The following is a 72,089-nucleotide window of genomic DNA, read 5'->3' on the forward strand; positions in this document are numbered from 1 at the left end:
TGGACAGGCATCTATTGGTATCAAATTCACCAAAGTGCTGTTTATGTCCTTGGTGGCAACTTGCTATTTGACCTGAGGAAACTTTATCCTTTATTGAAAGCTGTTACTACCCATGTATAAATGGCAACAGAATAGAGTATACAAAGGATTTTGATTTCCAAAAGTCTCAAATTCTCATTTTAAGTCAGTTACTTATGTGCTGAATATTTAAATTAAAGATTTAAAAAAATTTTTAAGTGAACAAATTGACATTATTTTGTAATGATATGTTTTATGCTGTAGGATGGAAATGATTTGTAAATGTATGCCAGGACTTTACACATTGTCTTGAAACATAGTGATTTTGTAGCTCACATCAATTGGACCCTGACTTCAGATGAATGGCCTGGAGGATATCAGATTTTTCAATAGGAAATCAGCATGAATAAGTTGGGTAATTACAGGTATATTTGGTCAATAGTGAATGCCCTTTAACTAAATTGAAGAAAGCAATTTGTATCTTGACGTTAAATCATGGGGAGTAGGGTGGGATAAAGTGCCAAAAAATGACTCCTTGAAGGATTTTGAGTAGTGGAGAAATATACTGAATTAATTTATAGGAATTATCAATATTGAAGTGAAGAATGCAGTAGAGGTAAAAAGCCCAGGAGCTGGATGAACTTTATGAACAATGAGGCAATAGTGTTTTGGGACTGATTAGATATAGAATATGAGGGAAAATATGAAATCAAAATTAGGTTCAATCTTTCAACCTTATGAACATATTATGATACTGTTACTAGAGAGTGGTCATTAAGTTAAACTAAGTGCATGACGTTATTAGTTGTTTCTAGGTGACAAGTTCAAATTTAAATGTAAAATGTGAGGTGAACAGTATAGAACTGAAATGTCTAGGAGGCTGTTGAGATGCCAGATTGTGTGTGGCTCAGCAGAGAAGGAAAAGTATAGATCTGGAATTAGTGAATTAACTCCAGAGAAATGTTAAAGCCTTGAGAGTGACTACTGCATGAATTTTCTGGTAGAAGCTTTCTGATAATTTTCTTTTCCTCTTCTATAGAAATAACATGTCTTTTTTTTCTTTTAAGTAAGAATTACTTGTATTGTGTGCAAAGTCTAATGATAAATGAATAGATTTAAGGAGGTTTAAATACTTTTGGTAAGAAATATTTTTATTGAACAATAAAATTAGGAAGCAAGTAAGCAGAATTTCCTTTAGCTTGCCATTAAAAGCTTCCCTTTTCTAGGAAGTTTCTTCTTACCATGATCTGTATTAACACAAAATTAATTTATTCAACCATCTTAATTGATATCATGGATCATTAATGAGCATTAAAGAAAGTTAAATCAGACAAAAATCAGGCTGGCACATGACAGAACTGACTCTTCTTCAAATATGGTTTGGCTCAAGAACCACCGACGTATTTGTTGATGCAAAAGGAGAAGTATATCTAAGGAGGGAAGCACATGATATAATTCTACTGTTATCAGGTCTTTCCAAATGCACAAGTGAATACTCTTTATCAGAAGAAGGTGCTTGTCATCATTTTTAATGTGAAAACCCAAAAGTGCTTGTTTTTTAAGGGCTGTATTTCTTAGTCTGAGCATGGGCTATAAAGGAGATCATCATCATGTATAATATATACAAATATGAGCAAAACAAATAAGTGACTGTATATTATGAAATAGGTGATGACTAAATAGAAAAATGGACTGATTTGATGTGGCCAGCAGTCTGATAATTTGTAGTTAAATGATAAATAGAAAGGGATCAAGAGAATAAATAAATTCATAGTAGTCAGTTAATAAATTATAGCCCTAGAGTAAACAATTTGACTAGATTAGAAAAGGAATGCTGATGAAAATGTATCAATAACAGGTAATATATGCATAGGAAATTCATGAAAATATTAGTTAAAAAGTTTTTTAAAAAAGAAAAATAGAAGTCATAGTGAAAAGCTTCATCTAAAATTTTAGATGTTGTAATGATATCCTATTTCCACTTCTTTCTTTTGCTTCTTTCTTTTCCTTTTAACTTTAAATAATCCTCCTCTTGATATTCTTTTGACAAAAGCTACAAAAGAAAAAGAAACAAGTTTATGCATGATAAAATTATTTATTGTGTTATGTTATCTAAAATGTCCTCATTATCTTTTAATATTTGAAATTAAAAAATGAGACTAGTTTCAATGCTTTTATTTTGTCTATATCTTTTTATGGTTCTAAGATATAGATAATCTCTTTTGTCTATACTGTAGAGCCTATTTCTTTCTAAGGAAGTCACTTTGCATATATTTTAGCTAAAATGAATAAACATGTTAATTTTTATTATTTTCAGTTAGATGTTCATGATAATTTTATTAAAAACATGAACATGTGGCATGATTGGTGGAATATAGATGATTTTATTTATGTAATTAACACCATTTTTGTATTCAGAAGAAAATATTTAATTTTGTGCATTATAGAAAGCTTAAATATATTAGTATAATCCTTTAAAGTGAAAGTTTAGTATGCAAATAATAAAAGATTAAAAAGGTTTTTTAATTAATAATTTTTCTATGAAGAGACATTAAGAGAGATTGCAGGTAATATCCAGCAATATTATCTTAATGTAGTTGAAAAGGGAACATTTATTAGGTAAATTATAACACTTTGTTTCTTATAATAAATAGAACCAATTTCATGATAGTTTTCATAGATTAAAATTCATTTATAATTTACAGACAATTGTTTTCTTAAGCACTAGTGAATTAATGGGGGAATATCTTCTCTACCTTTCCTGCAAGCCCTGAGACATGATCTTTTAGAAGTAAAATTGTTTTCATTCCCTCCACATCCACTGTAATTAAATGGGAGACATGTCCCAGTAACTGCATTGTAGTAGAATCTTCTCTCATTGGCTTTACACAATCCTCTCTCTGCTGGGGTCAGACACCAGTAGGGGCTGTGATAGCCTAAAAACATGAAGAAAACATGGTAAGGCATTATATGATAGTTAATCTGAGACTTTCATATTATTCTTTATAGGTGAATGGTGTGGCATTTTTATGTAAAACAGTAATCTAGATGAATAAAAACACTTAGTAAAATTTACATATTTCAATTCTACAAAAATGCTTAAGCAATCTCTAAGTGTCTGCTGTACTGAGACCTCCAATAAGTGAAAAAGCAGACACATTTGCTAAAGGAAAGAACTGTGATTACTGTTTATTTATAAAAAACTAGCACATAACAAAAGCAGCTACTATTAAACAATTTAACTCTTGACAGTTTGTTAACAATATACATTAAAAAACTATTAATATTTACATATCATTTGTTCATGAATCAACTTTTAGAGAGTCATAATGAGCAAAATTCTTATTTGTTGTCTGAGATACTGAAGCTGAGGAAGAGTTTCTTCCCTGGACTAACAAACTTTTGAATGATGTCACATAATCACAATTTGAAGTGCAGGAATTCACGTGTAAAAAAATGCCAACTTTAAACTTCAGAGAAGAAGCCCAGAAGAGATGAGTTGACTTAATAATAAAGTTTTCTCATAAATTGAAACATGAGTTCTAGAAGCATTACATGCTTTTGCAAAAGAAAGTATATTGCTGAAGCCAGTGAGATAAAACGCCTGCATGTTTAAACCAGACAGACAAGCTGGTCTGGCAGTGGGATTAAACACTTTCAAAAACAGAAGATAAAAATGCAACTAGAGTAATACAAGGAGCATGCATTTCCTTAAGGGAAAGCAGAGAAATGGATTCATCCGAATGGTAGTATTTAACTTGTTTCAGAATTCCTGTTGGTGAGAAGATACTGCTACTCTTTCATAGCAGAGCCAACCTGCTTGATATTAGTAAACCAATATTGCAGTTACGTTGTTGGACAGTGAGAAATCAGTATAAGAAAACTTCAGTGGCTTTGCCACGGGGTGCAATGTGGGACAGTGTGTGCAGACAAATATTCAATGTTGGCAGAAGGTAGAACGTTGAGGAATCCCATAGCCAATAAAGGCAAACAGGGTGTAGAGACAGAAGTAAGCTATCTGATGGCAAGCAAACCCCAGATGAATAGTCTATAAAAGAAAATAAATAAAGTGAAACAATTTGAGATAAAAAATTAAATTTTAAATTGGTACATTTATGTTTACTGCCTCTTGCCTTGTATATATTTAAATAAAGATTACAATGTCTTGATATAATGGTGCATAGAATGAGAGAAATTCTGGAAAATATAAGAGGAGTTGGAATATGGTGGGAGGAATGTAGGAGGAGACATTTTAGAAGGGTGATTGATATACTTTGTCAAAATATAAGAACTGTAATCACATAAAGAATATTTAGAAACCCCTAGAACCTGTAAAACTAAGACATTATCCAAAATCATGTAGTCTAATTTATGTTTAGCTCATCCTGTTGGGAGTCATAGTGCATGATCACTGCCATCATAAATCAAAGCTAAAATGTATTTGATGAGAATGTGTACTTAACTTTCTAGAAAATGTTGAAATCTCCTGTCACTAACAAATAGCTTATGCAAGAAGAATTTTCTAACAATCTAGGAGAAATATGTTTCAATTAAGCCCTACTAACTGTGCAGCCTTTTCCAATGTGTGTGCTATGGATTCTCATCAACCTGCGGCCTGGAGTGTGATGGCCATTATTTGTTACCACTTCCATCTCTATGGGCTTCCAAAGTCATCACCTATGTTTAGAAAAAATACCCTATAAATAAGTTGCCTGATTTGAAAAAGAGAGAAAACAGAGGAAATTTCCATTCTTTGGTTTTGTTTTTTTTTTCATTCTTAGCAAGTACCCACTGGTGCATTACAGCAGATACGTATGATGAAATATGACTCATACATCTATTTCATTTTAGTATTTTGTGCACAAGACATAATAACCCACAGTAAGTTGCAGATATTATATACAGATTTACTTGCAAGTTGTACACTTCTTTATAAATGTTAGTTATTATGTCTTAATAACAATGCTACCCAGTATTCCAACAATGTTTGCCACAGAACCAAGGGAAAGGTTCCCTATAATGTGGAAAAGGGCAAAAAGAGGCAGAGAGAGGGTTGATGTGAGAGCAAAGATAGAGCTGACCAGTGCAGATGCCTTCAGAGTTTAACTACGAACTAAATTGTCTTAGGCATCACATTGCCTCTTACTGAAACTCTTTTAGTGTCTCTGAATCACAGGGTGCTTGGCATGTTCTCTCTGACAGCCTGGTATCTGGTGTGCGCACTTGAATTGTCCCTCTTACCAGATACCTTCTCCTACTCAGAGTGTCTGTTCATGACTGTTCTGATGACAGTTGTTTATCTCACTGTGTTTGCCCCGATTTTAATTATTACCTACACAGATGTTCAAACACCAGTCACCTTTGACCCAGATTAAAATCGAGGTTCCTAACATTAGAAGTAAGAATATTTTGATAGTGGGCTAAATTTGAAACTAATCACTAGAGATGTAGTATTATAAATAGTTAACATTTAAAAGTTTTAATGCAATAAATTATCATCAGTTGGGGAGTTTTTATGAGGTTGTTATACTTCAGAACATGAATTATATCTGATATGTAAATTAATCCATTCCTCCTTAAATCATTTTAACTCCAAGCAGGATAAATATTATTGGATTATACTAGCATAAACAACAGCATAATTAGCATAATGAAGCAGACGGTTTCTCAAGGACATTTTAATTCTAAAATTCTTTGAGTCTTTGATTATCTTCTGGTTCAATCTCCTAAAGTGAGGAAATGAAAATTTTTGGCACTCCGTGAAGAGATAAGCTTGTCTGCTTTCAAATAACATATTTATTCTAGATTAACATAAGACTTAACTGTTCAGAATCAGATTTGGATATATACAATGAAAGAAAATGTACAGGTTTTGAAATAATTGCACAATGTGATTTTTTGAGTCAAGATTATAATTATTCACATTAATTTAAGATCAAATAAAAGACACAAACCTGGCTTCTATTCATTTTCCAAAGGGACTTTATTACCAAATGCATTCTGTTCCTATCAGTTGGATAGTTAGAGAGTCTATGATGGGTTTCAGAATTCAGTAGTTTCTTCCAGGAATTACCATCACCTAGCATGATGCTAAATTGTAAGGTGGTGCTTCAAAGTCAGTTTTATATATGAGGCAGTTTATGTAAACTTTCTTTTAAACTTACAAAGTAAACTTTGAATCTTATACTCACTTTGAATCTTTACTGTGGTGTCTTTCTTATTGTTCTCATTTTACGTGGCTATGTAGCTTTTAATTTTACAAACCAAATTAGGTTTTATGAACCACATTGTGATTTGTAAATTATTTTTGTATTCTGAGACTGTTTCATGGTACTGAATAACTAATCTTTCTTTGAATACAAAGTTCTTTCTTTTTTCCCCATAATTTTGTGGTGAAGAAAAACACCTATTTTTACTTTCTAATTATAAATTATCATTTTAAATTGTTCAAATAATATAAAAGTATAACAAATAAAAATGTAAGTTCTTCATAATTTGACCCCTGTCCTTTAACAACTATGAGTGGTTTGGTATCTATCTTCTCCCAATTTTTTTGCATATGCAAACCTATATTACTACACCATTATGTGTTATTATTATACTTGATATTATTTTTTGGATATGATTTTATATTTGTTCATATGTATACCTTATTTTTTAAATGTATGCACAGTATTTTATTTTTTGAATCAGCTACAATATGTTTAATATAGTATACTCAATTATTCATGTACTTACTGATGTATAAATTATTTCTATTTTTTTCAATTCCAAACAATGGTTCATACACATATTTGTATGTAGGTTAAGATATTTCTAGAAGAGATATTTCTAAAATTAGAATTGTGCAGAATCTATATTCAATTTATTTTTTGGTAGATGCAGCTGAATTTTCCACTAAAAGTTTATGTATATTTATACATTTAGAAGTGCCTAAACAGTATTTAACAAAATGTGGGCCTTATTGCAATGTATTTATTTACTATTTGTTGCTTTTTTTGTCTTCTCATAGCCACAAAAATAGAAGAGTACTATGTAGAACTAGTAATTGCTCATAACTCCTCACATGTTCTACAAAATATAATTTGTGTAGAATTTAAGATGCCATTGATTTTTAAATGCACCATTATTTTATGTACTGTTTGTAAAGAAAAAAGAAAAGCACACAATTACTCTATTGCATGCTATCATTTGCTAGTTTTATCATAAATTAAGCATGTGAAAATATAGAGAAATTTGCATCTTAGAACCAATAAAATATGCTAATTCATCTTTTTGTGTCAACACACCAAACTTAAACATTTACAAGCACATGCAAATGGAAATGGAAATAATATATGCTATCCGTTAGCCCAAAGCTGAAAGGGAGTTCAATCAGCGAGAAGATGATTACTGTAGAGATGTTTTTAGCAGGTAGCAGGCTGAACATTTTACTAGGCTGCCACTCTACCAAACAGACTATTTTATGCTGAGTTTATTCTATGCTGTGGGGGATCCTCCAGAAGCTACTGTCAGCCTTGCATTTTACTTACTTTGTGATGAGTTGGAAAAATAGCAAAGAAATGCTAAAAGAATGTGCTAGCATGTTGACAGCAATGGTTTCTGTGTACTGGAAATGTGGCTGATTTTCTTCTATTTTTCTATTTTTTCAAGTTATACACAATTATAATGCTCAAATTATATAATAAAACATATTACATAATAAATATTAAATAATATATAATAAAGATACTTTAGTGTGATTCCAGTGTCCTGTTATCACCAAGTGTCCTGTGGTCATAAAAAAAAGGCTGGAGCCCCGGCTGGTGTGGCTCAGTGGATTGAGCGCCAACCTGTGCACCAAAGAGTCTCCGGTTTGATTCCCAGTGAGGGTACATGTCTTGGCTGCAGGTCAGGCCCCAAGTAGGGCTTGCATGAGAGGCAACCACACATTGATGTTTCTCTCTCTCCCTATCTCCCGCCCTTCCTCTTTCTCTAAAGATAAATAAGACCGGCAACACTGAAAGGAAAAGAAACCAACAAGACAAGAGGGAAGGAGGAGGAGGGGCGGGGGAAAAGGAAGGGAAGGGGAAAGTCAAGGAACATATAGCAAGGACTCATGGAGAAAACCAAAGGGGAAGAGCTGAGGGAGGGAAGGAGGGAGGAAAGGAGGGAGGGGGCAAGGGAAAGTGGTGGGGGGTTGGCAGAGACAAATGTATTTGGAAAAATAAATAAATAAAATTTTTAAAAAAAGCTTTCTCATAAAAGTCAATTAAAAGACAAAAAAAAAAGAGCTTGTCTATTTTCTTCATGGTTAATTCTCCATTCCTTGTATACTGTAGACACCTAGCCAATATTTGTGGAATAAATGAATGGTAACAGGAAAAAAAAAGATAAATAAAATCTTTAAAAAAAAGAAAGAAAAGGCTGGAGATTGGAATGTGTTTCTGATTAAGAATGGAGAGTAACTTACAACCTGTTAATTTATTATTTACATGAAGTAAATCTGTACAGCAGGAAAGCATACATCTTTATTCATTAACAAGAAAGAAATAGCATTAAATGGGCAGAAACTGACATTCCATGTAGAAGAGAAGAGAGGGCAGGCAGTGGGAAAATGTGCAATGTGGAATTTTTTTTTCCAGTGTGTACTGACCACTTTACTGAGTGTGATATGTAGAAGGTAGGCTAACAGAATATTTAAAACTAAAATTTCATAAGGGAAATAGACTATAAGGAACCTTGTCTGGACAGGGAAGCCTCCACATATTGAAAAAATGGGTAGATATTTAATAGGTTGGATGTCTTTGTCTAGATCAATGATTTTCAACAAGTATGCCACAAGACTTTTTTTAAACATGTAATATCTCACTATTTATCAGGGGCACAAACCTCTTTTCCCTTAGACTGTCAAAAAAAATGACAATAGTCAATACAACAATAGCCATCCAGTGTGAATGTCTTGAAACATAAATATATAGGTCATATAGTAGACCTATAGACCAGTAGACTGGTTATGCCACATAATAAGATTGCATTTGATTGGTTAATTCTTTGTACCAGAAATCCTTATATACAAGTATAAGCACATGATATATTAAAAAGTCACTTTGGAGCAAAAAAGTAGGTAAAAACTATTCTTATTTTTCGTAAATCAGTCAAAATTATGCCTTTTTTTGGTCAGATTGGCAAATATTTTTGGTGCGATGCAGAATTTTAATAATTAGTTTATGTGAGCCATGAGATGAAAAAGATTCAAAATTGCTGGTCTAGATACTGCCTAATCCATGAGGAGGGTCCACAGGTATCTTCATCTAGGGATTTTTCTAAAGAAAGCCATAATGATGCAGATGGGCAATAGACACATGAAATGATGCTCAAAGTCACTAACCATCAGAGAAATGCAAATTAAAACCACAATGACATAGAACCTCACACTCGTCAGAGTGGCTGTTATCAATAAACCAACAAACAACAATTGTTGGTGAGAATATGGAGGAAAGGGAACACCCGTGCACTGTTTGTGGGAATGCAGATTAGTGCAGCCTCTGTGGAAAGCAGTATGGTGTTATCTCAAAAATTTAAAAATGAAACTGCCTCATGACTTAGCAATTCTACTTCTGGGAATATATCTGAAGAAACCCTAAACACTAATTCAAAAGAATATATGCACAGCTATATTCATAGCAGTGTTATTTGCAATAGCCAAGATTTGGAACCAGACCAAGTGCCCATCAGTAGATGAGTGAATAAGAAAGCCGTAGTACATTTACACAACGGAATACTACTCATCTGTAAAAAAAAAAAAAAAAAAAAAAAAAATTCTACCCTTTGTAACAGCATCAATGGACCTGGAGAACACTATACTAAGTGAAATAAACCAGTCCGAGAAAGACAAGTACCATATGATTTCATGTATATGTGGAATCTAAGGAATAAAATAAACTAACAAACAAAATAGAAACAGACTCATAGATAGAAAACAGGTGGGCAGCTGCTAGAGGGGAGGGTGTTGTGGGGCTGGTTTAAAAAGGTGAAGGGATTCAGCAAACCCCCCGCCCCCCGTAAATTTCTCATAGACACAGACAATAGTATGGTGATGACCAGAGCGAAAGAGGGGTAGGGGTGGTAGAAGACGGTGACGGGGGGGTAAATGGTGATAGGAGGCTTGAGATGGTAAACATATAATACAATATGTGTTTACCATAGAGAATTGTCCACCTGAAGCCCATATACTTTTATTAACCAATGTCATCCCAATAAATTCAATAAAAGAGAAATAAAAAAGAGATTTACATGTTGAAAGAAAGGAGGGAGGGAGGAAAGAAAGAAAGAAAACCATGGTAAAATTAAAAATTGTGAAACTTATAATTTATTATTAGATAATTATGTCTTATAATACATTAGAAAAACTTTTCTTCATGTAATATTTGCAGAACTGGAACCCTTTTTTTTAGTAGAAGGTGAAAAATAACATTTATTTATGTCTTGATCAGATTTTAAGAATGAGATTTTAATAAGCAAAGGAGATATAAGGGAATATGTCTAAAGGAAAGTACAAAGATTAGAATATTCCTGGTTTGTTTGGGTACTAAGCAAATGCCAGGCTATCTGAAGAACAGAGTGAATGGAAAAGTACAGTGGGATGCAAAGCTGAAAATTAAGAAGCTCCTTGAATAGCAGTATTTGGATTTTATGATGTAGACCTTAATGAACCACTGAGAGTGTTGAAGGATGACAGATACTTGAAGCAATTCTTGATACATAAAGCAAACTCAACCAGGCATGTGTAGGTTGAATGCAGTAGCAAACTTGCAATAGAGAAGAATATAAGAGGACCCTAACTCAAACAGTCACAGTGACAATAGTTAAATTAAGCATCAGACTGAATGTGGAATGAATAGTTAAATTAAGCATCAGACTGAATGTGGAAAAGGGGAAGAGCTAGGGAGAAGATAATTCTACTTTTCTAGACTGGTTGATGTAGAAGGAGGAATATTTTTTTAATGTATTATGAAACATAGTTATAGTAAAATATAATCATAACAATTTAGTCATTTGTAATTTTATCATGGCTTTCTTCTAGTACGGCTTTACTTAAAAATTCCCCAAGTGAAGATGGAATTGTAAACTATGCCCATGGATTAGCCAGCATGTAGGCAAGCAGGTCTAAAACGTTAGACAGAATGATAAATTAAAGTTTGTGTGTTGAGGAGACAGAAACATTTCTCTTTGACTTCATTAGGAGTACGATATTGTGACTCTGTTTTCCCAAAGTGCTTGTGCTGGTGTCTGACTCAGCCTATAAGATTGGCACTGAAGTCACCTATGTACCTATCTCCTTCCCCATTTCACAGGCATGCCTATAAACACAAAACCATCTTACTCATTTTTCTCAGACTCCTAGTCCTCATGACAATTCCAGTCGTGCAAGAGGCATACAATATTTGTTGAACTAAAGTTAAGAAGCATAACATTTCTGCCTCAGGTTGGAAACATAGGCTTGCAAGTCCTCTGATTTGAAATACGATTCAAAGACCCAAAAGGTTTATTGATATTTTGTAATTATGTTTTAATTGTATCAATGTTTTATGTTATTTCAAACACTCATAATATTAATTAAATGAAGATGCTTCAAATCAAGGCTTTGACTGTATTAAAATTATCACTAATAAAATATGTATGAATAATACTTCTGATTATTTTATTTTTTCCTGTTATCAACCTCCATTGACACTAATCATCATCATCACCAAATATTAATACTTTTGAGCTCTTATTGTGTGTTAAATAGTGCATTAAACATTTTATATTTTTCATCTCATCTCAATCTTCACAAAACTTTATGAGGTATTACTCTCCACATACAATAAATAGGGAACCTGAGGCTGAGAGTTGTATGATTTTTTTCAAGGCCACATAGAGAGTTGGCAAAAGCAGAACTAGGATTTACACCCATATCTTTATGCCCATAAAGCCAACACTCTTAACCACTATGATATGCCATCTGACAACTAAGTACAAAATAAAAACTAAGCAAAGATATTTTAGTAGTTATCAAACAAAGTTGTCACAACTTCCTCTTTATATTTGATTTCACAAATTTCTTTAAAGCTTAGGTTCAGAATGTCTTAGATGCTTCATTTCCTCAATTACATGTACGAAGTTGGAATTTACCAAGTTTGAACAGAAGGATATCTAATCAAAATAGATTATCAGACAAGAAGGCTGGAAACAGGTCTTGAGGGGAACAGTGCTGAGCCAGACAATATTCAGACACCTCACACATTTAAAGGCAAGAAATATTGTGTTGTCATGTTCACCGTGGACTGATTTTAGAAATAACAGACCAACCTTCCTGGCTTTTATGCACTCTGTGATCATATTTGCACGGCCAGCCAGGTCCATTTAATGTCATTAAGATGTGACAGAAAACTAAAAACCTCATGCTGTTATGTCCTTAGGGAAGATAGAGCTGGTATGTTCCTAATCAACACATTTTATATCAATGCTTCTCAAATTCATTCCTGCAAACATCATCCAGTATTCAAGAAGGAAAAAAGCAGTCATTAAATTACATACAATGTAGAGAAGCAGAGCCTTTTCTAACCTGTTCATACTTCATTCTTAACTTGCTCTATAATAGTCAATACTGAGTCCATGTTATAATAGGGATTTTTTTTTAAAAGCAGGAAACATGTGCTATCGAATTAGTGTTATTATTAGTTTTTAGTTTTTATTTTATTAATTTGTGGATAAGTTTTGGTTTATAGTTGTGTAACAGTCACAGGCATAAGAGGTTATTTTCTACTCTTTTGCTTATTCATATAAACTTAATGTCATTCAAAATAACTTGGTTTCCAAATTGGAAGTCTGTAATTGTTTTCTGCTAAAGGTATCTGCATATTATTTAAGTTTTAGAAACACTTCTCTGGAGAAATCTTATGACCAGGACAAAAATTCATCCTTGTTGAAAACCAGGCATGGTCCAGGAAGAAAGGGATTAGCTAAAGTAGTCAGTGGTCACCTAGGGTGACTGGGTTTTGATGGCAGCAATCTTGGCAGAGCAGAAGTGCTATATTTTTGTTTCTCACCAGCTCCTCTGACAGGAAGTAGAAGGTCTGATGGATCCTCTCCACAGGTTCTTATTTATTTTTGGAAAGCCAGCTTGTCAGAAAATCAGCATGTGAAGCACCGGCTTCATCATGTTGGTGTATTGAGATTATGAGGGAAGTTTTTATGCTTCTTGGTCTGAGAATGTATTAGGGAAAACAGAATACTTCTTTGAGAATACTTCTTTGTGGAAGTGGGTTGTTGATGAAATGGAGCTTTCTAGAAGCATGGACAGTGCTAGTGGTCAAGTGTGGTATGCAGCTAACTATCAATACAGGGGTGGGACAAAAACAGGTTTACAGTTGTGAGTATTCTTGTATTATTATTTATTATTATAGTATTTATTTTAATCTACTTTTGCCCACCCTTGCATATTATATTTATTATATACTATATGTAGTATTTCTGATTATTTATTTGATCTCCGTGATTATTTATTTATCCACCCATCCCTAGCTACCTATATGATATCTATGCTACCTGGTTTTCCTGAGTCAATATTAGATCATGCTTTTCTTCCTTTTTTGGGGGGGGGGGTATATCCTGTCTGAGCATATATATGATTTTAAAAAAATGGAAGAATTAAAAAATTTACATATCTTTTATTACAAAGTTTTACAAAGTCAATTTTCTGTCAATATATACATATTTAAAACAAACAACATTTTTTGGCATCCCTCTTTCATTTTCGTTAGTATTGCAGTTTGGATTCCATATAATTGCTGAGGTAATCTGCACACAAAGAATTGATGGTCTGAATAAAACATGTAAGACTGAAAATGGGGGAAACAGGGATAGGCATTTCATTGGAAAAATCACTGGAATATAATGATTGACTAAAAAAGGAGAAGTTATTAAAGTTTACCGTGTCCTCTTCTGGAATAATTGGGAAAATGGTGTCAGAACTCTGAGAGTTTGGAAAGGGATAAAAAAATTGTACAGTTAAATTTTTTTGGCTTTGAGGCCCTGTTTTTCTTTTGCATGAAGTATTCTCATCCCAAACAATGTGTTCTCACTTGTACACAGGTACTTGCTTACAAAATATTTTGTAAAAATCTCTTCAAGACAGAATAAGGCTCAATCTTTGAGATCACCTAAATAGACAATTTTGAAATATGGAAATAAAAGGTGAAAATGAAACCTCAGTTGTGCTTAATATTCATTTAACTATCTTGACTGGAGGGGGCTCACTGGAAAACTTATTTTCTCAAACTCATTTGTAATATTATGGAAATTAAGAATAAATAGCAACTACGAAGCATTACCAAATCATTTCTAGTAACATTAAACGTAACTTCTAAAGTGCTTTTCCAGTATCATTATGAATGAGAAACATTAAAATTATATTTATGTATATCTCAATAATAGTAATACAGTCTAGCTATATTTTTGAAATATTTATGTATCCTACCTAAGGTTTATTACTTAATGTAAAGAACTTTAAATAGATGATATTCTATTTGTATTGTGGGTCCCATTACTATTCCTATAAACAACCAAAACCTTAAATAATTTTACATCGTTTCAAAAAACCTAATATTCACAGAAAACCTTCCACACCTATTAAAACTTGGAACAATAGCAAAAGTGTTGTTATAGGCCTCAGCAAAGCCCTTCAATGGAGTGCAGAAAGAATGATCCGGCTGTAGAAAGGGCAGGGCAAGACTGCCTTCCTCCACCCTGACACTTGGACGGGACAGAGAAGGGATCCTGCAGGTCTTGGATAGCAAAGAAGGACAGCTGCTTTCCCACTTTCTGCACCTTGGGAGGGGCAGAGAAGGGATTATGCAGGTTTTAAGAAGAATAGAGACAGAGCCCTATGTCACCCTTTACCTGGTAAGACACCCTCCAAACCAAACTTATTGAAGAATTGCAACATTTTCATGTTTTAAATAAGAAAGTTTACCAAGCAAAAGAAGAAGAATATATTGTGCTTACAGAAAAAGAGGGAAAGGGATTAAATTGGTTGGAGAAATTTAGATTTTGAGGCAAATAAATACAATAAAATAGATCTAAATAAAGAGAGGAAGCAATGCACCCTAATTTTAAATGAAATTATTATGAAAGTATCACCCCATATTTATTATTTTAAATAAAAAGCCGCTTAACATAGCTTTCTTTTAAATTTAAGTTGTGAATTTTTACAGCTTCCTTCATTAGTTATTTAGTCTTATAAAAATTTATTTGTTAGAGTATTAGTGCTCATCTAATAAAAACAGGGAGAGGACATTTATCAGACAGCATTTAAAAGTCATTTACTGCCCTGGCTGGTGTGGCTCAGTGGATTGAGCACTGGCCTGCGAATCAAAGGGTCGACAGTCTGATTCCCAGTCAGGGCACATGCCTGGGTTGTGGGCCAGGTCCCCAGCAGCGGGGGGGGGGGGGGGGGACGGGGCGGTGAGTGAGAGGTAATCACACATTAATGTTTCTCTCCTTTCCTTCCCTTCTTTCTAAAAGTAAATTAATAAAATATTTTTAAAAAGTCATTTACTGCTGAAAATAGTTAAGTCATACCATATGACCCCCAAAACTCCTGCCATGGGTATTTATCCAAACAAAATAAAAACACTAATTTGAAAAGATACAAGTACTGCTATGTTCACTGCAACATTATATACAATAGCTAAGATGGAGGAGCAACCTAAGTGTCTTTGATAGATAAATGGATGAAGGTGTGATATATATACACAATGGAATATTATGCAACAATAAAAAATAATAAAATCTTGCCATTTGTAACAACATAATAGATCTAGAGGGTATTATGCTACGTGAAATATCCGACAGAGAAAGACAAATACTGTATGGTTTTACGTACATGTGGAATCTTAAAAAATCAACAAACATACAAAACAAAACAAATACCGACTCATGGAAACAGAGTGAAAAAAAGGAAGGGGAATATAGTCAATAATATTGTGATAAATTTACAGAACAAATGATTACTAGAATTAATGGGATGATCACACTGTATGGTAAAAAATTTCAAATCACCATGCTGTGTACCTGAAAGAAATACAGGCAGTATAAGATTGTATACTAAATACACTCAAATAAAAAAAATAAATTAAAAAAATTCATTTACTTTCTCAAACTTATTTTCTTTATTTCCTCCTTTTTATTTTGGTAGTATATCTGCCAAAAATCATAATTTTCATGCAGCTTCTTTATAGAACTTCAGGGCAAAACGATGCCCTAACCTACTCTACTAATTTTTTAAATGATAAATGCCAAAGTTCTCTATTTTAATTAGTAAAGTAACCCAAACAAAAAATATTGAAACATATTGAAAACTGATTTGATACATTTCTTTTATTTGTAGTTATATTTCATCACATGTACATTTAAACCCGTTTATAAGTTTGTCATTCTAAACTTTTACATCTTTCACAGAAATAAGATTTAGCATGCTTTTCAGCACATGATATTTACCTGGATAAAACAAAATGTCATTGAAAGACATAGGGCTGGAAGGATACAAAGAAAGAATTCAATGAAATTATTTAGTTTTAAAGATAAAAAACCAGAACTACAAAGTTATGTATCATTATCATTACTACAAATAAAGTAGCATTTAAAAATTTAGACTCAAATTCATCTGGCATTGAATTCCCTGCTCTCATTATAGAATCTAAGGACCTTAAGGCCTTTTGAATATGCCATGTTGTTCTATTCCCAGTGAAACTTTGCTTGCCCTTTATGACATCTCTAGTGCTTTTAGACCATGGCTGAAATGACTATAATTTTAGAGGATTTAATCATGAGGCACTCATTATTTTTGAAGACCTCACATTAAAAATAAACACTGTACAGAAGGAAATGTAAACTTTAGATTTCATACATTAATCTTGATCCTTAGGCTGTGTAGTAGGAGATAAGGAAAGTTGGAGAGGCGGGGTGGGGGTGGGTTGCAATGGGAGGCAGGAGCGGAACTTAATTCTCCTTTAACTTGACAGCGTTTCAAGTACAGAGAGCATCCATGATGTTTCCTCCTGGATGTCTTGTCTCCTTACACTTTCCAATCCTTCTATAAACATGTTTCCAGTTCTCAGGGCTCTGTGACTTGTACGTTCTGGCATTTAAGGCTGAAGCAAGCCCTACAGACATGACTGGGTCAGTGTGGAACTGAGCTGGACGTTTAGATCCCTCATTCTAGGTAAGTCATAGTCAACCATTTCCAGGGCTTTACGTCCATCTGGGCAGAATTTTTGTTTACCTTCTGTTTGCTTACTTTTTATTATTTTGTTGTAAAGACAGATGCTCAGAGACATCTGGATCCTGAACCCCATCTGATTCCACCATAGCCAGGGTGGAGGGCTCCTGGCCCAGAAACTAAGTATCTTTTTAACCTCAGGTTGCAATTTTAATAGCAACAGAACACTTTCAACTCACGCCAGGTTTACACTTAACACTTTCATATGGACTACATCTAAGCAAAATCTCCAATTTCTGAATGAGCACGTGATCTTTTAAAACTTGGGTAGAAGTAGGACCTTACATTTATCCCATTAATTATCAGCTTTTTAGGTTGTTTTAAACTGCTCAGATATTTGTGGTTTTTGCTTATTATTTTCTAGTGTTTTCACTATTTTCAGAGTTCTGCAATTTTGTGGTCATAGTTCTTGCATGATTGTTTAAATCTGAATAATAAGTTGACAGGGTAGAGCCCAGAAAATAGTTCTGCAGAAGTCCAAAAGAAAATTTCCTTCAAAGTGGCATAACCTTCGGGGATAGCTATTAGACAAATTCCTAATCTGTCCTGGGACTAACGCCAGAGACTTTGTCTGATGTCACACTCAATTTAAAGGCACTTCAGTCTGCCTTTGCCTTGCTGCTGCCATTATGATTTACCATTAAGCATTGAGACTGATTATTTATAGAATTGTATACATTAAATTTGGCATAGAGTTAAATATGTGATATGTACTCTGAAGCTTATTTCAATGCATACTTAAAAATAGATTAGGAAAATTATTACTTTTATGAGATTAAAGATCTTAAAAATTTTGAATCTCACGGTTTCAACACACCTATTATTAAATAATGAAACAGGTATAATTTTTAAAAAAAAATCACAGTTCTAATATGCATCCCATTTTTATTGTCTACATGATAATATTTTTTCTGGCAGCAATTAAAAAAAAAATAAATTCTTACCAAAAGTTCCCATAGTCTTTGTAGATTGTGGGGTCGAGGAGCCATTATGAACAAGAACAAACTGGGTGCTATCATTATTCACTGGAAAATATACAGTCAGTTAACATATGAGACACTCTCCCAAGCTCAGAAACAAAAGCAAATCACAGCAATTGTGGTAAAAAAGCAAGCTTCTAGAAATCTTATTCACATAGTTGTTGAATTAGTGTATAGCGCACCTTTTAAAAAGTTATATAAACATATAAAAATAAGATAGTATTTACATGAGTAACTTTGTGGTTCTAGTAAAAAGAAAAAAGTATAACATTTAATGTTTAAATCAATCCTTTAATAAATTTTATGGTCACATAAAACTGATTGATTTTAGTGACAGTTTCCAAAGATCGATTTGTCCTCAAATTTTATAAACTTAAGTATTTCAGCAGTCCTATTCTTGTGACTTAATGATAATACAGTATTCTCAGGAAAAAAATTAAATAATGTAACCTAAAAAAATACAATGTTGGATTTGTATAAACAATTTTCCCTATAGTTAGGTTCCTTAAATACCTGTGTTTAATTTTTTTAAAATAATGACTAATTTCTATCAGCTTTGCATGGCTAAAACAAAAGCTAAGCAAACTTTTTAAAATGCTTATAAATGAAGTAAAATGAATTGAGAAGTAAACTTACATGCATTTTTTTAATGGCTATAAATGAAGTAAAATGAAATGAGAAGTAAACTTACATGCATCCTCACAGGTATTCTTGCATTCTTCCAAAGATTCAAAGTTGTTTGGGTTGCCAAGGCACCCACCATATATGAAGCTTTCACACTGGTTTGACTGATTGTTATAAAAATACCTAGTGAGAAAGGCCCGACAGATTCCAACATCTTCTTCCAAAAAACAGAAATCTGGCTTTCCTGGAAATTATAAAATATTAGAAAACAATACTTTTTAATAAATAATTTAATTATGTTAATTAAATTTATAAAAACTGGTTGTGTTGAAGTTTCTTACGGAATAAATATGAAAAATTTAAAATAAGGTAAAATATAACTTTACAACTGCACAATATTAAAATTATTATGTTACTGTGACTTTAGAATAAGGAAGATGCAACTACTATCATACATTGTTGCTATTTAAATTTGAAATCCTATTATTTTCATAGTAAATTAGTAGGGCATTAATTATCAACTGTTTCATGATTTGTGAGAATAAAAAATATTGGGTCAATTTTAGCCTTGCATTGGAAGTATAAAATCTCATGGCAAAATTTTATTTAATTATTTTTATTAAGTTTATGCATATCAACATTTAGGAAAGATCTATAAATATTTCATATTTTTTTAGGTGTGAGGTCTCATTCGGGAAAACATAATGTGTTGCTTCAATATGAAATTTGAGTTAAAAAATTGGAGAAGCCTTGAGGGTAAGGGAGCTTTTCATGGCTATTCTTAGAAGTTCCTGAATTCTTATGCCAGAATTAGGATCTGTATTAGGTATGACATCCTCCACCTCTGTTTCCTACTTTTCCCCTTCCAGTCGTTGGAATGGCTCCAACAGGGCAAAGGCAGAAAGGAACTGGATGGTTCAAGGATTGCAGAGGCTTTTGAAAAAGGCTGATACCCACTCTTTGTTAGTGCTCCAGGCCAGGCTAAACACAGCTGTCACAGGAGGCGTGCCACTGTGATTCACTTTACAAGCTCTGTCTACAAGCGCACTCTGTAAATAAGGGAACTGAACTTATTCTTTAAATGATTATGATCTCAAGAAATATTGAACTTGGAATTTCCAGTGCAAAGCTTCAGTTTCTCTATTTGCCCCTGCAACTATAGTACTGTAATGGCAAAAATGAACTGTAGTATCCTTTTAAATATCCTCTTTATTTTTTATTATATCATTTTCCATTCACATTATCCCACCTATACCCTCTTGCACCTCCTCCCATCCTCCACTCCCCTACGATCATCACATTGTTGTCCTACTGGCTGGTCTATCTAAGGAAGCAATACCGACAAGTGTTTTACTATTAAAAGAGTGCATATTTAATAATACTAATGATTTTTGCAACAGTTTCAAATCTGCAAAAAAAAGTCTCCTATGAAAAATTGTGTTATTAAATAAGATATCTTATTTTCATATTAATAGATATTTAATTAAATATCTACTTTATATAATTTCTTAAAGTTCAGATTAGAAAGATATTTTATTATTTGTTGACTCTTGTTTCTCAAGATGAATATTACTCTTATTTCCATAATAACAATCTGTAATAGTTAAGTTTAATATGTGGGACAAGAAAAACCCCAATTCTTTAATTTGTATAATAAGTTTTTTGTAAGACAAAATTACATTTAATTAGTATTATTTTGATTGGTTTTGGTCTTAGTATGTATTTCTCATGAAATTTTAAGTTACCTTAGAGGATATAAGAATTCGGTGTTCAAGAAAAAGGTATAGAAAAAATATTACATGTAAACAACAGAAAACAGTGACAAATTATGCTCAAAAGTGTAATTAATAAGTTCTACTTCTGGAACTTGCTATTATTTATATGAGGCCCTCTTCTAGGACATAAATATATTTCAGGACAATTCAGAACTGCACACATAAATTATTTTTCTTAGGCCTACAGTTTAAAATACTGTTGGTTGCAAATCAATAAATTTATGCCCCATCTTTCTCAGATAAATAGAGTGACATTTTTACTGACTCTGCACATACAATCCTTGCTCTAAACTGAGGCTCAGTTAACATGTACTAACATAGAATGTACACTTTAAGTTCTATACCAACTTCTACAAGCCATGTGATTTTCATTATTGAATTTTGTTTGAGACTATATTTAACAATTGTCTTAATTAAACTTCCTTTAAAAAACATCATGCTTTACAATTCTCAGACATATAAAGTATTTTTCATATTGAACCTGTATACAAATAATAAATAATATTGACAAAAGCAGTTATTTATTGTTAAACATCTTACATACTTTTGCTTAGGATTGTTGACAACTCAAAGATTCATCCATTCACGGTAGTAATACTGGATGAAATTTGCTAACATCACACAATGCTGAGCTTGTCAAAAGATTAGACATCTCAGAAGTAAAGTACAACTAGCAATATCTAAGTCACTACTGGGGAGATACTAAGATAGCACATGTGTGGCTAGTCCTGAATTGTGACTGATCTAATATTAAATATCATGCTGCATTAGAATAAGAGTAAATATAGTGTTTAAGCCTTCCCTACCCCAAACTGTTCATGTTATTTATAATTTTTCATTATATCTACTAAAATAAAACACCATTTCAAAAATCACATTGATTTATAATGAACCTCATATCAGAGAAACCTAAGAATCAGTTTGGTAGGTGCCTTAAATAGACTATACCAATGAGCATACAAGTGAACGTTCACCTTCCTGCAGTGCTGTCTTTGCCTTCACAGGCCTCTTCGGATAATCTGCAAGCAAAACAACACACGTGTATCAGTTATCGCAATTTATAAAATAATGTTATGAATTTCAATTTAACAAAGATGATGTATTCATTATCATTATAATTATTCTTACACAAAATGTTAGTAAATTTATTTTTATTTTGTCTAAATATTATTTTAATTATTGTAACCATGAGGACATCTCATTTTACCATAGTAATGTCTCAAAATCTATGCTAAAAGGTCTAATACATTTACAAAAAATAAGAATTCATGCCAGACTATTCCAAATGTCTGTAATTACATTAGTTATTTATAAAAAAATGTGAAATATTGTTAACTCAAACTGCTTACTTTGCATATAACAACAGACAACATCTGTAGAGAATTAGGAGTAGAGATAGAAAAAAAACAGAATCACCTTTTTTTTTGGATTCATTCCCTACGTCATTTTCTCAACCCAATTACAAACTTTGTTATTATTTCCAAGTACAGAGAGAAGTGAAGCACAGGTAACTGGGACATATTTTGGGGTTTAACCTTATCTAGTTCATGGAAATACTCCAATCAAGAACTAGAATGCTACTTATATTTGACCCATTATATTTCAAGTATGGATTCTAAGTTTTAGCTTAAATGATAGATAATAAAATTCAAATTAATATAATATGTGAAGGTTTATTTTTTCATGTAAACATTAGAAAAGCTGAATGATACCTGCTTTGTTGTGTAATCATTTGTTTTATAAAATAAAGCTGTGATCAAGGTAGCGTATAGTGGGGGGAGACAGAGAGAGAGATGGGATGAGGTGAGTTGGGTGATGTGGCCTTTCCAGCCAGTGATCAGTTAAACTATTCTTTGTAGAATAAAATGTCCATGAAAGAGAAGGGAATGGGGCCTATCTCTTTTTTTGAGTTTTACTCTGTTTTATTCTATAATCTTTTTTTAAAAGGCTATTTTTTCCCCTCCTAATTGTATTTTAAATATTAAAGAAACATGATGTAGTGTTTCGGTGTTTTTTTTTTGTATTGTAAATAATCAATACCAAATAGTGGTTTCTTATTAGATAGTGGGTCATCAAGAAAAGCTTACATTAAGATATTTTAATGTAAATCTAATACATTACAGTTTTAATTTATAAGGGCAAGGAAGTAATATATGCATGTAAACAGTATATAAAACTAGAGTGCTAAATAATCATTTTCACGTGGTGTTACCTACTGAAAAGAGTCACAGGATGGGAAGACAGTAATGTTTGATTTCAATGTTCATGCTTTCAAAAGAGATAACTATTTAGTGTTTCTGGCTTAATTACAAGTAGGATTAACCCAGATGGTATACAAGTAAACTAACTCAAATAATACATTTTAGCATATTAGGATTTTAAGTGCACTTATGTTACCTATCATTATCTTTGAGGATTCTGAAATTAACAACCATTGAAACCCTATTTAATTAAATTTTATGCCAATTACAGTCTGAAAGAATAGAGAATGTTTACAGCAAATGATCCAAGTTATATTTTCCTAGATTTATATAGAACTAATATTAATGAGGTCTCAAGTAGAAATAATAATATGTTTTATTAATGTCCATTTTAGTAACTTCTTGAGCTCCAATTTATATAAATTCACAATTAAAATATATAATTATGAATATTTAATTGTAATTAATATACAACAAATTAATACAGAATTATCTGATAAATTTTAGTAACTGTAATTCCCTCCTCCCCATTTTTTATTCAACTTTTTTTCCCTTGTTGGGAGAGGGTAAAATCTAATCTCAACTTTTAGTGTGGTTTATTGTTGAAGTCAGACTAGAAAATAATTTAAGTAATTCAAGTTGTGAAATTGACTCTATGGGAAGAAGATCCTTGTTACTAAACAGGCCTTCACAGTTCCAAACAAATAAAACATGAACTGACAAAGTTAAAAATATAAGGAAAATGGAAAATGTATTTACATCTTCTTTAATTCCCCGTGAAGAATATTCCCATGTAAATCTCCACAAAAAAGCCACAAGGCACAATTATTCAAACCAATAAAATAGTAATTAATAGCAAGGCATACTTTCTAGATCCTTTCAAGATGTTTTAGAAACTGATGTTCCATGAATTAAAATGTAACATTTTAACCTTAACCCTGTAAAGGCTGATTGGTTAGAAAGCAAGGTGGGAATTTGATCTTTTTCATCTAATTTTTTTATTTCTTATACTACCTATACTGTTTTTTCATAAAAGAATAATAAAAGATCATGTTGTTTTTTGTTAGGCTACAAGAAAAAAGGCAACTAAATCAAAAGACAAATATCTGAAAGCCATTTGAAGCCTTTTTGCAAACTATTTTTTTAAACTTATTAACCTGCTACCATGCCTTTACTATTCAATACATAGGTAAATTCATGAAACAAAATTACAAATATTTGGAAACAATCAATGAAACAACTTTAGATACAAAAGGACAACTGAATATATGAATCAAGCTAAGCACACTCATAGTTTTTATTAGCTGAAATATTTGGTCTGTCTTTACTCTCAGGAATGGTAGTTTACAAACTATAGTTCTCATCGGTCTTCCCAAATAAAGCAAAACTTCATCTTCCAAGTCTTAATAGATAAAATATAAATCATATTTTTATTTCATGTTCTCTATACCCATACCATCTTCCTTTTATCTAAGAAAACCATTTAGAAGTGATATAAATTTCTATGATGACAGGATTCCTATCATTCTGTTCAACAATTTAGCCCCAAATAATTGACATATATTAAACAAAAACAAACCAAAAATTTCTCAAAATAATCACATTGCCCTTCGGTAGCTTTAAAAGAACTGGGTTTTCAGCACAGAGAAGGCCACTTTTGAGAGAATCCACAGGCTGCTCCAACACATTCAGCTTTTGAATGCCAATTAAGCAGCATTTTTTAACAAATGAATAAAAATCTAAACTAATACTAGCATAATGAAAAAGTAATTTAATAGAGACAGTAGCAAGTGTGGCAAGATAAAATGACAACATGTAAAAGTTATTTTCTGATAGTTCCAGATCCTTTCAAGGCTATGGTCACATTAGCTAAAGGGTGTTCTCTCCCGGGATGGAGGTGTCCCCAGAAACCTACCCCTTGTACATTTCTCTTTGCACTCCTCCAGACTTTCAAATCGATTCTCATTCCCTTCACATCCCCCATATACAAATTCTTCACACTGTCGAGTGAAAATATTGAAAAAGAATCTCTTCAGCATTGCCCGGCATGGGCCTTTATCTGCTTTATATGCACAATGTGAATGTACAAGTTTCAGTGGCGGAAGCTCAGCATCTACAAAGGAAAAAATAAAAGTTATAACATATAATCCTTCATCAATATAGTAATAATATTCTTTGCTTCCTTTTTATTTCCTTGTTAATATGTCCCAACTTTAAGGATAAAGCACAATAAACTAAGCTGAAATAAGAAACCATAAAAATATATTTATAGCTATCAAAAATGTAGGTAAAATTTATAAGTTCACCAAATGAGACAGATTTTATCAACTGCTAAATTTTAATAATTGATTAATAATCAACTGTTACAGGAAAATGTAGAATATTGGTTGATTATTACCAACTATTAAAGGAAAATGTAGAACAATTTCTCCAGACTCTTTTTATTGCTTACACCTGTACCAGTTCACTGACATGGAATGTGATTGTAATTGCAAGGTGACTGATGTGTTGACAGTACAAATAAGTAGAGACCTCCTTTAATTCAGCCATATTTAAGGGCAGTTGTAAATAGACAATTCTTTGAATTTCCCTACCTAACCTGCAACTGTGTCACTTTTTCACACACACACACACACACATACATACACCTCTCTTTAAAAGCAACAGTGTATTCATATTCATATATGTATGTATATATCATGCTGTATTAAACCATTCTCTAATTATGAAAAGGTAAGTGTTTGATCTATCTGTCTCATGGTCAATTCTTTTTTACTTATCATGATTCTTTTAGTGTAGAACAACAATTGAAAACACTTAATACTTTCTATGTTTTCAAATATAATGAGGCAATTCTTCTGGCTATGAGCTATACTTTCATTTCTTAAATATTCAGTCACCTAATTTTAGTCACAGAAGGATTTCCTATATTGGGAAGGAGTGATTAGTACATACGGAAAACTCAACTAAAATTTTTTAATTTGATTTTTATCAAGTATATTAACAAAAACATAATTTTAAAAAATTGCATTTGTTTATAAAATCTACCAGTAAGATAGACACTGAAAATTGGGACTGGTACAAAATGACCAACCAATTTGCCCTTTATGGGGCAGCAGTATTATATTAAATTAAAACTAAGGATGAATATCTTCAAAATGTTTCACTGCACTATAAAATAATTTACTTTGAAATAAGGAAACATGAATGCATGTAACTTTAATATTTTACATAAAATATTTTTAAAACATGATATAAAAGGTGTTGTGAATGTATGATCATCTAAAAGGAAAATCAGTTTTAAATTTCCTGTAGTTTTAATACTGAATTATAGAAAGAGAAAATATATATCATAATATTTGGATTACATAATTTTATTAAATCTCTCCTACCTTCCATATTTTTGTCCTGATAATCTTGAATTAATGTCAAGCATTAGCCATATTTAAGTAATGTTAAAACTATAACAAAATAATGAAATGTTATTTTTAAATTTCTATATGAGTCATAAAGTGATAAGGAGGCTTTGCAATCTTGGAATGGTTAAAATATAGATTTATAGACATAAACTGGTAGTATTGCACTGTTTGATTCTCTTGATGGCTTGTATGAACATGAATGCAGCTTTTAATTTTTAAAAACCTGAGTATAATTTACAAAACACCATATCACCCTTTTGATTAATTCATTAAATGAATTGACTATTCTTTTAAATTAAAACAAATTTAACCAACATAAATTATAGAGCAATAAACTTTCAGACATAAATTTTAATAAGGCTGGTAACATATAGCAGATTTATTATAACACATATATCTTTACCTACAAAAGATAGCATGAAACCTAAGCTGTCATATATATTCAAAAAACCTATTTATTATAAATCAATAATATATATGAGGTTCATTATCATTGAGATACTCTACTTTTTACTCAAAATATATTTGATCATCATGCTAAATCTTTTATTTTACATTTTCTGTATTAAGGACGTACTCACCCCAAGTACGAGCTGCTATTTAGTAGTTTTGCCATCAGATGGCGGCAGTGCACCACAACAGAGAAGCAGTATGGCCGGGATGTAGTATCAATAGTTACACTATTCATAATGGCAGCTAATGTTTACTAATTACTTTGCTTCAGACATTTTGTAATTGTGTCACTTAATTATCACGACAAACTTATGTATTAGGTAGTATTATCTCTATTTTACAGATTATAAAATAGCATTGCAGAAATTATTGCTCAATTCATGCCATCAGTGATGACCTTTGAACTGTCCCTATGTAGTTTTACAGCCCATCTCTCAGCCATTCTTAATAACTGGGTGATACTGTCACAGGTCTGTGTGACTGAGATTCATAAAATGACATTTAGATAAAGCAAATTCATTTTATAGAAACTAAAAAAGCTTTCAATGATGAAAGTAGGTGTTGATTTTACACCAATTTCATAAGAGAAACACTAAAATGAGCTTTTATTAATTATTAGCTAATTATCCATCTTTCTATCTTAATGTATGTTTCTTACGTGAATCCTGAATTTTGTGCAGTGAGCATGTGACCCACACCTGAACACCCATGTCATTCTACTCAAAAGGGATGGAAGTCTCTCTTGGTTTCCTTTCTTACTTTGGGTATACCTTTGAAAGTCAACAATCTTGTGTTGATTATGTGTCAGACACTGTGCTGGATCAACATATAAGATATTAGTAAGCATTTTAGGTGGCAGCAGTCCCCTCTTTATGTCTTGAATTTTATGTCTCACCCTCTGCGGATTATAATCTTACTCTCCTCTTCTCCTGTCCTGGAATGTTAGATGGAAGGCTCATGATAACATTTGGGGACATGTAGGGTCCATGTCTGTTAGAATCCTCCTTCGCCTGGAACTTGTTTGGGAACCTGGAGCTTAAGGCAACTTCCTAGAAATTTCATAGTTTTTTAGAAATCTCATAGTTTCCTAGAAATCTCATATATGTTTCTGTACTCCCTGGCTAAAAGATTAAAATTCTCTGGAAAGGAAGAACATAGACATGCACTCTGCTTTCTCTGTGTCAGAAAATGCCTCAGGTGTTTTTTGCAGTTAATATAACTACAAGAACATAATTAATTATATCACTTATTTATAGATTAGGACACTGGAGTCAGAGAGTTTACATAACTCATCTAATTTTGCAAAGATACTGTGTAGCAAACTACACATGCAAGCTTAGGTCTGTCTGATCCTACATCTTATAAAAGATAACTGGACTTTCTCTAACCACTCTTTGCTAATCTTCTCTCTCCCAACCTGAAGGACTCTTTTTTAAAGCTTATCACTACTGTTTTTATTATTATCATTTTTATATCTTGGAATTTATTCTATTTCATCCTCCCTGCCGGGTAGACTGATTAAACATAATCTACTATTGATTTACAAGAGGAGCAGTAAAATCTTGTATGTTTTTCTATAAAATGATAGTACACCATTTCAATTAAATAGTATAATTCTATAAAATGATGGCATGACCTTGGCATAATGTGATAAATGGTATTTCCAAAACAGAACTGATCCAGATGTGGGATCATGCTATTACAAAGTTAATTGAAAACACAACAGCCAAAACTGGGTAAGATTGCACAGCTAGCCAGCTAACTGGGTCTTCAAGTCTAGCTTTAAAATAAAATTTTTTGTTACACAGCTGGGTTTGGTTTGGATTTATCCAGAGATTTAAACTTTGGCCTAATTAGTGGCAGGTTAACTCTGGTTTCTTGGCCAGTTGTGGCAATTTCAGGACACTCCTGGATATCTGGCGTGCATTTTCTCAGTCTAACTGAGGGAGATTGGACTAGCTGAATTTTGGGAACACTTGGGCCCATTCATCTCCCACTTCCCACAGTGAGGTTCCCTGGTTTTTCCCTGTGGGGACTGACTCTCCACATTCCTTCTCTACCCAGTCTTCAGAATATTAAATCCCTTTTGAGAAATGAACCAAATGAAGGATTGGAACCCATCTCAAAATGACAAAATTCCAATTTTTATCAGGCACATTATGGCTTTTACTTTATTAAATAGTGATCCATCTTTGAAAATTTATGTAGATAGTTATATAGTGGCATATAACTATAAGCCTTTGTTTTTTCATCTCTGTGTAAGATTTGAGTGACCCTGTTGACCCTAATTGGGTTTGCTTCTCACCTACTGGTCTGGTGTTGGCCTGTCTGGGTGGCTGGGTTTCAAGCTGTGGGTCCAGCCACTGCAGATCTTCAGATCTGCCCAAAAGGCCTCGTTTTTGGCTGCAGGCTGAAGTGATGTAGCATGTACCACTTGGCCACTTCCGCATGCTCGCCTCCGCCATCGCCAAGCTTGGGTGAGTCCCTTCCTGGGTGTATCAGCAGCAACACCCTGGGCATGCCTCCATTGCTTCATTTAATACCTCATACCGAAATAACCTGTCTACTCTCTAGTCTCCAGTGTGAAACAGATTCTTGAGAACCCGGGGTCAGTCCTCACTGCTTCCCTAGAACCTACCAGTTTCAAGCACAACTATTTATTCAATCTTTACCCAAGGAAAGTACACTGGGCAAAATCACGTTGAACAGCTGTGAGAGATAAGCAATAAGAATGTGTTTATGGAAATTCTTTGCACCTCATAAGCATACCTACAAATACAAGCTATCACTTTGTTCATAATCTCTCACCATTACCAATGACATAAGTTTTCCATGAGTTTACTAGTTTACTTCAAAATATTACTTTAAAAAACGTCTATAATAATAATCACTTTACAGTCTTATCTTTGTTCTATTGTTTTACTGTTAATATTTTATTTTCAGACATAGAGCTTTGTGGGATTAGAACTGACTTCTGCCCAGATCTTTTGGTGTCCTCACATTGGACTCATCTGGGTATTTCTTATTTGGGGAATAAAAGCAAAAAAAAAGAAAGAATGGCTGAAACCTCAGGTATGGTTTCCTTTTCCTTCTCACACTTGTTCAGCCAAAGAGTGACATCAAAGTTCATAGAGTTGTTTGTAGAGCATGTTGCTCTTCACAATTTTCCAAAGATAACTCAATTTTTAATTTTAGCCTGGAAAAAAAAAGTCTTCCTCGCTAACATCACTTCTTTTTGTGGACAAAGGTTTTGTTTGTTCGTTTGACACATCACATTATGTATATTTCCTAAGAAAAATATGACTTTGGCAAAAACTAATTTTCCTACATGATGGAAAAATCTATATGAAATAATTGGATTATAATTGAGAGCTTTGACTAGTTTAAAAAGAAGAATATTTCTAACATTCTACCTGGAGTGTTGGTATGTTCTTCATCTTCCTCAGCATTAAGATCTTCTTCATCATCCTCAGCATTAAGAGGGACAGAAGCAAAAGTAAGCAGCAGACATACAGAGACCCAGAAAATCTGTTTTTTCTTCATTGTACAAATTGTTCTGAAATACAAACCCAGATATAGCTAATAAATAACAAGTCAATGTGGAATCACCAATAGACTAGTAGGAATCACAGGCATGCCTCCAAATGTACATTTTTGATCTCTAATGGGTATTCTTATACATCTTTGTCCACAAATTCCATGACATATATATTCAGTGAATATATCTAATAATGTTCAAGTACACAGGTCATTTGAAACCTTAAAATACAAATTAAAATGGCAATAATTAAGAGACATGGGTAATTGCTGGTCAACATTGCTAGTATTATGTTCTGCTTTCATATGTAATACTATTTGCCACACCTTTCTCACAGCCATTCTTCTCTCTCAGTCTGTAATAATTATATTTCAATTTTTCTTGATTTTTCCTATCATTTTATTAATGCAACTTTCAATTCCTGATCTGTCTTTCCCTTTTGTCCGGTCCTTTTTTAAAAAAGAAACACCATGTGGAGATTTACTGTGGGAGTTGGGGGTGGGCTGAGTAGAGGAGGGCAAAGGGGGAAAAATTGTAATAGAATACACTGTAATAGAATGAAAGTAATAAAAAGAAGTTAATACAGGAAAAAATGAAAGGAAACACATATTCCAAATTTTCATCTTTGTTTCCTTATAATACATCTGTTTTATTTATAAAAATAATTTATTGTGGTCACATTGGTTCCCAAAACCATACAGGTTTCAACTGTAGAACCAATTTCCTAACCAAGTTTTCTATGAAATAGCAGACAAAGATGCTGAAAAAAGAAATGTCTAACATTCCAGTGCTCCTTTGTCCCAGTTCTTCCACCCTCAATTTGGGGAAATATCTGATTCAAAAGTTTCATTTAAAAAGTGGCTTTAAGTGATAAACCAACACACCTACACTCTACAAGAAACAAATTTCAGCAGCAGAGGGATATTTCCTGTTTCAAAATGATTTAGTGATCTTTATCAAAAAATAATGGAAAAGTACCTTTAAATTTTTTTAAAAGGCCATTTCTTCTTTCAACTCGAAGGTGAAAGGAAATGTGTAATGTTCATATACCGTTACAGGAAGGGAAGGGGAAAGAGCAGGTGCACGTGTCAGCCACTAATGCTGCCCCAGGAAGGAAGGAAAACTCTTCCAATGAACATTCACAAGTGCAGGAAAAGATATTCCATCAAAAACAAATTAGAGAATTCTCTGTTTTTTGTATATAGTGACTATAGCTACAATATACACCATTAAGGGTGGGGGAGCCTTATAATAAATAATAAAGTAATAAATGCCATTTTGCTTTAAGCTTCATCAGAATCACTAATGAATGTATAACCTACTTTCCTGTAACAGTTTGGAAATGTTAAGACATTTGACTTTTATCCAGTTGCAGTGTTATTATATACTCTCTAAATTGTATCATAAACTACTTGAATCAACAAATATATATGTATATGTTTGCATATACGTGTGTGTGTATGAAGACTCTACTAGCTAAGCTTCTAATCTTTATCTTGTTTTTGAGAAGTATTTTTCAGCAACTCTTCTGTTTCCATTGGATTCTTTGAGATATACAGCCCTGTTACACTTTGAGTATAAAATGTGTGTCTTTCTAGTCCACGGCTTAGGGAGCAGGCTGAGATTGGGTGCCTGCTGAAGAACATGATGAGAACTTGGTATCTAAATTCATCAAGTTACCATCTTTAAAACTGGTGGCCTAGAGTTTCGTTCAATTTTAGTAGTTTTAGGCTTTCCTGTGTTGCAAGGATCAGATGCCAATCTGGACAGTGTAGGTCAAAAGGTCATAAACTCATTCATTGTAGAGAAGGTGGAACAATCTAGGGTTAGACAGGCAGGTTTGAAGCTGGATCTCAGAAATGTCTAGCGTCAGGAAGCTGAACATCATCATTGCTATTGCACTCCTTTGACAATAATAATTGAGATGATACACAACACTTGGTGGGTTTTTGGTGGTTGTTTTGGTCTTACTTCGTGTTATGATGATCTGCTTGAAAATATGCTGACTTTGAAAACCATCATATAAGTGTAACCAATATGTCAATATCCTAGCATCCATCAGTTTAAAAGTATAATCGCAGTATTTTCCTTACTGTTCGACTTACATTTTCCTGCTTTAAAACTTATTTGCCCCATTTTTTTCTACAGAGACATCGTTTTTACTATTTTACTCTCCATTTGATTGATAGTTTATTGCTCAAATGACTATAGCATCGCTTGCAAAAATTTTCATTGTGCATTCCTTTTAAATTTTAGAACTGTTCAATAATATGACTCATGTTTTATTTCAAATTTTCTAACATAGAAGCCAGCTTAATGAAGTTCATGGATAGCAGAAGAACAGTGATTAATCAGAATGGCTGGATATATTTATACCCGCATTCTTAATTAGTTAAACCTATGGTAGGTGCAATTTTGCACCTGGTTTCTTTCAAACACCTCCCTCAAAAAACACATTTGTTATGTGTGTCATATCAAGATAAGTTGTGACAGTCCAGTCAAAAATGCTCTAGGCATTTATTTAAATTTATCTACTATAGAGAACCAGTTTGTTCTAAAGGAAATTCAACAGCTGGAAATTGTTGGTGTGCTCTTCAAAAATCTAAGTTAAAGTAGACTGTCCATTATCTTCTTTTTAAAACCAAGTATAATTTTTGCACCATGATAAACAGGTGGTCGTACTGGTTCTTGGGTTGGACACCTCTCTTTGAAGAAATGGCTCCAAAGTTTCTTGCTAAATAAATACATTTCCAAATTTATATGACAAGGGACTATATTCCTATAATATGTTTTTGGAACATATCTTGAGAAATAATGTTATAGATAAGGAAAACTCTGTAGATTTTCTGAACCAGAAAAATGTATAAAAAGGTATGATGTGAGTTGTGTTTTGATAAAATCGAGAGTATATGAAGAGATGTTGAGAAGGCAAAATTATAAGTGAAATTAACAGCTAGAGTGCTTCAGGGTATCAGATTGAAATTATGAACAAAGGTCATCAGTGGAACTATAAGAAAAGGACAGCTGTGAGAGACCTTTTGAATTAAGTATTGATAAAACTGAGTAGCTGAGAAGATATAGGATGTGAAGGATAGAAGGTTTAAGTATATCTGCAGTGAACTGTGCTAGTAATATAACTATTAATAACTTATAATTAATATAAGCATTAACTATTGTGCATATTAGGAATAAATTCAGTTCTGGGAAGATTGCATTAGACACTATAAATGTACCTGTAAAAGAGCAGTTAAAGACATAAAGCAGGAACTGAGACATGTTCCTGCCATTGTCATCATGAGGCAAGATCATTTCACCGAGGAAAGTGTCCATAAAGTTATTCCTGGCCTCCTTTGAACTTTACTTCCTGTCAGTCATTACAAAATTGCTCAGCTTTCTGGACACTACCCACTAATCCTTTGGCTCTGTTAAAACTGCTGAATCTGGAACAAACCCTGCTCATTTTAGATTTAGTGCTTTGAAATTGCTATTTCCTACTGTGGAAACACACTTCTGCAAGATACTGGAATAGAAGGCTCCCTTCTTTTGGTCAGAACCCTTGTCAGGTATCTTCTCTTTTAAAAGATCTTCTCTGAGCACAATTTAAAAAAAAAATCACCATCAATTCCTGTCATTCCCTATCCCAAAAACTTGGTTTCTTTTCAAAGGCTTTCAAATCTTTTCATTTTTGTGTTATAGGGGGTCTCTATATATTATGAATTAGTTCTTTGCCAAAAAATATACCATGAAGACTTTTTTTATCTGGGTCTGTGGCTTACCTTTTCATTTTCATATAAGTATCTTTTGATGAACATACATTTTTAATTTTTATACTTTTGATTTGCAATAATTCAAAAGCTATTAGTATATTCATCCTCAGAGCTGTAAAAACATTGCCACAATCAATTTTATAACATTTTCATTACTCAAAAGGAAATTCCCCCCACCTTTAAGCATACCACCTCCCACACAATTTCTCCTTTCCCACGTCCCTAAGAAACCATTAATCTACTTTATGCCTCTATATATTGCCTAATTATAGCTATTTCATACAAGTAGAATAATGAAATATATAACTTCTTGTGTCAGGCTTCATTTAGTATACTGTTTTCAAGGTATATCCATGCTGTAGCATATATTAGCACCTTATTTCATTTTATTGCTGAAAAGTTATATATTATAAACTACAATTTATTTATCCATTACTTTATGAACATTTGTGCTTAAGTTTTTGTGTGAACATAAGTTATCATTATTCTTGGGTATATATATATCTAGGAGTAGAATTGTTAGATCAGATGGTAATTTTGTTTGGTCAATTGAGGAACTGCTAGATTGGCATCTAAAACAACTACACAATTTTATATTTCAATGCCTTGCTTTGTACTAAAATATTTTCATTTTTAGTGTAGATATTTTATATAATGTTCACAATTTTATGTTCAATACTAAAATAATGACTGACAAGGAATACTTGATGAATAAATTAGTATAAGCTTTGTAAGCTGAAATTAGATTGAAGTGTGGACCTCTGGATATATCCATGCAGTTTTATTTATTTTTACTAACTCCACAAAAATTTAATAGATTAAAAGCAAACATGATGGAATGGCTTTCCACCCATACCTTTTTCTAATTGTACCCTTCCTTTGTTTTGTTTATTCCATTTTCCTAGAGGTATGAAATATTTCAATTAAAATTTTGTTTAGAAGAAATTAAAAAAGAAAATGTAACACAAATGGAGTAGGCTTTATGTTTATAAAATTTTTGCATAAGTGATAGGTATTTTCCAGATCAAAGAAAGAAGACAAAGGTGATTGCTGAAATCCAATCAACACAGATGGCAAGAGCATAGGAGAGATGCCAAAAAAAAGGTGAAATTAGAATATAGGTAATTAGGTAAGAATATAAGTAATTAGGTATTCTTTTGCTTTGTGGTACCATGAGGCTTATATATGGCAACATATACATGTAAAACACCCAAAAACCTATAGTAAATACCCAAAAGATAAAGACAAAAGAATGTTAAGTGTACCACTAAAGGAAGTTATTAAACCACAGAGAATAAGAGAAGAAGAAAGGAACAAAGAGGAACCACAAAAACAGCCAGTAAACAGTTAACAAAATTGCAATAAGCACATACCTATTAGTATTTACTTTAACTTTAAATGGGCTAAATTTTCCAATCAAAAGAAAGAATGTCTGAATGGATAAAAAAGCCAGTCCCATCTATATGCTGCCTGCAAAAGACTCACTTTAGATGTAAGGCTGCACACACAGTGAAAGTGAAGGAATGGAAAAAGACATGCCATGCAAATGGAAACCAAAAGAAAGCTAAAGTAATTGTATTTATAACATACAAAAGAGATTTTAAAACAAAAAGTGTAATAGGAGACAAAGATGAGTGTTTCATAGTGACAAAGGGGTCAATCAAACCAGAGGATATAACATTTATAAATACTTATACATCTGATATAGGAATACCTACATATGTCAAGCAATTAACAGACCTTAGGAAGACAAATAGACAGAAATTCAAGAATAGTAGAGAATTTTAATATTCTTACATCAATGAATACATCATTCAGACAGAAAATCAGTAAGAAAACATCAACACTAAACAACACATTAGAAGAGAGAACTTAACAGATACATACAGAACATTTCGTTCAAAAGGAACAGAACAAATTCTTCCAAAGTGCACATGGAACATTTGCTAGAACAGATCAGTGTTAGGCCACAAAACATGTCTCAATAAATTTAAGAGGATTAAAATCATATTAAGCATCTTTTCCAATCACAAAAGTATGAAATAAGAAATTAATTACCTAAAGAAAACTGCAAAATTCAAAAATATGTACAGAATAAACAACATACTACTAAACAGCCAATGTGTCAATGGAGAAATCAAAAAATAAAAAATACATTGAGCCAAATTAAAATGGAAATGGAACTTACCATAGTTGTGGAATGCAGCAAAAGCAGTTTTAAAAAGAAGATCATAACAATAAATGCCTATCTCAAGGAACAAGAAAGCTCTCAAATAAATAACTTTATACCTAAAAGAACTAGAAAAAAACAGTACCTAAATTTAATAGAAGAAAGGAAATAACAAATATTACAACAGAAATAAATGAAATAGAGACAAAAGACAATAGAGAAAATAAATGAAACTAAGAGCTAGTTCTTTGAAATGGTGAGCAAAATTGACAAGACTTTAGCTAGATTCACCAAGAAAAACAGAAAGAGGACTCAAGTAAATAAAAACAAAAATAAAAGAGATGTGAGAACTGATACCATAGGAATATAGAGGATAATAAGACTACTATGAAAAATTATATGTCAACATGTAAATTCCTAGAAAAAACCTACCAAGACTGAACCATGGTGAAATAGAATATCTGAACTGATAAAATATCATTTAGTTATAAGAAATTGGTATCAGTATTCATAAACCTCCCAAAACACAAAAGTCCAGAACCATGTGACTTCACTGGTGAATTTTGTCAAACATTCAAAGAAGAATTAATACCAATCTTTTTCAACCTTTTCCAAAAGCATGGAAGAGAAGGGAACTCTCCCAAACTTATTTTATGAAGGCAGCATTACCCTGATATAAAAACTAGACAAGGCCAACACAAGAAAAGAAAACCATAGGCCAATATCCTTGATGAATGTAAATGCAAAAATCTTCAACAAAATACTGGCAAACCAAACTCAGCTATATATTAAAAGGATTATACAGCATAATCAGGTGGGTTTTATTCCAGAAATGTAAGGATGCTTCAACATCCACAAATCAGTCAACATGATACAGCACATTAACAAAAGAAAGGATAAAAATCATATATATGATCATCTCGATAGATGAACACAAATTACTTTTAAAAATTTAACACCCATTAATGATAAAAAATTTCAACAAAATGGGTATAGAAGGAACATACCTTAACACAAAAATGATTGTATATGACAAGCCCACAGCTAATATCATGCTCAATGGTAAAGATCTGAAAGCCTTTCCTTTAAGAGTAGGAACAATGCAACGATGACTAATCTTGTCACTTCTATTCAACATAATATTGGAAGTACTAGCCAGACCAATTAGGCAAGAAAACAAAATAAATGGCATCCAAAATGGGAAGGAAGAAGTAAAACATTCATAACTTGCAGATGACGTATTATATATAAAAACTGTAAAGACTCTTTCAAAAGCCAGTAAGAACAAATTAAAAAATTAAGTAAAGTTGCAAGATACAAAATCAATGCACAAAAATCTTTTGCACTTTTGTACACTAATAAACTAACAAATAAATTAAAAAGTAATTCTGTTTATGGTTTAATCAAATTAAAATATCTAGAAATAAATTTAACCAAGGATATGAATGGATATTGAAAACTACAAGACATTAGTAAAAGAAATTGAAGAAGACACAAATAAACAGTAAGATAGTCTGTGTTTGTTGATTGGAAGAATCAATATTGTTAAAATGTCCATCTTATGCAAAGCAATCTATAGATTCAATGCAATTCCTGACAAATTCTAATGCCATTAAAAAAATTCAACAAATAGTCTTATAATTTGTGTGGAATGACATAAATTCCCAAATAACTAAAGCAATCTTTAGAAAGAACAACACAACTTAAGATGTCATGCTTCCTGATTTCAAACTGTATTACAGATCGATGGTTATTAAAACAGTATGGTGTTGGCAAAAAACAGACACATAGGCTGATGGAACAGAATGGAGAGTCCAGAAATAAGCCCACACATGTACAGTCTATTAATTCATAAAAAAGAAACAAGAATATACCATGGTGAAAGGACAATCTTTTTAATACATAGTGTTGGAAAACCTGAGCAACCACATGTAAAAAAATGAAACTGGACCACTATCCTATACCTTAGACAAAAATCAACTCAAAATGTATTTAAGACTTGAACATAAGATCTAAAACCATAAACCTCCTAGAAGAAGATATAAGCAGAAGCTCCTTGGTGGGTCTTGGCAATGATTCTTTGAACCTGACACCAAAAGCAAAAGCAACAAAAGCCAAAATAAGTAAGTGAGACTGCGTCATACTACACAGCTTCTGTACATCAAAGGAAACCATTGACAAAATGAAAAGGTAACTTACTGAATGGGAGAAAATATTTGCAAATTGTCTATATGATAAGGGGTTAATATTCAAAATACATAAAGAATCCAAACAACTCAAAAGCAAAGATACAAACAGACTGATTAGAAAATGGGCAGAAGATTTGAATAAACATTTTTCCAAAGAAACTATACAGGTAGCCAATAGGTACATGAAATGATGCTCAATATCATTAATCATCAGGGAAATCCAAATCAAAACTACAAGTTATCACCTTATACCTGTAGAATGGCTATTATCAAAAATACAAGAAATAGTAAGAGTTGAAAAGGATGTGGGGAAAAGGGAACCATCATACACTGTTGATGGGAATGCAAACTGGTATAGCCACTATGGAAAGCAGTATGGAGATTACACAAAAAGTTAAAAATATAACTACCATATTATCCAGCAATTCCACTTTTGAGTATTTATCTGAAGAAAACAATAACACTAATTCAAAAAGATTTATGTGCCCCATCTTCATAGCAGCATTATTTATAATAACCCAATTATTACAACCTAAGAGTCCGTTGAAGAAGAATGAATAAAAAATGTTTATATATAATATATATTATATTATACATATAATGTTATATGACATTATGCTAAGTGAAATAGATCAGACGGAAAGACAAATGCTATATGATCTCACTAATATGTGAAATAAAAATTAAACTCATAGCTTCAGAGAACTGATTGGTGGTTGCCAGAGGCAAGAAGTTGGGGCAGGGAAAATGGGTGAAAGAGATATAAATTTATTTTTAAAAATAGGCATTTAGTGTTGTTTATGGATTGGTAGAAGTTAGGAAGAAATTTAGAATATGCTTGAAAAGTAAAATTAACAAAGATTATCTTCTCCTAGAAAATTTTGTGGTTTTAAGCCTGGAGATGAGATTAGAGAAAGTCTGTCAGTTGGGAGAGTTGTTTTTCTCTAATTGTATTTGGCAGGGTAAATAATATGACAATGTTTTGATAAGCATGAAGGCAAGAAAGAAGGAGGTATAACAGGAAGCAAATTGCCTATCAAGCATTATTAAGAAATTTTCAAAGAAGCATTACTTGAAATTTCACCACTTATTTATGATATTAATATTCTCAAGAGAATTTGTGAAGGAAAGAGAAGTGGTCTGTGTAAATCCAGAAAGTGAGGAGCCTAAAATGAAAAAGGGATCCGAGTCCACTGGGGCTAGAAATATTTTCATAATTTGACTTTGGTGATTGGAAAGAAGAGAACAGCTCAAAGAAATGGCAAAGGGTATTGATGTGGATGAAAACTTATGGCAAGATTCAAAGAGGAAAAAGATCACAGATTATGGAGAAGATGAACAGTAGGCTAGGAGTGTAGCATTAAATTTATAATGCATAATTTTGTGAAATGCATGATATAAGTTGTAGACAGTTACTGATCTATCATTAGTTTCAGGGTACGCTCTCCTTACTTTATCATCTTTAACTTAATCTGGAAAATCACATATTGTGTTTATGTATATAGGATCACCATGGAGCTTATAAAATTTAAACTTCCTAGTACAGATTTTCTTTATCACGTATCACATTTTTTTATTTTTAAAAATTTTACTATTAATCTCTAAATGAAATGAATACTTTCCCATGTTTAAAAGAAAGAAATTTCCTTTTGGCTGCTTCTGCATTTATGGTGTACTAGTGAAAGACAGGAGAGACAAAAACCTGATGACCAGGAAAAGAGAGAAAATATAACTTGAAGAATAATTCCAGTTTTCTGCTCAGCAGTGGCTAGCGCTATTCTCTTGGTGTTTATTACTTCTATCCCCTCAATTTGGCTGATCCCTAGGGTGCCTACCCTCTGCCCACTAAAACCTGGAGCCTGTTTTTACCCTTCACCTATGTGCTTTCTTGGCTGTTTCTCATTGTAGGTGAGTTTGTAGCACTGTAATACCAAGGATAATGAATGAAGAAAAAAATATTAGAATAAAACTGTAATGGAAAGAGGGAGATAAAAAGGCCTATAGGGATTCTCATAGTTGTATATATTATTTTTATGTTTTGAAGTTTACTTTTTATAAGTAGTATTTTCAGCAGAAAAAATAAATATTCATAATGATTAGGGTCTGGAAATAGATTCTTAAAGCATTTTTTACTAGACTTCCAGCCTTTTTCTCACTTACATATTTTTTATTGTATTTTTTCCATTACCATTTATCCCCTTTACACTCTTTTCCCTCTGCAATCCCCACACTGTTGTCCATGTCCATGAGTCCTTTTTCCTTTTGGCTCAATCCCTCCACCCCCTTGTTTTTGGATAGATAGTTGCATAACCTCAGTGAGAGGTTTGAGAGCCAGACTTTTCTCAGAAAAAGAATATTTCCTGAATAAATACATTGTAAGAATGTAAATCTTTAGGCAGTTTCCGAAGAGAAGTCTAATGTTGTGTGGCTATTTGTCTGCCACATACCAAATTCTAACAAGTCAGTACAGAGCCTTCTTTATCTCTTTGCTATCTTCCTCTCTGTGACTCATATTCCTGGGACACACAGTAATCACTATGAGCATTATTTTGGCAATCAGGATTATTTATCTATGACACTAAACTTAAAAAAAACCCAATTAAAAAATGAGTGAAGGGCCTGAATAGACATTTCTCCAGAGGACAAACAGATGGCCAATAGATATATGAAAAGATGCTTAACATTACTAATCATCAGAGAGATGCAACTTATACCACTAATAAAGTATCTATCACCTCATACCTGTCAGGATGGCTATAGTCAATAAATCAACAAACAAGTGTTGGTGAGAATGTGGAGAAAAAGGAACCCTCCAACACTGTTGGTAGAAATACATATTGGAGCAGTATCTGTGGAAAGCATTATAGAGTTACCTCAAAAATGAAACTGGCTTATGACCCAACAGTTCTACTTCTGGGAATATATCTGTAGAAATCCAAAGCACTGATTCAAAAGGGTGTATGCACCCCTATGTTCATTGCAATGCTATTTATAATAGCCATGATTTGAAAACAGTCCAACAGTTGATGAGTGGATAAAAAAAGCTGTGGTTCATTTACACAATGGAATACTACTGGCCCTAAAAAAAGAACATTTTACCCTTTGTGACAGCACGGATGCACCTAGAGAGCATTATGCTAAGTGAAATAAGCCAGTCAGAGAAAAACAAGTACCATAAGATTTCACTCGTATGTGAAATTTAATGAACAAAATAAACTACCAAACAAAATAGAAACAGACATAGAGAACACACTGCTTTCTGTCAGAGGGGAAAGAAGTTGTGGAGCTCAGTGAAATAGATTAAGAAAGATAAAGTACCTAGGGATAAATTTAACCAAAGACACAAAAGACCTGTATGCAGAAAACTATACAACATTGAAAAAAGAAATTAAGGAAGACACAAATAAATGGAAGCATATACCGTGCACATGGATTGGAAGAATTAATATCCTTAAAATGTCCATACTACCAAAAGCAATTTATAGATTCAACGCAATCCCTATTAAGATACCAATGACGTATTTCACAGAAATAGAACAGACATTTCAAAAATTTATATGGAACCATAAACGACCTCGAATAGCTGCAGCAATTTTGAGAAAGAAACACAAAGTAGGAGGGATCACAATACCGGACATCAAACTCTACTACAAAGCCACTATACTCAAAACAATCTGGTACTGGCACAAGAACAGACCCATAGACCAGTGGAACAGAATAGAAAGCCCAGAAATAAGCCCAGGTCTCTATGGACATCTAATATTTGACAAAGGGGGCAGAAGCATAAAATGGAGCAATAACAGCCTCTTCAACAAATGGTGTTGGGAGAGCTGGATGGCTACATGCAAAAAATTGAAATTGGATCATCAGCTGACACCATACACAAAAATAAACTCAAGATGGATAAAAGACTTAAATATAAGTCGCGACACCATCAAAGTCCTAGAGGAGAACATTGGCAGGAAACTCTCAGATATCCCACGCAGCAATTTTTTCACTGATATGTCTCCTAAAGCAAGGGACATAAAGGAAAGAATAAACAAGTGGGACCTCATCAAAATAAGAAGCTTCTGCACGGCTAAAGAAAACATCAGCAAAATGAAAAGGGAGCCAACCATTTGGGAAAATATATTTGCTAATGATACATCAGATAGAGGTTTGATCTCCAAGATATACAAAGAACTCACTCGACTTGACTCCAAGAAGACAAACGATCCAATCAAAAAATGGGCAAAGGACCTGGGCAGATGCTTTTCTAAGGAGGAGATACAGAGGGCCCAGAGGCATTTGAAAGGATGCTCTGCATCACTAGCCATTAGAGAAATGCAGATCAAAACCACCATGAGGTACCACCTCACACCGGTCAGAATGGCCATCATAAACAGATCCACAAACAACAGGTGCTGGCGAGGCTGCGGAGAAAAGGGAACTCTAGTCCACTGTTGGTGGGAATGCAGACTGGTGCAGCCACTATGGAAAGCAGTGTGGAATTTCCTCAGAAAGCTGAAAATGGAACTGCCTTTTGATCCAGCGATTCCCCTGCTGGGACTATACCCTGAGAACACCAAAACGCCAATACAAAAGAACCTATGCACCCCAATGTTCATAGCAGCACAATTGACAATAGCCAAGTGTTGGAAGCAACCTAAATGCCCATCAGTAGATGATTGGATCAAAAAATTATGGTACATATACACAATGGAATACTACGCAGCAGAAAGAAAAAAGAAGTACTAAACTTCGCAACAGCATGGATGGAACTGGAGAGCATCATGCTAAGCGAAATAAGCCAGGGGGCGAAAGACAAATACCATATGATCTCACCTATAAGCGGAACCTAACCAGCAATGCAAAGAAGCAAGGCAAATATGACCAGCAACACTGAAAGGGAAAGAAATCAACAGAGACAAGAGGGAAGGCGGGGGTAGGGAAAGGGAAGGGAAGGGGAAAGTCAAGGAACATATAGCAAGGACTCATGGACAAAACCAAAGGGGAAGAGCTGAGGGAGGGAAAGTGGGAGGGGGCAAGGGAAAGGGGGGGGGAAGGCAGAGACAAATGTATTTAAAAAGTAAATAAATTAATTTAAAAAAAAAAGAAAGATTAAGCAAAAACAAAAGAGAAAACTCATACACACGGACATCAGCATGGTGATTATCAGAGGAAAAATGGTGGGGGTAGGTAGCAGAGGTTTTAAGTGGGATCGTTAAGAATGGAAGGAGATTTGACTTGAGGTGGTAAACATACAATACAATACAGTGATGATATGTTGTAGAATTGTGGCCCTGAAACCTATATAATTTCATTAACCAATGTCACCTCAATGAATTCAATAAAAAAGAAAAAAAACAGCTAAAATTAAGATGAAATATGAGGTTCTGGTTACATGGTATATATAGCACATTTATTTTAAGAAACTATATGGGAAGTACAAAGATATATAATTATAAAACATCATTTTTTATAATGACATTATTTTTTAAGTGGTTTCTTATCTATTAGATTACTATGTCTTGACAACAGTGCTATTGCTATGCAGCCCATTGAGCAGGTATACTAAATTGATGTTCGAGATACACAATTTATTTTTCAACAGTATTTGCTTACAGCTAGTAAGTGACAGGCAGGGCTAGATCCTGGGCTTTTTCCAAGCATCCTTAAAATAAGCAAGACTTATGGGCCAGAGACCAAATTTAATTAAAAAATATAATTAAATATATTAATTACTTATATCATTCTACATTCATTTCTCTTTGAAATATTACTCTTACTGTGACTTAAAGAAGATGGTTAGCAATATCATCAAAGGAGCTACAGGAGAAAAACTGGATTTTCTGGCTGGCTAATCCTTCAAATACAACTCAATAACTAATATCACTTTTTAATGTGATCATTATTATAATTTTTGATTCAGTGAGTTGCTAAAATGTTTTCCACTCCTGGCATAAAGTCTATACTTGTTTAATGATTATATTTATTACTGTGTAAATATTTCCACATCACTTTATCCATTTATAGGTCTATGGGAAGTTTCATTTTGGCCCAAGCCCTAGCTAATGGTATTAGAGAAGAGCACCTAAGCATAGGACCCAGAAGGTCACCCAGCAGTCAAAACCTGAATGAATAGATTAGAACAAGGCTACTACACAAGGGAAACTTTTTAATAGAGGTACTTGAAAACCTGTTTTCTCTTTTTTCCCAAACTTTAGAGGAAATAGAAACCACATACACACACAGGCACATACCCACATCTTGGCTAAAGACCAGAGATAAAAAGAGGAAATTCCTATTTTATTAAAGTTCCATTTCAAACATGTCATTATAGTCAGCTCTTGAATGGTCTGGGGTTAATTTTCTGTAGATTAAGTCTTTGTTTAGATTTTCTGTCTAGATGCCTGTTTTTAAGCCATTTTTCTTATGATAGGGGGATTAAATAACAGTTTGTGATGTTAATAACAACAAATCATAATGCAAATAGCAGTTTACACTAATGGATCTTCATTATTATTTTTTTCTCATGTGTATCTCCCACTCACCCTATAATAATGCTGTTTTCTTCCTTTGATAGAGGACATAGTGATTCAAAATGGTAAAACATCCTCTAAGCAAACAGCTTATAAGTCGCAGTATAGGTGTGATTCTGAAGCAAATGCCTTTAATCATTGTTTTATGTCTGATTTTTTAAAAAGTGTTGCAAAGAAAATTATATATTAGTAAAAATTATACTTATAAATTAATTTATGGATTGGTTGCTCTGATTTCCTTTCATAAAAATAGTAAGTAAAGATTTGAAAAAAACACTACAGATTTGAATAAGGCAATCACCATCTTACAATGGAATTGTGTTCTCAACCACATTGGTAAGGTAAGTTTTATTTGAACTTTGAGTATACAATGCTATAAATGAAGTTTATGTTGTTAAGCCAGCTAATAAAAAAAAGAACAAAAGAGCTCAAGGCTAAAGATAGACAGCCTTTGATGATTGAGTCCATGTTTAAGGTTTGGCACAAGGTTGAATTAGATCCACTTGAAGGTGATTTTTCTTTGATTTGACGTCAAACCAGCTAAGAAGACTTAAAATGGATCTTCACTAGGGAATGATAAAGATGATTTCATGTATTAAGTTCATAGGCCTGTCTTAGTCTACTGGAGCTACCATAACAAAATACCACAGGCTGGTAGCTTAAGCAGCAGAAATTTAATTCTCACAGTTCTGGGATCTGGGAACTCCAAGACCAAGGTGCATGCTGGTCAAGTTCCCAGGGAGAGCTCTCTTCTTTCCTCTACGTCTTCACATGGCCTTTCCTTGGTATGGGCATATATATATATATATATATATATATTTAGATTTCTCTCTTCCTCTTCTTATAAGGCCACCAGTCCTATCAGATTAAGACACCACCCTTATGACCTAATTTAACCTTAATTACTTCCTAAAAGCTCTGTCCAAATACAATTACACTGGGGGTATGGCTTCTATAGATGCATTTTGAGGTAGATGTGATTCAGTGAATAATGGGACCTAGTTTTTTTTTTAAGAAAGTGCCTCTAAACTTGTTTGTTAACTTTATCTAAGAACAAAAGTCACTTCCCTTTTATCAGGCCATGGGAGGAGATGCGTTATCTCTAGAATGCACTTTTTAATATGTAAGCCAATCATTTCCTTTCTGCTCAGTTATAGACTTTCATGTTCTATTTCATGATGGGTTATTAAGCCTAAGGCAGGACTGGCTATGGTCTACAACATTCCTATAGGAAATGCAGAAATCACTTATATAAGAAGGACACTTAGGATGCAGTTCTCCCAAATTAAGTATTTTTGTTTTTTTTCCTGAGAGTACATCTGTTCTGAGAAAAATAATTGTTCTCTGTAGATCTCTTCTAAGAAAAAAAATGTCTTTTTAAGTTCACACCAAGAAGAAAAAGACTTGGCAGATAAAATAGACCCTCACTGCCTAACCCCTTCTCTTTTGTAATTCCTCAACTGCACTCATAAATCGTATGTTAGAGAGCAGAAGGCACTGCCTTGTACATCAATTCTTGTGAGTTGAAATTCAGGAATAATTTTCTCTCAGCTGGAATGCTGTGTGGGCTAACTATGAAATAACTCAACAGTTTTATTTTAAAATTCCAGATTTTTTTCATAATTTTGAATAGTAAAGTTTGTAGCAAAAGATTGTAAGGACTTGGATGCCAAGTACGTAACATTTGCTACATGATTTTAGGAAAATGAGCAGTCATTATCGCTATTATGGAAAAGACGTAGCAACATTCTTAACTGCTTCATGGAACCATGCTCTGACTCAGTCACGTAAATGCTATGGGAATACAGCTTCTATCTCAAAGCTGTGCTCAAATGGCATTTCCTCAGAGTTCTTCCATTTTTTTTTAAGGGTTTTTTAAGGGTTTTTTTGTTTGTTTGTTTTGGGTTTTTTTTTTTTTTAGAGTGAGGGGAAAGGAAGGAGAGAGGGAGGGAAAAAAATATCAGTGTAAAAGAGAAACATTGATGGACTGCCTCTCTTGTACATGTCCCAGCTGGGGACCAAGGCCGGCAACCCAGACATGTGCTGCGACTGGGAATCAAACAGGCGACCTTTCACTTTGTGGGATGATGCCCAAACAACCGAGCCACACCGGCCAGGGCTCAGAGTCTTTCCTTTTGTGCCTGAAAAAAAAAAAATAGCTCCATGATTATGGTCTACTCCTCTCCCATTTTTGTTGTTAGTTACTGCACTTATTCCTATGTAACACAATATATGTTTACTTGTTTATTATATCTCTTCTCTGTCCTTAAATGCTGAAATTATGTCTGTTCTGTCTGGTACCTAATAAGAGCTCAATAAATATATTTGTGGAACAAATCAATGAATTAAGGAATCTATAAAAGTTAATTTTTACAAATGTAAAAAGCCACTGGAGGAATTTAAAACAAATGTATAAACTGAAATTATTTGAAACCATATGAATGAAAGTGAACATAAGGGACCTCAATTATAAATTAATTCTCTATTAGAGAAGACAATAAATGTTCACCTAATTATCTATTCCTTTTTCCACCCTCACTTCTCAGAAAACCTGCTAATATTCTCTATTCATAAAACTGCTCCCCAAACTCCTATAGAATGGACAATAATGGATTCACACTATTATAGTATCTGGCCAAGGCTGACTTGCCTGACTTGACAAGGGTACACACTTGTACAGACAGAGGTAAGTTGCTGTTCTACAGAGAGGGGTGTGATGCATACCTCAACAGGGGGCCAAACACTACTATATTTTCTTTCAAAATAATTTAAGGATTAAAAATAGATGAAATGGAGCAAATAAACATGTTAATATTTCAAATGTAGGGCAAGACACCATGGTAAAATAAAATGAAAAGAATGGAAAAAGGAAGGAATAAGAATGATGTAATTTGAATATCAGCATGGTGCTTTCTAGTTCTTAACTAGAAAAAATTTTAAACATCTTTGAGATTCAAGTTTTTTTATTTGTTAATGAGGATTATATATAATAACCTACTTGTGTTGATGACAAGTAAAGGTGTTATGTGTAAATCACACAGCACATAGAGATCAACTACGCAAAAATTGGTATTCATGCAGAAAAATATTCTTTAATAAGGGAAAACATAAGGTCAATAAGATTATGGATGTACTTACATCATTTTGTTCAATTTTTAAAAATGTTGTTTCAGTCATCTTGTTTGTTCACTTATGCAACAACCATTCTCTGTCACTTTTCATTGACAGTAGATGAGTTGAATATGTTCATAATTCAGTTCTCAGGGATAGATAGCCTATGCCCAGCAAAGGAATAAATTTATAAATAACAAACTCTTCATTAATCCATATAATTATGGTGAGCCCATTTTTCTTACAGTGATTGTTTTAGATATTTTTACATGATAAAGCTTTGGCCAATGAGGTTAGAGAAGAGGTATGCTGTCTTTCAGGGGTTGGGGATGGGGTACTTTTAAAAAAGATTTTTTTTTTGAAGAGAACTATCCTGAGCTAAAGATGACCTGCTGTGAATGATGAAAATAAAATAATGGAGAAAACCTAGATTTGTGTTGAATTAACCACTCTGGAAGCTTCCAACCCAACTACTTTGCATAATGTGGGATAAATTGCCTCACTATTTAAGCAATGTGCTATGACTTTGTCCTACCTACCTGCAGCCAAATGTAACAGCTGAGTTACTTTGCTGTTTTTGTTTAAACTGGTTATTGGCCAATGCTTTTCAACATTTTTAACTCAAGGATGCTTGGAGGATGGGAAAAATAGCATTAAAACTACTAAGTCAAAGAGCTTTGTAATGCTACATCCCCCCCATTTTTTTATTATTAAAATGTTTTGATATTAAAACATTTTCTGCTATAAAAGAATCAAATTTTCAGATATTTAACAATTATATCAAATATAAAATATGAGAAAAATAAAGCCAAACATTTGTATCTGATAAGTAAATTAATATTAGAAGCACAGATTGATTTAAAAGTAAAATCAAAACAACAACAATAAAAAACAAACCCCCCAAACTAATTGCAGACTATTACTCTAATCATGTTTACTAAGAGATTGGCCAATTCACTAGGAAAACATCAATTAGACTTGGCTCTTGGTTCAGGAAGTCATACTTCTAGAGAATTGCACAATGTAAAATCCCGTATTTTTAGCTACTAAGTCAAATCATAACACATATCTGTATTTTAGGTTGTGACAATTTCATTGATGAAAATATTTGTTACTCTATATTTTTTAGTTACAGCAGTAGTTATCAGGTATGGTTTTATAAAACAAGTAAGATTCCTTCAGGAATATAATATGTTACAAACTGTTCTCTGTATAGGCCTCACTTCTTATAATTCATAATGTGAAAAATAAAAGTGAAAAACAATCTCATAGAAAAGAGTGATACAAGAGAGAAAGATTGAATGTCTTCATGATACAACCAATAGCATATAACGTGTAAACAAAGTTTATTTAAAAAAAACAAAAACAAAAGCAAAAACTGAAGTGGAAGACAAGTTTAAAATTATATACTGCTAGAGATAAAAGAAAGTATAAGAGATAAATATCTGGAATATCCCAGTTTTTTTAATGAGGAAACTGAAGTCCAGAAACAAATTTTTCCCGGTAAGTCTTACATTTGCTTATTGACAGAGCTTCACCTTGAGCACAAGAATCTTGGTCATTCAGAGAAAGGGCAATTTCAAGCCTTGGAAAGATTCGCTATTCCCCCAAATACCTTCTCTTTTTATGCCTAAAGTAAATTTCAGATTATTTATAATCTGTAGAAATTATCATTTCATCAAATCAAACTAGGGAAAATTTTTATTCTCTGTTCTGGGCCAACATCCTACAAGTTAAATAAGTCAAGAAACTCATCAACTAAAACAACAGCTTTAAAATTTTTTTATGCTTGCATTTTTGAAGAGGAAAAATAATCTTTTTCTAAATAATAATAAGGAATATTAATTCTTACAGCCATTTAAGAGAGAAGAGTGAAGGCCTGAGATATGGAGAAAAACAATTAAGAAACAGTAAGAGGGGGAGAATAAAGAGACAATTAGGCAGTTAAGAATAGGGAAAATGTAGATCTGTAGACATATTTCTAAAAATTTTTAAGTGAAGTCCCAAAAGAATGTGATATACTAAAATTACAATGAACAATGGGAAATAAAATAATAAAGGAAATAATTTCAAAGGATTCCTTCTTATACAGTTGCCCATAATGACTAAAACTTTTTTAGGAAAAAATGTATGCAATTATTTTTTCTGGATTTTTACAGTTAAATTTGTAAGCCTTTTTTTCAGAAGAAGGTGGCATTCCTTTCTTTGAGTCATTTCACCTTTCCTCATCACAGTGACTCTGATTCCTGTACTAATCCAGTTTCCTTAGAAGCAAAGCTCTTCATCACATGCAAAAAAAGTGGAAAAGGTTTCCAATTTTATCTTTAATTGGAGAGAAAATAACAAGTAAGAGTTGGTATTATATATGTAAACCAAAATGGAGGTTTCCAAGAACACAGTTTAGCTTAACTACTGATGTCAATAGCTCCAAATGGAAGGAAATGGAAAAAAATACAAATAAATATTTAAAAATTTGGTGTGAGAGAAAGAAAAGAATTGCATACATTAGCGGTGTCTCTATTATCTTTACTGTTCATACTAAGAAAGAGAATGATACAGAAAGACCTTTGTCTACTCTTTTTTCCTGCTTTTTGTATCTGCTTTTTCATGTGCCCATTATTAAGATAGGAAAATGGTATTTCAGGACCATTGTTTCTCTAACTATGTGTCAACCTGTTTATCAGTTATACAATTAATTTATTAATTCTAATTAATCTATTACTTCATATTGAATATGACATTCATGCGGAGGGGGTATATTTACTTTGGAAAAATGGAAAGAAAGACAGTTGAGATCTTCCTAAAGGAGTTCAAATTAGAATTTTGAGTCAGGTAGATATTACCTTTTTTTGTTTCAAGGATCAATAGCTAAAGTCAGGTTGGTTTCCTCATTTCCCCTCAAAATCTGTTCCCATCCCAGATTTTGTCTTTGCTTAGTCAAATCCACTGGAGGTTTCTTGTCTTTCTGTTTCTGATTACCTCAGCTTATGTGAGAAAAGGAGAGCAAAATGTCAGCTCATGTATGAGAACTTTTTTCAAAATGTTACTATATATTTTTCCTTTAGGAAAAGGAGAGCAAAGTTTGTACTCAATATACCTGAGGTTAGATATTGAAAACATTTTGGTGTCAGATACATGATAACTTTCCAAATGTTAGCTTAAATACTGTAAACATGATGAACCAATAATGATTAATTTTATCACTCCTCAGTGAAAGTAATGCTGCTGGTGAAATAAGTCCTAATGTGAAAAACCTTGGAATTTCTGACTGTGCTCTAATGAAAAGTATCTGGGGAGGGGTCTGAGCTGAGTTCAAGTTTCGATCTGCAGCTGTCAGTGACCATGCATATATCTTTAGATGACATCTTGAGTTCAGCTTCTCTGAATTATCGCTGTAAAGGAACAGGGAGTCCCCAGCAGCTGAGTCACAGTCTTCCAGTAACTATTAAATGTTGATCTTCAGCCACTTTCATTCAGACTGTAAAGTGTTAGAGTCATGAAAACTAACTATTGGCCCAGAGAATGAAAGGCAATTGGTGCTATTTTTTTTTTTTTTTATTCAAAGCATCTCTTGGTTCCTCAAACTGAATGCTCATTATTTTACATTTTTATAAAGACCAATTAGTTTGTCCGAATTGCCATTCCTTTTTTCTACTATCCAAACTTTATCTAACACATAATCACATAAGCAGGAATCAGAAACATTTACTTGCTACATGTCCTACTTAATTCCCTCAACTGGAACTTTCTGCAAATCAAGACCAAAGTTTTAATATTTTTAAAGCTCTTTCAAGTCCTAACAATTAGGTCGACTTATAAAATATCACATTGTACACTTTTTCTTTCCTGCAAAGGATCTCTTATAGGAAAAGCATACAGGTAAGCTTTGAAGATATGAAAAATTGAATCTGCTTATTCATGTGTAAAGATAGAATTAAAAGAGATCTTAAAATAATTTTTTTTCTTGGCCTAGCATCTTAAAAAGATCCTTTCTCTAAGATTTTTCTTTTATTAGTTCACAGGATAGCTTATCTCTGCACTCCCCTCTTCTCCACCCATGTCAAGTTTATCTGCCTTTGAAACCTTTATCTTGCCTTCTTCAGGACATATTATCTGACACTCTTTTTTTAATCCTATGTATGTACTCTTTTCCTTAGATATTTAATCATGTCTCAGATACATCTTTCATGGTGATATGTAAGCTCCTGAGAGATCTGAGAAAAACTACAGACTTCCTCTAAAGCACAAATAAACTTATGCATAGATATTTTTTCAGGTACATTTTGAAGGCCATCCATAGATCCTACTTGTTCAATTCTTTTCAGGTACGTCTTTGAGTGCCTGTTAGGAAGGATAGTTGGTCATCTGAATCTCTCTAACTTCTGAATAAGGAGTTGATAATATTAAATGCAGGTAATGGGTGGTGAGGAGTAACATTGACCTAATAGTGGCAAACTATAGGCAAACGCTGGTACGTCAGGAATTTTTTACTTTTCCAAGGGCTAAAATGAATGAATACAAACTTAAAATGGCTTTAAAGGAGTTTCATCTACAGCTGACCACATACAGAAATCTCTTTGCCATGTGAATTAAGACTAATCTAAACTCTCCTGATTGAACATCTTTCTTCGGTTGGCATATTCTTCAGCAATTCCTTAAGAGAAAAAAATAAAAAGAGAGAAGTCTGAAACCAGGATAAAATAATTGGCACTAAAAACAGGGCCTAGATGTTGATAGGATAGATTTCTTTTCTCACAAATTTTTGATAACCTACTTTAGTAGCACCTAGCTGTGGTTGCAATAATGATTTCTTGATTGTATACCTGTTTCCTTGTGTACTCTACAATTGAGATTAACACCACGGAACTCAAATAAGATGCTTAATGAAAACTCTGTCATATAATTCTAAAACCAAATTCTAATGCTAAGGATAAATTTTGTCTATCACATTTGTCATTTTGGATTATCTGTTTGATTCAATGGTCTAAATAATGGAGCAGAAAGCACCTGAAACTACTCTTCCTTTTATAAAAGGAGAAAGTTTCATTTGTATTGTCAATTAACTTTCCCCAGCTTTCAATATGTGGAAGTAGCCAGGGAGCAGGGAGGAAAGATAATTATGAGACGTTGTGATAAGAATTATGTCAGGAAAGGCAATCTTTATTTTATCATAAACTCTAGGGACTCTAGGTAATTAACACTAATTGTAATTTTCAAAATACCTGTTGAACAAGTAACAACTTGGTTGTTTTTAAGCTTGTAAAATTAGTCATATAAAATAGAGGACAGTAATGTATTAGCTGCCCAAACAATTATTATTATCAGAAAAACATAAGGAAACAGACTCCTTACCTGAAATGAAATAATTATTTTCACCAGCTTGACTAATGGACATTTATAAAACATTCTATTCCACACATATTTTCAAAGGCATACAGAACATTAAAAGTTAGACCATACTCAGGGCCATAAAATAAATCTCAATAAATTATAAATAATTTCACCTATATAAAATTTTTACTTGGACTCTAATAAACTTAAACAGAAAAAATAAAATAAAATAAAGGTATTTGAAAAATCCCCAAATACCTAGAAACTAAATAACATTCTTCTAAAAAACTCATGGGTCAATGATAAAATCATAAGGAAATTACAGAATATTTTGAAATGAATAAATATGGAAACAGAGCTTATCAAAATACAGCCAAAGTAATATTTAGATAGAAATTTACAGCAAGAAAATTTAAGATATCTGAGTGGATATCAATGATATAAAGATGGAACAGCAACAGAGAAATGAAACCAAAGACTAGGTCTTTTACAAGGTCCATAAAATTGATTAACCTTGATGTAGACTGATAAGGCAGAAAAGAAAAGATGTACAAATTACTAATGTTAAGAACTAGAAGTTTCACATTACAGATTACAGTATAAGGAAATATTATGAAGAAGTTTATACCAAAAAATTGGACAACTTAAATGAAATGGACCAGTTTCTTGAAAGCCACAAACTACCAAAGCTCACTCAAGAAAAAACAGATAACCTACAGAGCCCTATACTTTTTAAAATTGAGTTTTGTAAGCATAGTTTTCCCACAAAGAAAACTTCAGCCCCGTATGGTTTCACTGGTGAATTCTACTAAACTTTTAAAGAAGAAATAATACCAATTTTACATGAATTTTCTATAATATTTAACAGAAAGGAAGGAATACTTGCAATTTAATTTTGTGAGGCCTGAATTATCCCATTATCAACACTAAAAGAAAAAAGATGTTATGGCTAAAAAGCATTAACCTCCAGTATAACAATATCATGTCAAAATATGTGCAAATTTCCATCATGAAACAAACAGGAATATCTTGTTTTTCTTTTTAAAGCTATAGGTATCCCAGTATTATAATATTTGTACTTTTTATTCTATTAAGAAAATATAAAGAGATTATTGTGGTTTTAGAATTCTTCAAACTAATTTATTATTAACAGTTTCTACTACCTTTTTATGGTACAATAGATATAGAATAAAACTTGTTATTTTCATCATTTTTCAGTGTACAACTCAATGGCATTAATTAAAGTGACAATGTTGTGCAATCATCACCGATATTCCCCGGTTTTTTACCACCCAAACAGAAACTCTGTATTCATTAAGCAATAGCTCACCATTCATTCCTTCCTCCAGACTCAGGTTACCTTTAATCTTGCTTATTCTAGACATTCCATATAAATGGAATTACACATTATTTGTTTTTTTTTTTGTATGGCTTATTTCACTTGGCATAATATTTTCAAGGTTCATTCTTAATGCATGAATCAGAAATTCATTCACTTTATAGTCATGTATATTTGAAATCAGTTGTACACAAAAGGAGTTCATATAATATCTGATATAATAATTTTGAGTCATTTTCTGGGGTACCTAGAAGTTTCCTACATAAATTTTAAACATATATCAAAATTCTGCAACAAACGCTATTATTCTGGAAATTGACCCCACTACTGAGATTTACGCCATTTCTAAGCCTTGGGAAATGAGGAACGATGTGATGCTTAGAGATGAGTATTATGGAATTACAAATGGGATAGATGTTGATAAGACTCACAAACAGGAGAGATGGATTGAGGTTGGCAGCACAGTGGTGGTGTGGTCCAGTTGAAGGGTGTCATTCCCACAGTATGCTTGTAGTAAGAACACCACATTTTATGTGTCATATTGACTGATACTTTCACATTTCTAAGCTAATTAACAACATATGATATTTATTCAGTGTGTAGAAAATGCTGCCATCATATTTTGACTGGGAATTCCTTGCAGTAAATTCATGTATCTGCAGGCACCTGTGATTTACCAGAACATTTGGGACAGAAATAGTGCATCATTGGGACTCTGACTATGGAGCATGGTGTCCTTTCACTCTTGTGTTTTTCTCAATTTAGAGGGAACATAGAATCCCAAAGGAAGGCTTAAGAGAGAGTAATATAGCAGATTTGACATGGGTCCAATGCTTTTTGTTACTGTTTCTGGAAAGAGGAAATTGGAAATGATTAGGTCACTCTCTGCCTTTTGGTAGTTGAAGCTTAGGCTCTGGTTCTACATGGCACCTGACACTTAGAGAAGTAAAAATAAGGAAGAAGGAGTGAGAAGACTGGGCCTCTAGAGATAACATATCACATCAAGAAAGTAATCACTGAGGATCTCAGAGACCCAAGAATGATTGTCTAACATAAAAAGAACTCTCTGGAATAACTTGCACTCTTTCTTCATTTTGGTGAGATTAATATTCAGGAATAAGAACTTCAATAGTCACTTCAAGTCTTTAAGTGAGATTTCTTCTAATGCACATAGTTACAATCAGAAAATTATAGTATTGGTATAATTTTGTAAAATCTATAATGTACTTAAAAGTTCTTTGTCCTTAAGAAGTCAACTCTGCAAATTAAATTCCTCAAGTTAAGTATTTCAGATGGTAAACAAAAAAAAGGAGAGAGCTTTAATTGAAAATACATGAGTTGGATTTCAGTACACTTCTCAGATCACGTCTACATAGCAAAAATAAATTAATGGTATAATTAACCCATTTTAATCAATATTATCATTTAACTTATTTAATTTATGCTAATAAACAAGATTTTTAAAAAACCTGAGTACTTCCATTTCCTTTTCATATTTGTCTATTCTACCTTTATGTATATATGTATATATGTATGTATTTATTTATATTTTTGGCTGCTTGGTTAGTTTTTTTCTTCTTCTGTTAAGTAGAGATATTAGTTGAAATGTTTTAAAAATTTGTGACACCGAATTTAACGAACCAATCTTTCTTAAAGAATCTATAGCACATTTATTATGATTTTGTTAGGTTGCTAGGGAATAATTAAACCTTTTAAGGTTATCCTTTTTCCCTCATAGTTTATCATCCTGTCCAATTATTGTTTGAATTTGTATAATGTAGATATAACTATGATCAGAAAATTAATGATTAAAGGATGGAATAAATTAGTTATGAAAATTATAATTTAATACAAAAATAATTGTCCATTTTATAGATTATCATTATTATTTTTACATTTAGCAACAATAGATGGTCCCAATTGAAATAGTTGTGCAACCAACAAGTGACTAAAGACTAGAGTTATGAACCATCAGACTAGCAAGCAGGAACTGATGGCATAATTCACAGGAACAGGAGTTACATTTCCCAAGGGAGTTTTGATCTAGTTACTGGAGGTAAAACAAATGCTTAAAGATATCAGACTGTACCTTTACAAAAGAGTTCTCAAATTTAGCATAACTAATATAAATAGGAACCAAATTGTACTATAAATGTCATAAAGTTTTCCAACAATATTCTATGGTCACCAGAAGACAAATTTGGTTTTACTCTTAAGTATTTTAAAATTTTCCTCTTATTTCTCTATAATGTTAGCTATCTGTATTTACTTTAAAACTTTTTAATCTGCTGATCCCGATGAATATTTCATTTCACTTTATTAGCCTATAGGCCTCAAATTAAATTTTCATACTCTAATAAATTTTCAAAGAGGTTATTCACCCTTTAGTTTAAGGAATAGATGACATATAGATAACATGTCTTGAAATAATCACTCATTAGAATGATGAACTTAAAAGAATCTTAAAGTGCTTTATGAAAAGATTTTGTTAGTTTAAAAGACTTTGCAATACGTCAAAATTGACACAACTTGACCCCTCTGACGTAAATATTATGCTTTTACACTTGAAAAATGACTCTGTGGCTGTGTTTCCTGCTTGGGTTTGACCTTTGTGTTTATGTTATCATATATTACACAAAGTCATTTTGTGACTAATTCCTAGAGCTCTGAGTCATGGTGTGGCTCTTGCTTATCTTTTTTGTTTTTTTCTACATGCAACTGCTTTTGGTCCCCATGTTTTGGTAACACTCTCATACAAATGAGCTTTTTTCACAATTAAACAATTGTCGTCATAGTTCTGTGGTCATGGACTTCTGTATTATGTGCTTCCTATTGCTACCAGAAGCAAAGTTTCACAACCAACAAGAACATGACAGTACGTTGTGTAGGTATATAATCTATTGCTTTAATTTACATAATTGCTCTACATATAAAATTGATTATATATATTCTTATTTAAGTATCTTAGAATACAATCTTTGGTATTTGCAGACTTGTAAAATATTTCCATAAAGAGATTTGTTAATGCTGGCATAAAATAATTTAGATTACAAGTATTTTAATGCTTATATCTCATTTTAAATATCATTAATGGCAATGAAAAAGTTTTCTTTAAACATAAGGATCTTACATAGTCTCTTTATTATATTTCTTTACATGTCACTAAATAATATTTAAAGATAAACCATATCTTCAGAAAAGTCCAATTAAACAAACATAATTTGTAAAGAATTGCCACTACAGGCTTAAAATTATTAAAAAAGACTACATTTGACAAACTTCTTACAAAATTGTTTATAATTTTAGAAAAACATTTATTGCATATATATTTGTTTAAAAACTAAATGCAAACTTTTGAGAACTTAATTTTGCATTACAATATGCATTTACTTTTTTTACAGGCAAGAGTCAATTTTTGTTTCAGGGTTCCAGACAATGGTCCTCCCCACTCTTCTTTACCTCTCAGTAACTATCCTGCCTCTCCCCCTAAAAAAAGAAATAAACGTTATTTCTCATAGGCTAGAAAGTGTATTTCTAAGTACTCACGCGTAAAATCTCTGAAGAAAGTTCTTGGAAAGATTTTTTTCAAAGCGGAGCTGAGGTTGTTTTGTTTTCACTTCCAGGCATTGAAGCGAGTATTTGTCTTTTGTACTTCTTTTTTTATATAGATCAAGAAACTGGGGGGCGGGGGGCTGAGGGAGGGGAGGAGTGGAGAATAATGAAGGGAATGAAATCTGATCCTGCTGGGAGTGAAAGGGCAAGCGAAGAATCTGCCCAAAGTCGCTCCTGTCTGTCGGCGCACTGAGGAGCCTCCGAGGCGCTTTCAGAGATCACAGGCATGTGGGAATGGCCGGGCTTCCTGTTTAGGTCTCTCCAACTCTCTTTAGACTAATTTTGCCAAACTCCTCAAAAGCCTTTTTTTTTTTTTTCATTTTTATTATGGAAGAATCTGCCAAAGGAAACAGCTTACCCTACAACTTCAAATTCCTGTTTTTGAATAACTGTTTATTTTGCTTTCCAGGATTCTTTTGGTAATCAGTTAAAAGAAAGAAAAACCTTTCCAGTTATATATTTTTAAATCATGGTATATATTATTACATTGTTACTTAATGAAATAAACTTTTTTTTTTTTTGCAGTTTCTTATCCTCTTCTGATGATTCCATCCATATTGTCAGTATATTTATGAAAAAAAATCCGAGGGCTATTGAAGTTCCCGCTCTGATTAGACGAATGATATACTGTATTTTCTGTTGCAGAATGTCAGGCTATGAACCCTGCCTCAGTTAGTTGTCACCTTTGCAACTTTACTCAGTTATTTAAACTCTATACCTCATTTCCTGTTTCCCTAAATAATGATAATAAAAGGTCCTAGGTTTGATATAAGTAATAAAAGGAATGATACATATAAATATGCGTATATATAAAACAAGATAAGCCCCCTCACATAGCAAACCTTCAATGAATGCTATTGTTTATTGTTATTGTTTGTGTTATATTATTATTTTACACAATGTGTAATTATTTAAAGAACTCACTCAGCATTGCTCTGTGCAGGTTAATATCCCTGACATTAACCCTTAATACTTTTATATGGAATTATGGTCAGATGAGACTAAGGTGACTAAAATTGCTTCAAAAGCAGAATCTGCTTTGCGATGAAGACTGAAGTGATTTGATCAGAAAATCCATTAGTTTCTTGTTTTTTCTATCTCAGATTCTTTTTGTGACTTCAACTTTTCTTCTTTCTTCTGACTTCTGTGTGAGGAGGAACTTTTCCTCTTGTAGATTTTTAATATTTATTGAATAATTATTAGGTGCCTGGCACATAAATTATTTCATTTAATTCTCATAACTATGAAGAAGATTGTCTCTGTATATCTATTTGACAGGTTTAGGAAGGATGAGTGAAGTTTCAAGAGCTGTGGTTCAAATCCTATTGCCTGACTTCAGAGTCAGATGCTCAAATAATCCTCTGTGCTTCCTTCTCCCCCACAATCTGGATTTCCTATCATATTAGTAACAAAACTTTGCTACATAATTATTACCTCACATCTGCAACTCAAGAACATTTGTGTTTCCTTTTTGCTCAGATTATTTTAAGAAGTTGCTTGCTTTTGGAGTGAAATGGATATCGGTTACATTTTGGCCAATCTACAAACTCTGCTCAGGTAGAAGTAAGTTTAGTCAATCAGAATTCTTTTTTTCTACAGAATAAAAGTATAGTATAAATGCCAGGCTTTGAACCAAAAAACTGAGGTAAAGGGCTGGCAGCCATAATGCTATGTGCAAGATGATTATATGGCGAAAGCTGGTTGAGAGAAAATGATGAAAAGAATAAATGAAAGAGAATGCATAACCCTTGAGAGAGGAAATAGGAAAAGAATAAAAGAACAAGACTGAAAGCAGGAGAGACGAGAGAGCCATGTCTGAGCTCGATAGTGACAATCTTTCCTCAGACTTAGTTCAATTTTTCCTGAGTATTCAAGAACATGTATCTTTGTGATAACCTCCCCTCTCCCCCAAAAATCATTTAAGAAATCTCTTTTTATTATAAAGAACCCTGGGTGTAAGAGCCACAGCTAAACTGAAATTATTTTCCCAAAGATTATTGATTTCATATGTAAGCTGTATTTGGCATTAATGAAAACTTTTCACTATGTGTTCCCATGTAACTTACACACCCTTGAGTATTCTTGTGATGAAGGGGACTAGGAACTTATGGTAAACTATTGTTAAGCCAAGACAGCCTGACATTCACTCACTTACGGACTCTCTGTGTGAACTCAGATTTTCTGTCCCTGAGGCCAGAGTAAACCTTTTTGAGGACTTATTACTCGTTTGCCATTCTGTTGTATATAACTCAGTGTAGATTATTTGGTTAAATTTTTTCTCTTACCAACAATTTGCCTGTGTGACATTGTATCTTAAACTTCTTTGTATTAATCAGTATTTGGATATTTCAAGTCCTCAGTTAGTACTAAATAGTCTACTTTTCATTCATCATCATTTTCTATTATTTTTTTTTCATTCCAACTGCCACACCACTTGAATAACATGCCAGACTTTTACTATGAGCTTGTTTATTTCTTGTACAAGAAATAAAAATAGTCTTTTTTTCTTTGCTTGCCCTGTGTATCAAGAAACATTTCCTAATTTTACCCAATAAGAATCTCATTAATTTAAATACAGCGAACGTTTCAGTAAGTTCAGATAACTATACGAATGAGACAAATCTGGTAAGTTGGTTCCTCAATGGCATCATGAGTGAGAAAAGTATTGCAAGATAGAGAACAATTAAATTAGAAAGACATTAAAAACCAAATTATATAGAAGTTTTCATAAATATCCCAAACAAATTTAAATTTTATTACATCAAACCCTCATTTCATTCATTTCTATCTAAAAAATGTGGAAGATTAAATATTTTATTATTTCTTAAATCAACTGATTAATTTGCACACAAAGTGAATCCTTGAGCTTCATTCTTTGTCTCGGTCATCATCCTTTTACCTAGAATCTAAACTATGTACTGCTTGTGATTAACTTTTCCAAAAGGAAATTCCTGAATACTGATAACAAATGGAAACAATGAACCTTTTCTGATTTCAGGTGTAAAAAACGAAAAATGGCATTTAGGCTTTAGTGAATTGTACTCCTTGAAACTTGGTGCAATAGCTATGACATATACAAACATGGTTGCAAACTTCCCTCTGTACTTATTTCAACATTGACAAAATGAAATTTAGTCATGAACCCCTATTTTTGCTGATGTGAAAAATGCCACCTTTCCTATTCTAGGTCATTTCCTGTTGACTAAATTACTAGTTGAAATGTGGTCACTTTCAGGTAAACCCAGGCAATTCAGATGTCTTCAGTCCTCAATCCTTTCCTTCTCCCAGGCACCGCGTCCCTTGGAAGTACTTGGGAAGGGCGTCTGGCCTGCCTGCTCCCCTCTGTCCTGACTGTTACCTGCTGAGAGCTCATTCAGCCTGCTTGTGTGTAATACAGTTTGGCCATGATCTTAGTACTAAAAACAGGTTCTTGCATAAGATCTGAGTTCTTGTAAGTTTAAAGTCACAGCTTTTGGGAATATCGTCTATCCTGTGGGTTGAAACGTCCATTCAGCTAGTTAAATGAAGCCTCTGCTCTGTTTTGTTCATGACTCTGTCTGCCCAGGGTAAAGAGTAAGGACAAAAATAAATGAAACAAACAAAAAGACATACGTAGTTATAAATCAAAATACTGCCAGCTACAGTTCAGTTGCCTTGTTTTAAGCCAAATTTGGAGTCATACTCATTTTAATAACAGTTGACACACAGTATGAGTTTGAAGTCAGAGTATCTGACTGATTAATTTATATTTGGATCCTTTTTTTTTAACCATTAAGTATCTCAATTTTATTAATTTCTAAATAAATATTTCCAAAAGTAATTTACCTCATAAGGAAACAGGGACAATTAGATATATGTCAGGGAGAAAGAAAATATTTTACTTCTTTTTCTACTCCTGTTTGTATTGGATTCTATTGTTTGTTTGGTTCTCTTTGTTGTTCCTCCCTCTGGGCCCCTCCTTGGTAACTAGTGAGGAGAGTCTATTTCTTTCCAAATTGATACCAGGCTTTGCTACATTACTAGCTTCAGCTAACAGAATGAGCAGATTCAAAAAATAAGCAACAGCTAAGTAGATTTTTATAGCTTTGGGAGAAATTTATTAATTTTATGGTTCTATAGCATATTTCCATTTTCTCTGCCAGATGACTCTCTCTCATGTCCCACATAAGGGTTATTTTCCCACACTGGATCACAATAAAGAAGAAATGGAGCACCCACGCAGATAACCCAGAAAGACAACTGAAAATACATTCTTTCTTGATAAAAACCCTGTAGATTTTTGGAGTGGTCTAATATCAAGCATTACTTAGGCAGAAGTGAATAATATACTCCTTACCCATACACTTTTTTCCCTTGAAGATCTGTTATCTTGACTGCATCCATTTTATTAGATTATCTAACACTGGACGCTGAACTAAATTAGACTCTTAGGCCCAGGTCCGCTGTCTCCCTGGTACTTTACTTGCTTTTTCTGCCTATGCACATTATTGCAGGATGTGAAGTAATTTAGGGGAGATGCTTTCAGGAAACATAGTGATGGTAAACAGCAGTAAAAACAAATTAAACAATAGTTGATTTGAATTATGTTGCAAATTAAAGTAAGTTCTTCTTGAGCATTATAAATACAGAGTTTTCAGAAATTTTTTGGTCACAAGCAAGCTGATTCCATCAGTAGGAAAACAAGTTCTTTTCAAATTAGGTTAAATCAAAACAAATACATACATACAAATTTGAATACTGGAATCATGTTTATCTAGGCCATTTATTTTGGTTTATCTAGGTCATATTTCTTATTTTTTAAAAAGTTTTCTTTTTCTTCTTTTTAAAAAATATTTTATTTACTTATTTTTAGAGAGAGTAGAAGGGAGGGAGAAAGAGAGGGAGAGAAGCATGAATGTATGGTTGCTTTCTGCACACCCCCAATGGGGAACCTGGCCTGCAACCCAGGCATGTGCTCTGACTGGGAATCTAACTGGCGATCCTTTGGTTCACAAGGCGGCACTCAATCCACTGAGCCACACCAACACAGGCTGTATTTCTTATTAGTAAGATAGTTCTTGCTAATTTTAAAATGAAAGTGGTTATTGAAAAACAGTGGTAACAGGTGAAAGCGTGAAGGTCTGGTCGTGGTTGAGGATTATTTAGCCCTCTCATGAGATTCTCCCCAGAACTCTGTCATTTTTGACAGATGGATCCCTTGAGCAAGTTATTTTCCTTTATCAAACAAAACATATCTAGTAAAAACATTGAGAAGGTTAATCCTTGTGTCATCTGCACTTAGGCAATGCATTTCACAACATAGTCATACGTCACTTAACTATGGGGATACGTTCTGAGGAATGTGTCGTTAGGCGATTTTATCGTGTGCACATCATGCAACCTAGATGACATAGCCTACTACATACCTAGGCTATGCGGTGTGGCCTATTATTCCTAGGCTACAAACATGTACAACACGGTACTGTACTGAGTAATGTACACAATAGTAAATTTTTTGTGTATCTAAACATAGAAAAGTTACAGTAAAAATATGGTACAAAAATTAAAAATGGTTTATGGCATATATCACTTACTATAAATGGAGCTTGCAGGACTGGAAGTTGCTGTGGGTGAGTCAGTGAATGAATAGTGAGTGGATGTGAAGGCCTATGACATTACTGTACACCAGTGTAGAATACACAAGCATCACCACAAACATAAGTAACATGTTGCACTATGATGTTATGAAGGCTACACTAGGTGATAGGAATTTTTCCGGTCCATTATAATTGTATGGGACAACCATGATACACTGTATGTAGTCCATTGTTGACTGAAACATTGTTGTGTGGCACATGACTATAAATTATTGCTACTTACTGATACATATACATATATATATGTATGTGTATCTATGTATATGTATATGTAATGTCCAAGATGAAAAATAAAGCAAACTGAATTCCTACCTATTTCTTTCTGGATTTCTAGAATTAGATATTTTATTAGGTAGCACATGAGATTACTTAGAACATTTACTTTCATTAATGTATTTTTTCCAATTCTTATTTTGTTTATTTTTCTTACTCCTTCAGTGAAAATAGGAAAGCATACCTGTATCTCTAAAACGTGAATAAAGAGGTAAACCCTTTCGCTTTTTATTGATGAATAGGGATTCTTATTGATCTACCTCTGTGAAGTAAGTCCCATGTTAGTAACAATTCTGTTTTAAAAAGTACTATACAGTCTTAGGTCGCAATAATTGATCTGCATTATCTAGCATAATTGAAGTAATATTCTCACTGTACTGTGTATTATTGTGCTTTCATAACTGGACCAAATTTTAGGAGAGCAAAGTCAATGCAGAGTAGTGAATTAAAACTATGTTAGTTAGAACATACACATTTTGATGTGTTAAATACATATATCAAAAATTGTTGAAGCAACTCAGGATATTTATTTATTTATTTATTATTTTTGTTGTTCAAATACATTTTTCTCCATTACACGCCACCACTTTACCCTGCCCCACCCACCCTTACCTCCTGCCCTCAATTCTTCTCCACTTTGACTTTGTCCACGTTTCCTTCATACATGTTTTCTGATTGGACCCTTCCCCTTCCTTTCCCTGTTACCCCCTCCCTCCTTCCCTCTCATTTCTGTTGGTTTCTTTTTTTCTTTCAACGTTGTTGGTTATATTTTCCTTGTTTGTTTGTTTTGTTGATTAGGTTCCACTTAGAGGTGAGATCATATGGTATTGGTCTTTCACCTCCTGGCTTATTTCACTTATAATAATGCTCTCCAGTTCCATCCATGCTATTATGAATGGTAGTAGCTTGCTCTTTCTTGATGCTGCTAAGTATTCCATTGTGTAAATGTACCATAGTTTTCTGATCCACTCATTTACTGATGAGCACTTAGGCTGCTTTCAGCACTTGGCTATTGTAAATTGTGCAGCTATGAACATTGGGGTGCATAGGTTCTTTCGAATTGGTGTTTTGGGATTCTTAGGGTATAATCCCAGCAGTGGAATCTCTGGGTCAAAAGGCAGTTCCATTTTTAGCTTTTTGAGGAAATTCCAAATGGTTTTCCACAGTGGCTGCACCAGTCTGCATTCCCACCAACAGTGTGCTGGGGTTCCCTTTTCTCCACGGCCTTGCCAGCACCCATTGTTTGTCGATCTGTTTATGATGGTCATTCTGACCATTGTAAAGTGGTATGATGTCATTGTGGTTTTAATTTGCATATCTTTGATGGCTACTGATGCTGATCATCCTTTCATATGTCTATGGGCCCTGTGTATGTCCTCCCTGGAAAAGTATCTGCTCAGGTCCTTTGCCCATTTTTAATTGGATTATTTGTCTTCCTGGAGTGGAGTAGTGTGAGTTCTTTATATATTTTGGAGATCAAACCCTTGTCTGAGGTATCATTGGTAAATATATTTTCCCATACCATTGATCCCCTTTTCATTTTGCTGATGTTTTCTTTAGCCATACAGAATAAAAGCTTTTTATTTTGATGAAGTCCCATTTGTTAATTCTTTCCTTTATGTCCCTTGCTCTAGGGGACATACCGGTGAAAATGTTGCTGCTTGGGATATCTGAGTTTCCTGCCTATGTTCTCCTCTGGGACTTTTATGGTGTTGTGACTTATATTTAAGTCTTTTATCCATCTTGAGTTTATTTTTGTGTATGGTGTAAGTTGGTTAAATTTCATTTTTTGCATGTAGCTGTCCAGCTCTCCCAACACCACTTGCTGAAGAGGCTATTTTTACTCCATTTTATGCTGCACCCTTTGTCAAATATTAATTGACCATAGAGACATGAGTTTATTTTGGGGGCTCTCTATTCTGTTCATTGATCTATGTGTCTGTTCCTATGCCAGTATCAGACTGTTTTGATTATACTGACCTTGTAATATAGTTTGATATCAGGTATTGTGATCCCTCCTACTTTGTTCTTCTTTCTCAAAATTGCTGCAGCTATTTGGGGCCACTTATAGTTCCATATAAATTTTTTAGTTGTTTGTTCTATGTCTGTGAAATACATCATTGGTATTTTAATAGAGATTGCATTGAACCTATAAATTGCTTTGGGTAGTATGGACATTTTGATGATGTTCATTCTTCCAATCCATGAACACGGTATATACTTCCATTTATTTGTATCTTCCTTAATTTCTTTACTCAGTGTAGTATAGTTTTCTGCATATAGATCTTTAACCTCCTTGGTTATGTTTATTCCTGATACTTTATTTTTCTTGTTGCTATATCAAATGGTATTTTTTTTCTGATTTATTCTTCTTCTATTTCATTGCTGGTGTACAAAAATACCTTTGATTTCTGAATGTTGACTTTGTATCCTGCTGTTTTGCCAAATTCACTTATTAGGTTGAGTAGTTTTTTCATGGAGCCTATAGGATTTTCTATGTACATTATCATGTCATCTTCAAACAATGATAGTTTTACTTCCTCCTTTCCAATTTGGATGTCTTTTATTTTTTTTCTTGTCTGAGCGCTGTGGCTATAACTTCCAATACAATGTTGAATAGAAGTGGTGAAAGCAGACATCCTTGTCTTGTTCCTGATCTTAATGGGAAAGATTTTAGTTTTTGCCCATTGAATATGATATTGGCTATAGGTTTTTCATATATGGCCTTTATTATATTGAGGTATGCCTCTTTTATTCCCACTTTGCTGAGTGTTTATATCATAAATGTGTGCTGGATCTTATCAAATGCTTTTTCTGCATCTATTGTTATGATCACGTATGTGGTTTTTGTCTTTCCTTTTGTTTGTGTGATATATTTATTGATGTGTGAATATTGAACCATCCTTGCATTACTGGGATGAATCCCACTTGATCATGGTGGATGATCTTTTTAATGTGTTGTCAGATGTGGTTTGCCAATATTTTGTTGAGGATTTTAGCATCTATGTTCACCAGTGACGTTGGCTTATAGTTTTATTTCTTTGTTGTGTCCTTATCTGGTTTTGGGAATAGGATGATGCTGGCCTCATCAAAAGAGTGTGGGAGTCTTCCCTCTGCTTGAAGTTTTTGGAATAGTCTGAGAAGGACAGGGGTTAGCTCTTCCTTAAATGTTTTGTAAAATTCTCCTGTGAAACCATCCAGTCCAGGGCTTTTGTGTGCTGGGAATTTTTTGATTACTGCTTCAATTTCCCCAGCTGTTATCAGCCTGTTCAGGCTTTCTGCTTCTTCTTCATTCAGTGTTGGAAGGTTATATTTTTCTAGAAGTTTGTCCATTTCATCGAGGTTTTAAAATTTCTTGGCATATAATTGTTCATAGTAATTTCTTACAATCTTTTGTATTTCTGTGGTATCAGTTATTTCTCCCCTTTCATTTCTGATATTATTTATTTGGATCCCCTCCCTTTTTTTCTTGATAAGTCAGCTTAAAGGCTTGTCAATTTTGTTTATCTTTTCAAAGAACCAGCTTCTGGATTGGTTGATCCTTTGAATTGTTCTTTTAGTCTCTATATCATTCAATTCTGCTCTGATCTTGATTATTTCTTTTCTTCTACTCACTCTGGGCTCTGCTTGTTGTTGTTTTTCCAGTTCTTGAAGCTGGAGGGTTAGGTTGTTTATTGAAATATTTCTGTCTTTTTTAGTTAGGCCCATATTATTATGAACTTTCCTCTTAGGACTGCCTTCTTGTGTCCCATAGGTTTTGGACTGTTGTGTTTTCATCTTCATTTGTTTCCAGAAATTTTTGATTTCTTCTTTGATCCCGTTATTGACCCATTCTTTGTTTAATAGCGTGCTATTCAGTCTCCATGAGTGTGAATGTTTTTGAATTTTTTCCTTGAGGTTGGTTTCTAGTTTCAAGCCCTTGTGGTCTGAGAAAATGCTTGTTATGATTTCAATTTTTCTGAATTTGTTGAGGCTTGTTTTGTGTCCTATCATGTGGTCTATCTTTGAAAAATTTCCATGTGCATTTGAAAATAATATATGTTTTGCTTCTTTTGTATGAAAAGTTCTATACATGTCAGTTCAGTCCATTTGAGCTAATGTGCCATTCAGTTCCACAATAACCTTGTTGATGTTTTGTTCGGAAGATCTATCCATTTTTGATGGTGAGGTGTTAAAATCCCCTATACTATCAGTGTGTTGTCATCTATATCTTTCTTGAAGTCCTCCAAGATTTTCCTTATATATTTGGCTGCTCCTATGTTGGGTGTATATAGGTTTACAATGTTTATGTCTTCTTCATGGATTCCTCCTTTGAGTATTATAAAGTGTCCTTCTGGGTCTCTTTTTATGGCCTTTGTTTTGAAAAATATGAAACGCTTTCCAAATTTGCATGTCATCCTTGTGCAGGGGCCATGCTCATTTTGTTTGTATCATTCCAATTTTAGTGTCTGTGCTGCTGACATGAGCACCAATCCAGGATATTTAATTTTAGGAAGAAACAGAAGCTGAAAGAGTGGAGAGAGGCTAGTATATATTATCTTAAAGCATTTAGTAGATAGTTATGTGGAAGAGAAAGTAAGCATAATCTAATTTGATCCCAAGAGAATACTTAGGTGAATGAAAATATTGGGGACACGGGTTTTTAGCTTAAAATCAGGATAACTTTACTATCAATTATAGTTTTAAAATACTGGATGAGCTGTTCTCAGATAAGGAGTGTGTCCTTTTGTAGAAATAATGAGGGAAGGAGAGTGATGCTGTATGGAAGCTATTTAGGAGACACCCTGATGTTGGATGAGAAAACTGGACTACAAGACCTGGAGAATAACCACCAATGTTCAAAATCTTTGGAGTCATTCTCACCCCCTGACTCATAGTAAGAATAATGTAACTACATACATAAAAACAATAATAAAAATAACAAACATAACAATAATTAGTTTATTGAAGGCTTACTTAATGCCAGGCATTACTCTGTGTTATATTTTTAATCATCATAATAATATTGTTTTTTTCATTTAAAGATGAAGATGAGTGGTTCAGTCACTGTGCAAATTCAAACAGCTAATAAATAATAGTGAGATGCAAATTAGAATAGTTTCAATTTTGAGCATATGGTCTTAACCATTATACCACACTACCTCTTTGTTTAAGATATATTACTTTTTATATGTTCCCATTCTCATAATGATAGTATTTATTGTCCTTCTTAGTGAAATAAAACAAATTCCTGAGGCCATCACTTCTCATAATTTTGAAATTATTTATAATCTAAAACCCAGATATTCTAACTCTATTATTCTTTAAAAAAGAAAAAGTACACTCTGAATTTATATACCAGTAGGTATATGCAATGATATCAAGTGAAATATTTTTGTAAGAATTTAAAATTGAAAACAATTTAAAAATCAATCAACATGGAATATATAAATACATTGTGGTATATTCACTTGGTAGAATACAATTTGAAAAAATAGGTATTCATGAATATGTATGAACATGGCCAGAACTAAAAAATAAATCAGTAATTTAAAAAAAAGCAAAATCAAGAGTAATGTCTTTTATCTAAGTTTGGCAATACATAAAAATAATACTATATATTAAGTAAAGATATATATATATATACACACATATATATTAAAAGGACATACGTTTATGTTAGTTGGTTGATCTGGAAAGAAAAGAGGCAGAATACAACTTGGAAACGCTATAAAGAGTAGTATGACCTTCAAATGTATTTGTAATATTTTATATAAGAATACAACATAAATACTATATATTTATTTAAAATACTATATAGCATATATACTTTTATAAAATACTTTTATAAAAGTACATGGAAAATATGGAAATGTTAACATTGATTAGTTATAGATGATCATTACCTGGATTTTGGTATTTTATGTTTTGTACTGCTTCTTGATTCTAAATATTTAAATTAAAAATAAATTTTAATGTATAACACTAACAACAATTAGACAAAAATTATTTTTACTGTTTGTTCTTTCCAAAGTGTTTAATTTTAAAAATGTTGAAATCTATTTTAAAGGAAAGTAAAATAGCAGTTTCACATCAAGGTGATATTTTTAAAAAAGTAAGTTCTTAAAATATTATTTTATTTGGTCACTTTTATCAGAACATAAATAAAGCAGGTAGTCTTATTTTTAGAAAACAAAGCTGTCCTTTTTTATAATATAACTTTCAGAGTCAATGTGCATGAAGTAAAAAATGATGTCTTTTCTTGTTAACTGCACTACAAGCTTTGTAGAATCAATAACCATTAAGTGTTAATATTATACCTATGTAAGACTAAAAGCAATCCCTGTAAATATTCTGATTTTTCTTTTCTATAGGCATTCTCACAAAAGCGGTGACCATTTTTAGCAAGATGTGGGAATTTTAACATATAGCTCTCTTAGCTGTCTGTCCCAAGCATGACTGGTGACAGATGTCTTCAGAATTTCCCTCTCAGAGGGAGCTTCTTTTTGCCTCCATTTTGTTTTTCTCATGAAGAAAACAAATAAATAAACTTCATTTTGGAGCAGGGTTACTTTACTCCTTATAGGCAGAAATATCAACTCTTTTTAATGTGAATTATGTGACTAAGTAAACTGAAAACTATGATAGCACTTGGCACCATGTTAAGGTTTGCAACATTAAGTATAAATCTTCAAACCACCATTTTGCTGCAGAAGAGAAAGCACACACAAGAAATTTATTTATTTTCTTTTTTGTGTGCTTTTTCTTCTTCTGTGAAAAAATAATGTGGATTTGAGTTTTCTAGGAGATAAAATCTCTTGTTTCTTTTTGTCTCTCCCCGACTCTAGTGGGACTAAACATCAAGACAGGCCCTTCTTGTCCAACTTGTTTTTTCATCCTTTCTGGGAACTTCAACGAGAAAGAAGTCTAGATAGAAAAAGCTTACCTCCAGTGAGATGAAATTTGATCAGCGGTGAGAAAAGCCTCTAACATTTGCCCAATCTCTCATCCCAGGTGAAATGCACCCAATAAGGAAGAATGCATTTGTCTTGTTTGCTCACCACATATTCTTTTAAAATTCAAGTTTTACTGAAAGCAGTGTTTTATTGACCACAAAATGATAAAGCCATTATGAACTAAAACTATTCTGTTGTTTAACAGTTTTAACTAAATGAACTCCTTTGATTTTTGTACCAACTCTATGATAGTATACAAGGTGTTTAAATAACTTACAATTATGAAATTCAACTTTGGAATCCTTGAGCTTAACAATTGTACCATGCGTAATTATGGTCTCATTACATTATTTTAAAGACTATAGTGGATCCCTTTTTATTAAAGCATGGATGAGGTTATTATAGAAATATATAAATCCTTGGGTAGGCGAACACCAAGAGAGGAAAGGCCATGGGAAGGAGAAGCAAAATAGCTGAGAGTAAATGAACATTCCCAGCCCTGAGGGCGATTAACCAATTCTGTGCTCAGGTGGGTTACAGTAAATGATCTCTCTCTTCAGATATCTGCATACATACCGTTTCAAAGGACATCAAGTCTCAGAAGGCAATGGAAAGGAATAATCTTGATTTCTAGTGTTTCCACATCTTTCAGGACCCTGCTTGCTTCTGTATTGGAATGTTGAGATTTGAAGTTTATATTTCTAAAAATTTTGTTATTCTCTAGTCATCCAGGCTTTATTTGTTGTGCTTTAATTTATTTTCTATACTTAAAACTGGTTTTAGGCTCTTAATTATCTGGTCCTTTCATTTTAATTATTTTGTAACACTATTTTTATTAATTTATTATTAGTAGTACTAATTAATGTATATACAATGCATCACGCCCGTCTGT

The 72,089-nt window shown here is 32.9% G+C and overlaps 1 protein-coding gene and 1 non-coding gene across 3 annotated transcripts; both read right to left on the reverse strand.

Annotated features, from left to right (window-relative positions):
• Window positions 1–1,151: 1,151 nt before the first annotated feature.
• TFPI (tissue factor pathway inhibitor) lies at window positions 1,152–58,567 on the reverse strand. 2 transcript variants are annotated; one of them, XM_054562761.1, is made up of 8 exons: window positions 58,288–58,567; window positions 30,189–30,331; window positions 24,819–25,016; window positions 21,677–21,721; window positions 18,995–19,171; window positions 18,268–18,348; window positions 2,775–2,954; window positions 1,152–2,071 (listed from the first exon to the last, which is right to left on the reverse strand). In XM_054562761.1, exons 2-8 carry the CDS (start codon window positions 30,316–30,318, stop codon window positions 1,971–1,973), a joined length of 912 nt encoding a protein of 303 aa, XP_054418736.1. In that variant the 5' UTR covers window positions 30,319–30,331; window positions 58,288–58,567; the 3' UTR covers window positions 1,152–1,970. The 2 variants fall into 2 exon arrangements, with proteins under 2 accessions (XP_054418736.1, XP_054418737.1); XM_054562762.1 differs by lacking the exons at window positions 1,152–2,071; window positions 2,775–2,954 and adding an exon at window positions 16,998–17,207.
• A 10,057-nt stretch (window positions 58,568–68,624) lies between these two features.
• On the reverse strand, window positions 68,625–68,731 carry LOC129061994 (U6 spliceosomal RNA). The gene has a single exon (XR_008528238.1). It is a non-coding gene; the product is annotated as a U6 spliceosomal RNA (small nuclear RNA).
• Window positions 68,732–72,089: the final 3,358 nt, after the last annotated feature.

Source organism: Pteronotus mesoamericanus, unplaced genomic scaffold, assembly GCF_021234165.1.
Source record: "Pteronotus mesoamericanus isolate MK-2021 breed Mesoamerican mustached bat unplaced genomic scaffold, CSHL_Meso_final scaffold_651, whole genome shotgun sequence".
Lineage (NCBI taxonomy): Eukaryota > Metazoa > Chordata > Mammalia > Chiroptera > Mormoopidae > Pteronotus > Pteronotus mesoamericanus.

Coding starts and splice junctions, on each gene's coding strand:
- TFPI (XM_054562761.1), bottom strand. CDS start 30,318: ATGAAGAAAAAACAGATTTTCTGGGTCTCTGTATGTCTGCTGCTTACT. Junction 19,172..21,676: donor AAAGACAGCACTGCAGGAAG/GTGAACGTTCAC, acceptor TATAATTTCCAG/GAAAGCCAGATTTCTGTTTT. Junction 2,072..2,774: donor TCTCAGGGCTTGCAGGAAAG/GTAGAGAAGATA, acceptor TTTCTTTTGTAG/CTTTTGTCAAAAGAATATCA.